The sequence below is a fragment of the Xenopus laevis genome, chromosome 2L (genome assembly GCF_017654675.1).
Source record: "Xenopus laevis strain J_2021 chromosome 2L, Xenopus_laevis_v10.1, whole genome shotgun sequence".
Taxonomy (NCBI): Eukaryota; Metazoa; Chordata; class Amphibia; order Anura; family Pipidae; genus Xenopus; species Xenopus laevis.
Window position 1 is genome coordinate 100,362,693 of NC_054373.1, and position 72,089 is coordinate 100,434,781.

At 37.6% G+C, this 72,089-nt stretch overlaps 1 protein-coding gene across 7 annotated transcripts; it reads left to right on the forward strand.

The window, feature by feature from the left end:
* Positions 1-4,787: 4,787 nt before the first annotated feature.
* On the forward strand, positions 4,788-35,762 carry rffl.L (ring finger and FYVE-like domain containing E3 ubiquitin protein ligase L homeolog). 7 transcript variants are annotated; one of them, XM_018245180.2, is made up of 8 exons: positions 4,788-4,926; positions 10,263-10,358; positions 19,684-19,859; positions 24,141-24,491; positions 25,620-25,682; positions 26,016-26,226; positions 28,331-28,351; positions 31,577-35,762. In XM_018245180.2, exons 2-8 carry the CDS (start codon positions 10,349-10,351, stop codon positions 31,753-31,755), a joined length of 1,011 nt encoding a protein of 336 aa, XP_018100669.1. In that variant the 5' UTR covers positions 4,788-4,926; positions 10,263-10,348; the 3' UTR covers positions 31,756-35,762. The 7 variants fall into 7 exon arrangements, with proteins under 7 accessions (XP_018100669.1, XP_018100673.1, XP_018100674.1 ...); XM_018245179.2 differs by lacking the exon at positions 4,788-4,926 and adding an exon at positions 7,529-7,681; XM_018245181.2 differs by lacking the exon at positions 4,788-4,926 and adding an exon at positions 7,535-7,681 and having other exon boundaries at positions 10,285-10,358.
* Positions 35,763-72,089: the final 36,327 nt, after the last annotated feature.

The window sequence follows — 72,089 nt, forward strand, 5'->3', positions numbered from 1 at the left end:
GCAATAGACAGGAGGCAGACCGCATAGGGAACGAGGGGAACGCTTGCAATCCTCACTGGTATGAGAGCCACAGAAGAGCGACAAGTGAACGAATAGCCGCATTTCTCTTGCAGCTCAGGGTAAGTGTTTTTAACACTGTCTATTCAGAATGCGGGTAGAGAGATAGGGCCATCGACGGAGATGGCTTTTTAGAATTGTTCACAGACACTATTATGTAACACTCATACGAGCACAATATTGATTATGCTATATGAACAGGAAAAGGAGCCCAAGGAAATTAAGATTAATTGGATACACTTTATTGATTTTTATACGCACAAAAGAAAATATGTATGGTACACTTGAAAAAAGGTATGATGGTTAATGTATATACACTGTCACTCACTGATGACGTTATAGTTACCTGTTTGGTGCACATTTTTCCACTTAAAAGTAAGAGATTCCTGTGTGTTGTACACCTCCTGAAGACGGCCCGAGTGATGGAGCTGAAAGGCTGAGAAAAAAGTTAATAAAATATATATATATATATATATATATATAAGTTCAGAACTGGTGCACCCGTCACTCAATGGTAATGCCTGGGTGCTGGTTGTAAACAGTAATCTGTAGCGCACAAAAGAACCGCACACACAGGACTTTATAGTGAAAAACAAAAATTGTTGGCTTTATTACGACGTTTCGGCTCCTAAACTCGAGCCGTCATCAGGATGACGGCTCGAGTTTAGGAGCCGAAACGTCGTAATAAAGCCAACAATTTTTGTTTTTCACTATAAAGTCCTGTGTGTGCGGTTCTTTTGTGCGATATATATATATATATATATATATATATATATATATATATATATATATATATATATATATATATATATATATATATATATATATATATATATATATATATATATATATATATATATATTTTAATTCATTTAGGGGCACATTTACTAGGGGTGAAAAAATTCGATAGTCAAAGTTTTTTTTTTTTTTTTTTTTTATTAAATTTAGCAGTTTCCGATCGAATTAAAATCGTTCCATCGATTGTAGAAATCGAACGACTCAAACGATTTAATTGATCGATTTTCAAAAAAAAAAATTTTACTTCTAAAAACTTTAGATTGTTGGCTATAGGTTCTAGGAGGTCCCCATAGGCTAACATAGCAATTCGGCAGATTTAATGTGGCGAAGTGTCGAAGTTTTTCAGTACTTCGATTTTCGAATGGTCGAATATTCAAAGTTTTTCCAATTCAAATCGAAGTCGAATTTGGCCTATTCAATGGTCAAAGTACCCAAAAATTACTTCAAAATTTGAAGTTTTTGAATTCGAAAATTCACTTTGAATTCACTTTGACCCTTAGTAAATGTGCCCCTTATGGTTATTGCATATTTTTATTACTCCTCTGTCTATTCAGGCCCTCTCCTATTCACATTCCAGTCTCTTATTCAAATCAATGCATGGTTGCTATGGTAATTTGCACCCTAGCACAAAGATTGCTTACATTTCAAACTGGAGAGCTGATGAATAAAAGGCTAATAAATTCAAAAACCATAAATAATACAAAATGAAAACCAATTACAATTTTTTTCAGAATTTCACTCTTTACAACCCCTTTAAAGGAGATATGAAGGATAAATTAAAAAACCCTAATTTTGAAGGCAATTATAATTAATATATGGTGTTGCTTTTTCATGGTGCTAAAAATTAATAATATATTTAATTTATTGAAGCTCCCTGCAATCACACAAGCAAAGACAGTCTTCAGTTCCGTATCAGGTCCTGCTAGCTGCTGATTGGTTCCTGTCCTACAGTGCAGTGAGCTGGGAGCCAATGGCACAGCCTGGGAATTCAGGGAGCAGGATTTGGAAGGGAACGGAGGGTTTTTAGGGTTTTTAAGGATTATTAGGGTTTTTGCATACATATTCAATAAATCAGTGAATTCTTCCATATGTAAATTAGTATAATGCACTGGCACATTCTTATTTTTTACACAAAATATTAGGGTTTTTGCATAAATATTCAATAAATCAGTGAATTCTTCCATATGTAAATTAGTATAATGCACTGGTACAGTCTTATTTTTTACACAAAATGTCTCCTTTAAAGGACCACAAATGCTATCGGTATGATATGGTTGCTGCACTTATTGTAAATGAAGCTATATTTGTAGTCACATTTGTTTTTCTTTGTTAGCCACAAAAACAAATGAAATATGTAAAAGTATAAACATGAATAGATTTCTTTTGCAATGTTCTCTGGTTTCCCAGATAAAAACAGAATCCAGCCCCTATGTTTATACTGATCTAAGTCCATTTAAAGGAACAGTTCAGTGTGAAAATAAAAACTGGGTAAATAGATAGGCTGTGCAAAATAAAAAATGTTTCTGATATAGTTAGTTAGCCAAAAATGTAATGTATAAAGACTGGAGTGACTGGATGTCTAATAAAACAGCCAGAATCCAACTTCCTGCCTTTCAGCTCTATAACTCTGAGCTAGTCAGCGACTTGAAGGGGGGGCACATGGTACATTTCTGTTCAGTGAGTTTGTAATTGATCCTCAGCATTCAGCTCAGATTCAAAAGCAACAGAAATGACCCATGTGGCCTCCCCTCAAGTCTCTGATTGGTTACTGCCTGGTAGCCAGGGTAACCAGTCAGTGTAAACCAAGAGAGCTGAAAAGCAGGAAGTAGTGTTAAGACTGACATGTTATACATCAAATCACTCCAGCCTTTATACATTACATTTTTGGCTAACTAACTATATTAGAAACATTTTTTATTTTGCACAGCCTATCTATTTACACAGTTTTTATTTTTACACTGTACAATTCCTTTAAAGGAGAAGTAAAGCTTTACCAAAGAAGTAGGCAAGAAATGTTGTACATAATGTTTTGGGCTTCTGTACCAGCCCAATGCAACCACAACCATTTAGCAGTAAAGACCTGTGCCTCCAAAGATGCCCCAGTAGCTCCCCATCTTCTTTTCTGCTGATTCACTGCACATGCTCTGTGCTGCTGTCACTTACTGAGCTTAGGGACTGACTCAAAATATAAAGTACACATAGAATATAAATGTCACAATATAAGGCTGATTAGTAATTAATACAGATAATTATTACATGGCAGCACAGAAACCAGTGCAATTAGCATCAGAATTTAATAATCAGCCCTGTAGCATCAGCTTATATTACAGGCCAACCTCATTTTCTGCTTGATAATTTACAATGAGCCCTAAGCTTAGCTTCTCAACAGTTGCTCAAAGTCCCCTAAGCATGTGAGTTTCGCAGACACTTTTCAAGATGGTGACCAAGATGGTGACCCCCTGTGACAACTTTGAAGTCCTGGAAAATTGCTGCTATTGAGAAGCTGTAACTTATGCTGGTGCAATAAGTTCTGTATATAAAATATGTAATTTTTAGCCACTAATTTTTAGGGTTTAGTCCTCCTTTAAGGCATACATTTCCAACAATTGAAAAAACTATTTTAGGGGGAGAACTTCTCCTCCTTACATACAGCAACTATTTTCGGCTGCTGTAGCAGACAAATTGCAATCCCACAAAATCCCTTCAAAGATGTGAGCATTTCATGAACTAGCAGTTTCAGTTGGTCCGCTTAAGGGGGTCACATTGGGTACAATTGTACTGGGCCCGGGCCTAAAGGGGGCTGTGCTGCACTTTTTGAAATAGCCGGGCCCCCTTTGACAGCGCTGAAGTGAAGTCCCAAAGATCTGAAATGCCAAAGCCGTGAATGGAGCCTAAGCTGCAAAAAGACCCAAAGCCACTAAAAGACCCAAAGTCCTGAAGCCAGGAAAATAACCAAAGCTACAAAACCAGCCAAAGCTGAAGCCCCGAGCCACAAAAGGAGCTGAAGCTTAAGCGGCTAACACACCCGAAGCCTCGAAAGGAACCGAAGCTGAAGCCCGAAAAGACCCAAAGCCACAAAAGGAGCCGAATGAACGGAAGCAGCTGTCATCGCCGAAGGAAGAAGAACCTAAGGTAAGTTCCACTGAACACCAATGTGTTTTTTTTATTAAAGCCCTGGCCACCAATGTATTATTTAAATACTCTATGGGCCCCTGGCTACCAATGTTTTTTTTTTAATATTCTATGGGTCCCCTGACCACCAATATTTTTTAAAAAAAAATTTTTATGAGGCTCCCAACCACAAATTGTAAGGGGGGCCTGGCCACCATTTAAAAAAATTCTATGGGGCCCCTGGCCACCAATGTTTTTTTTAAATATTCTATGGAGCCCCTTACCACCAATGGTTTTTTTTTTTAAAATGTTCTAAAGGGAGGGGGGGCTGACCACCAATGCTTTTTTATACCTTATAGGGGGGAGGCTGGCCACCGGTGAAGTTTATATTTAACTTTTATGGGGGCCTCTGACCACCAATTGTTTTTTTTTTACCTTGTAGGGGGTACCCTGGCCACTTATTGGTTTTAGTGCCCAAGTTTGTGTGGCTTTTTGGTGTGTGGTCTCTTGGGCAGGGCCTGTGGTGGTGGACGGTTATAAATACTGTGCTAAATTCTGTTTTTTCTTAAAAACTAAAATTAAACTTACAAAAAATATGTTCTCTCTGACTGCTTTACAGTGAGAACACTGTTGCAACTTTTTTCAACTTTAAATATAGGAATTCAAATGGCATGCCAACTGAAAAAGTCTTGTGATTTTGTTTGATTCCACATTTCAGCTGATGCAAAAAGAGGCAGGGATTTAGCATGTGGGTGGGTGTTCTGTGTGTGGGTGCTATGTCTCTAGTGATTGGCAAACCCACTGAATAGAGGTGTGGCTCCACTCCCAGCCATACTCTTTAGACGGCTTCTTCCTGCTAGTTGGTGGTCGGGTCATGCTGCTAATGTGGGTTCGGACTGAGTATCACCGGTAGCGTGGGACATGACAAGGCTCCCAGCAACTGCTCGGGACATTTCACAGGTATATGCGCTCGCACTAAGCTGTACATGTAAAGTTTAGCTGTGTCATAGTAACTAGTATATATAGACAGGTTAGTTGTGTCCTGGAACGGCGAGGAGCACAGCTAAGGCTTGGGTGTTTGGCAGGTCATGAAACAATTAGGGGCATATTTATTATGCTAAGTAAAAAATGTAGGGCTAATAAACCACACATTGCCAGGCTGCACCGTGTTACAACATTTAGGCGTATTTTAGGTGTAAAATATTTAGACATTTTTCTTAGATTGACTTCCACCTGAAGAAAGGTAAAATAACGGCAGAAAATCTGGCGTTTGAATGGTGTAAAATTACACACACCATGTGATATTTTACACAGCTTTTTAACACCGTTTTTCTGTGAATTTCATTTACACAGCATAATAAATATGCCCCTTAGAGTAGGTTTTCATGTGGCAGTTGTTATGGAGAAAGGATTCTACATTTTTTTATGGGGCAGGAGGTTTACAGTGTATTCTGGGTGACAACACACTGACACCTATAGAAAAGCTAGGCCTGGTGTCACGATGAGTGACAGGGATATCCAGCCCTGCCTCCACTTGTATTCAACTACAACAACCAGCATTCTTTATAAGACCAAAGGTTGGACACAGTGATCATTTAAAGGGTTTGTATTAGTCTTTCACTTTCTGTTTCACAGCAACATTATCTATAATAATCTGATTGAGGGAGGTTGCACCCCAAACCAATAAACAGGAGTGCCACTGGTATGCATGTACATTATGTTTGTATTGTGGTTTATTACTTTGGTAAGATAATGCAAGGAATGTTAACTGGTTTTACAGGCTTTTGTAAAAGTGAAACCATAGTGTTCCTACCTGAAGCATTTACAGAGTCTGCATATGTATGTATGCAGAGGGCTGCCATCAGAAATCACGGGACCCACACAACAAAATTATCAGGGCCCATCTGGGGGCCTAATGTTTAAAAACGAACACAGATGGGAACCCTCCAAAACACTTGCATAAGGCTGTGAAGAAAACCGTTTAAGCCTCAATTGCTAACATCATTGACGGTTCATATTGCAAATAGGCAAATAATTCAAAAACTATAAAAAAGATATAATGTAGACCAATAGAAAAGTCACTTAGAATTGGTCATTCCACAACGTATTAAAAGTTTACTTAAAGGTGAACCACCCCTTTAAATGGGGATTAAAGACAGATATTGTCTACTATAGGTGGGCATATCAAGGGAAAGATCTTATAGTGTATGGCCACCTTTAGAGTAACAATACACAGAGCTGTACCTCAGCATTTCTCTGCCTACATTTTCTCCATGCGTGGAGAATGACTCATGGGTAAAAAGGGTTGGTGAGCCCCAAGCTAAAGCAACAATTCCCCTGTATTGAAGAAACAACCCCCGCTAGATGAGAGATGGTTTAAAGGAATTGTTCAGTGTAAAAATAAAAACTGGGTAAATAGATAGACTGTGCAAAATAAAAAATTGTGTATAGTATAGTTAGTTAGGCAAAAATGTAATGTATAAAGGCTGGAGTGACTGAATGTCTAACATAATAGCCAGAACACTACTTCCTGCTTTTCAGCTCTCTTGGTTTACAGGCAGTAACCAATCAGAGACTTGAGGGGGGGGGGGCACATGAGTCATATCTGTTGCTTTTGAATCTGAGCTGAATGCTGAGGATCAATTGCAAACTCACTGAACAGTTATGTCCCATGTGGCCCCCCTTCAAGTCACTTAATAACTCAGAGTTATAGAGCTGAAAAGCAGGAAGTAGTGTTCTGGCTATTATGTTAGACATCCAGTCACTCCAGCCTTTATACATAACATTTTTGCCTAACTAACTATATTAGAAACATGTTTTATTTTGCACAGCCTATTTACCGTTTTTATTTTTTTACAATGAACTGTTTCTTTAAAATAAGCCCTAAATGAAATGTCTTTTAGATTAACAAACAGCTTCATAGAATGACTATTAGTTCACTGTCCTGCCCTCAGTCCAGAGTTTAACCGGAAGAAAGGTGGCAACCCTACAAATTATACATCTGGTTAGTATGTTAAACCTCTTTATTTAACACAACATTTACAGAGGACAAACAGCAATTTTTGGTACATCAGGCAACATTTTCATGTAAAATCCAGGAAAACTTTAATCAAAACTAGGAATTAGAAATGGGTGGAACCACAAATAAAAATTGTAAAATGCAGGAAAATTTTAAATCAGGGTACTTAAAACTGAAGTTTCACTGTATATATGAGCATAAAGGGCTTTTACGACCTTTATAGCTCAGATCTGTGTGTAAGCTTGTTTTTATAAATGGCATAATGATCAATAAAGATGAAATAAACCCCAGTTTGCACAGAACCTCTACTTTTTGGTCAATTTGGAAAAGGCTCTGATGGCTGATTAGCAAAAACATGGCAACCAGGAAAAAGTATTTTTTCAGTTCCCTGGCACGGGCTGCAGCTCTAAGACAACAGAAATGACTTATAAGGAAATATTGGGAGCTTTTGGTGTGGGGCATGGCAGAAGGCAAACATATTGTGTCCCAACTAGCAGACGTAGGAAGTGCGAGGACTTGTCCCGTCCTACTAGCAGCTTCCGATTGTGTAGCACTAAATGACGCCAATTTGTCACTCCCACAAGGCAGGTACGTGATGCGTCACTGCGCCTACGTGTAGTGTGAGGAGACTTGTGGCGTTGGGATTATCTGTGAAACAGGAGGCTAGGACCCTGCAGTAAACAGCTGTGCGGGAGTGTAAGTAGCGATGTAGGACTGTTGGGCAGTATTATGGGGCCTTATAAGCAGCAAACTTGTGAAGGGAGGCAGGGTCATTTACACATCTTCCCTACTGCTTCTTACAAAAGTTTTAGACCGCGAAGAGCTGCACAGGAATTGGCTAATATTGAGAATGAAGTTTGAACTCATCCCCCACCCCCAGTCTATCCAGTCTCCTTACAGCTCTACCTGAGCTAAAACTGTGACAGGACGAGCAGTGCGGAAGCTGTGTAGGGAAATGTGTGTGCGGTCTAATACGTTTTTTATTTAATTTCCTCAAGCCCCGGAATCCGCAGTACTCTATAGTCTGAACATTCCGGGCAATAGTGTTAAAGTGTGTGTGTAAGACCCATTGTATGATCTTGTATATGTCCTCGTTCGTCACAGCGAGACTGAGGGACTTTGTTATTGCATTATATAGACTGATACTGGCCTATTAGAGGCTTTACTCTGCTTGCTCGATAGCTATTCAACTACTATTCGATTCCATTGGGGAAATAGGATAGAGCTCCACACACTCGTTCACTTAGTATTAATAGTATTAAAAAACAACTTCTCAGCTGCCTGATTAGTATTTGTAAGGAAGACCCAATGGAACGCCAACTTTTCATTTTATTACATTCTTATTTACTCCTTATTTCTTTAGGGTCTGACCTAGGATGCAATTAAACTGCCCTCTTGTGCCGCGACTTCCTTCTCTTTCGCTTGAATAGAAAAAGTAGTGCCTATATCAGACACTAGTGCTGTCCGACAAGGCTTTGTCAAGATTACAGGAGTCATAATTTGCTGTAAAATTTAACAGCTTGCATATATTTTAACAATAATATACAATAAAGCTATGTGATCTGTTATCAAGAAAGCTCTGAATTACAGGACGGCCATCTCTCATTGGGGCAGGTTTACTCGAGGGCGAGGTGGCTAACACTAGAGTCAATTCGCTAGCGTTACCGCCCGCACGGATATTGGCAATTTACTAATGGCCCAGGCGTCACTTCGCTAGCAAAAGAGACAGACGCTAGCGGTCATTCGCACTCGATCACCAGGCGAATTTTCGCTCTGGCGAATGGACGTAACTGCAAATTCACTAAAATGCGGATTTTACTGAGCGTTACCCCTTTCGCCAGACGTGCCTTTGCCAGCTCAGACCAGGCAATGTGCATAGATCTTCCTCATTCTTCTGTTACTTACATCATATTTTTTAGTGGAAAAAGCTTCTAAGTTCAAAAAACGTCTTTTCCTTTTTTCAGAGGGATAGCCTGCAAAAGTCCTTAATATTTTACATTTTCTAACATTTGAAACATTAACTATACAGTGGGCTCATGTGTAGGGCATTATAACAACTGTTTTATTTATTAAGGTTCCCTGGACTTGTGTAATGTATTTGCTGCAACATATACGTCCATTCAACTTGACATTTCCTGCCGTAAACAAATTGACCTGAGCGCAAGACCTCTAGCGAATTTGCGATTGGCAGAAATGAATGCTAGTGCATCTTCGCTCAAATTGGCAAAGTAACGCTAGCGAAATGTCACCAGCGTTCGGCGCCCACAACGAAACTCCGCATTCCAGTTTATTAGCAATGTCCGAGCTAATTTTCGACTGGCGAAGTGTAGCGATGGCTGCCAATTGGTCACTGGCAAATTTTCGCCCTCAAGTAAATCTGCCCCATAGACTACATTTTAATCAATTCAAAATTGTAAATATTTTCCATATAATAAGAAGACAGTACCTTTTACTTGATCCAAACTAAGATCTAATTAATCTTCATTGGAGGCAAAACAATTCTATTGGGTTTAATTCATGTTCAAACTATTTTATAGCACTCTTAAGGCATGAAGATCCGTTTACCTGGAGAACCCCAGGTCCTGAGCATTCTGAATAATTGTTTCCATACCTGTATATTATAGTGTAAAATAGTATATTGTTTGGTCCATAGTCTATTGTTGGGGAAATAACGTTGAAAGTGCTTTGTTATCGTGTTGCCCAGCAGGTTTATCAAGAAAAGTGAGTACTGTTGCAGTGTTAACTAGGTTGCTAAGTGTCCAAACGTATGTAGATATTTGATGAATGGTGTTTAAAAAATAAAAAGTGTGTGCATTTCTGGGGGAATTTCACAGCTTTCTCTATTTACTTGTAAAGGTGCCTGTTAATAAAATGCAGAGTAGCATAGCTATGTTGGTGGCCATGATCTCTGGCCAGTTGACTTCCTCTTTCCATTTCTGGTAGCCAGGACCATGCAAAGTTAAAGCTGATCTGGTTCTTTGTTTTTAACTGTGTATTCTTTTGGTCGGAGTGCTGGGAAACGGGATGTCAAAGCGCTAGAGACAGTGGCTGCCAGCCCCACTGCGCTACTCTGCATATTACTGGTAAACAGGGCAGTTTTGGGGGACCTGTGTGGTGCGTTTCAGGAGAGAGGTGTGAGCTATAAAAATTCCTTTGGTTGTCCTCTAAACCAGAGCTCCTTGAACCATTTTTACGAAATTAATTTGCTATAATGTTGTTATTGAATTACGCACACATTATAAATTAACTGTAATTGTATTTCTTGGTATATTTCCAGAGACACCTTTGTGTATTGCCAGAGATACTGTCCATGCCACACTATAGAGCGCCTGTGCAAGAAAAGTCATTCTCTGAATGTAGCAGATGGTCTTCTGTGAGTATACAAAAGCTCAATGGCACTAGGGGCAATGATTGCTGCTAATAGTCTTTTAGTAATAATTTAAGCTATCAAGAAGCTATGTATACTCATACTGACAAATCAGAAAAAAATTATGGCACTTATTATTCTGGGTTAAGGTTAGTGTGTTACAAAATACACAGTTGATAGTAAAATTGATTATTGAACACTAATGTCGTTGAAGCAAATAATGCACCCCTTTTTTTTAATGATCTCTTTCAGTTGGGCTTATATAATTAAGTACATAAACACTATTAGAAGTTCCAGAATTCAATAGAAATGTGTTTTTTTCACACAGACATACCTGATTCCACCGATTTAAAGAAATCCATAATAGTCTGCCTGTGCTGTAGGTACCAGCTCCCCTCTTTTCTTTAAGGGGAACTCCGGCTTACAAACCAAAATTTGATAAAGAGGCCCATATAACACAGAAACCCCTAATATACCTATCACAGTTACCTGTTTCTTCAAAAAGTATGAATAAATGCCATTTTCTTTATGCTGAAATCCATCTGTTTAACTTCTCCATAGTTTACAGACGGGCACTTCATTGTGATATTCTGTTCCTTATGGAAACTATGTGTGCAGGGAATTGTTGGGTTTGAAGGATGCAGTCCTGTTGATACAAAGTAACAGTAGTCAGCCAGCTCAGCAAAGTAGTTAGACAGACCAGCAGGAAAGCAGGGGGCTATGCCGATCAGGCAGACTGGAAAATTTTGATGGCATCTGAAAATTGGTCACTGTTATTGCTGAATTGTCAGATACAGGTAGAATTCTATTGTTTCAACCTGAATATCTGATGATTCAACTCTTACATGTCTATATTGAAAACAAACAATCTTTCCTGGGACTGATGGTCCCAGTATTTCCTTAGAAGTCATTTTTATTTTCTGCTCAAGGCTCCAAACCGTGCCAGGGAAATGAAAAAATGCTTTTTCCTGGTTACCAAGTTTTTGCCAATGGTATCTGCAGCCATCAGAGCCTCTTCCGATGTGACCTAAAAAGAAAGCGGTTTTGTGCAAACTGGGGCAGGGCAAAAAACAAAAACATTTTATTTTTTTTAGTTTGTTTTTGTTATAAAGCCATAAACATTGAAAGCCCTTTATGCTCATATAGTATCTTAATCACTTCACAATGGAACAAGATGGGGGAGTTCTAAATTACACTATGAAACTTAGGGAGGCTGGGAAATGCTTTGCTAAAGTAACAAGGTTTCCTTTCAGCCTGTGCAATCAGTTTTATCTGTTTACTCTTTTTGAGGAGGCCCAAATAAGAAAACACTTCAATTGTTATTGTCTATTGTAGTAAGACGTTTCACTGAATTAAAGGGAGCCCAGTTTTGGGTCCCAAGCCATAGGTAAATAGTCATTGTTAACAGAATGTGTTGCCAAGCACACAATTACAGTCATGCCAGTCATGAGAGTGATTTAGCACAGAGGTACACCCCTATTTGCCTTGCCACCATTTGTAGTGTTCGGTTTGATCAGAAAAGCCTTTATAGATCGGAGGGGATGAAAGGTTATCACACCCATGTACCCTTGCAAAGAATCCTCCAATCCCTGCTTCCCATTTTCACGGATAACTTTGAGATTGTAGCAGACCAAGCGTTAAAGTTACAGGCTCTACTTTTTTGTCAGGTACGTTTGTATGATTGTATCTGTCCTTGGTGTGATGGTAGCAGTGTTTATTCAACAGGCCCTAAACACGAAGAAAAAAAGTGTGCAGTCTAAGCCTGATTCTTTCAACAACATTTTGGTGGTTTCCAGGAAGGTGTTTAAAAAGTGTACTGCAGTTTGCTCTTGTTAAATAAGTCAGTTTAAATTGAATATGCGTGGACATTACAAATATCCTTGTGCATGTAGCTAGTACAATAGCTTGCATAAGAACAAGATAGTTTAAGCTAAATATAGTTTTAGGTACTTTTGTTTATCAAGAAAATCTACAGTAAGGAGGGACCTTGGATCATAATACCTGATATTTGGCCTATGTAACGGAGACTGGGTGCTTTTAGTACCTATCAAATGTGCACTAAGACTATTAATAACGCCCAGAATAGCGTATGGTTATTTGGTGTTTTGGAATATTGCAATCTGATATATTCTCTGGCAACAGTCTTGTGCTTAATGGAGGAAGTTCACACAAGTGGTAATTGTCTCCGTATTATAGGGATCATATCACTTAGTGCTTGGAACAGATGAGCAATCTTTGGCCTAGCAGAAGCTGATACTGTGTTTGACTGTTGTTCGATGCCGGAAGCTGAAGTTGAATTTCCACGGCATCAGAAGATTCTGTGTTACAGAAAGATCATTGCAGCCGAAAGTGACATTGTGAAAGCCCTCCCACCCCATTTTTTGCCTGAGAATTGTTTTTATGTGGGAGTATAATAGACTGCTGGCCACATAGTAAATAATGAAGCATATTTCTAGCAAGCTACAGATTAAAGATACTAACTTCTCAAATAAAAGCCATCCACAGACTGGAAGCTTTTTTTTTTCCATCCAATTCTTTACAGTTTTTAAATATTTCTATGGTATGTTTTTTTATTTATTTTTATAGACAATATTTTTTTCGCCCTACCATATTGTTAGCATAGCAGCTCCGTAAACAAGGTCTGTAAAATTTTAAACTTTCAGATATTAGATGATATCAGCCTCTACTGAGCATGCTTCACCTATTATATACAGTTTTATAAGATACACAGTGATATATATTCTTCTTTTGCTGTGCTGTACAAACAGAGTTCTTTGAACATAAAACACTGGGCCATAGGTTTACACAATCAAAATTTATTGCCTGGCTCTTTCTGAGGTTTTACTCTGTTAAATGATTACATTTTAATGAAATGGCAACTCTTAGCTACAGATATATATAGTTGATGGATATATTGCTGGGAGACCAGCAGTGCTGGAAGTGCGTATTATTAAACTGGAGATGCACGAACACTGATCCCTGGAATACCCTTAAGAATCTTATAAGATTATGTCTTAACTGGTGGGTTTGTGTCACCTTGACTGTGATTATTTTATATGTGCTGTGTGTGTGTATGTATGTGAATATATATATATATATATATATATATATATATATATATATATATACACACACATATACAAAAGCCATGAATATCTTGTAAATTATATTCTTATAAACGGTGAGTTCTGATGTCATTTCTGTCACATTCTGTTACTCACTGAAATTTGTGTATTATAATAAATAAAGTACCCCCAGTTGCAAAATATGAGGATATTAGAAGTTACCTCTGAGTTCCATGACCTGTATAAAAACACTCGGCCTTGTATAAACGGTGAGAAAGGATGTAATTTTGATCACGTGACTCACTAAAACTTGTGTATTATGATAAATAAAGTACCCCTTGTTGGAAAATATAAGGATATTAGAAGTCACCTCAGAGTTCCATGACCTGTATAAAATGGTCATGAAACACCTAGGTAACTTACAGTATCCTGAAATTTCTTGAGGAACCTGAATACTGTAGGACGGTCAAAGACCAACCAGGTATACATTGAGAGACAGCTTATTGAGTTTCTACTGAGGTTAGAGACAAGTAGCTGCAAAAATGGATTGAAGGGAAAGTGCAGCAGCCAGAAGTGATTGAAAGGGACTAGTAGGCTGCTGTAGGGAGATATACATCCACAGGTGAGTTGTTTTTCATAGCCAGGGGAGACTTTGTCGCACCATATTCAAAAAGCAGTCCATATACATTGTGTTTATCTATTTTAACTATAGTTCCTCTTTAACTTGATCATGCTTTTATACTATACTTTACTGCTCTGCATGCATTTTGTACAAACTGAGCTTTGGCCCTTGGAAATTGACATTTCACAATTCTGCTGCATATCTTCCTGGCCGATTGAATACCTAGATTGTCTGCCTTGGCAGCAATGTAGACACTAGGGGGCTAATTTACTATTTTCTATTCTTTTTACATGTCTCAAAGTTTGTGGTTTTCCTACAATTTTTTTAAAAAGCTCTATAAATTTGAAAACCACTAATATAAAACTTTGCCAGGTAAAAGATGTCTAGGTCCTATAAAAGTCGAGGGGAGCTGTGCTGATCGGACTGTTTTGAATCAATTCTGTCTTTGGATTTTTTTTTTTGCTAGAGGTACAATATTCAAATTTTTTCCGGATCATTCAGCATTATTTTCAAACTATATTTCATACTTTTTTTTCCGATCTTTTAATAAATTTCATGACATTTATGGTTTTAGAGAAAGTGAGTTTAGTCGTGCTTTCTAAAACCACTAAAATCTGACCTCTAATAAATAGGGCTCTAAAGGTGGCCATACACATAGAGATCTGCTCGTTTGACGATTTTGCCAAACAAGCGGATCTCTCCCCGATATGGTTCAATGAAACTTTATATTACCGCACACCTCCTTCCACTTATTCTGCGTAGTGGTGCTGGTCTCCCGTTGACCTTGCCAGGTCACCTTACTGCTTTGTAATTTCGAAAAACGGTCCGCACACACCAATATTGCAGTCGGGGATTGTGCCCCTTTTATTAATGGGGCACAATCCCCGACTGCAATATTGGTGTGTGCGGACCGTTACTCTCCCCGATATGCCCACCTTGAGGTGGGTGATATCGGGCTGATCCGATCATGGGCCCAACGATGGGATCATAATGAAAGGAATACGGGTGGTTGCATTGCGGGACTACATCAACGAACAGATGCAGTCAGTGATCCAATGGGATCTTTACCCCAGCCCGATCGACGTCTCGGCCAGATATCAATTTCAGGGAAGCCCGTCGCAGGGCCCCACACACGGGCCAATAAGCTGCCAACTCAGTCTTTCGGCAGCTTTTATCGGCCCGTGTATGGCCACCTGAAGTCTTCTGCTGCTTTTTGGGCAAGTTACTTGCTATATTTAATAGGATGCAAATATCTGTATTATGGCTGCATACAGAGCTAAAGCAGTGTATGTTCTAGTTGTTCTAGATGGAGTGCTTTGCCACAGGCAAGAAAGCACCAGAAAATGCCTTTTGAACATAGTAGTAACTTCAGGGTTGCCTTAGTGGGTTGTAAGTGACTTGCAGCAATTAAACTGAATGCTAATTATGTTCTATAACTTATGCTTGCTTTACCAAAACTGATGCTATTTTGTTTCTGTCTGTATTGGTGCATTGGTCCCAACTTGTGGTTGATGCAACTTGGCAAGTGCTGCGATTACACTGGAATTCTGGGGAAAAAACACTGCGTTGTATTGTACATAAAAAAAAAAAAATCACAAACTGCGCCCAAAAGTTGCACTATACGCAATGCACTTTGTTCATAAATGAGGCAGTCAGTACCCCAACTTACATGCCAAGACCAACAATACCTGTGTGTGAGATCTGTGATTCATGCTGGAGTTTGCTTATATTTGTACAGTTATTAAGCTGCCCCCAGTGTGAGTGATAGATGTGGCTCTCCAGTGCCCTGCCTAGTTTAGCAAACAATGTCTGACTTAGTAGTAATGCTAGACTGGGGGAGTTTTTGCTAAAACAAACAAAAAGCACATATTGCATATTTGTCATTGATACTAATAACATTTATATAATTTTGTACTTTTCACTTAAATAAGTGTTACATAAAGATTTGATATATGAAGTTTGAGCGATAAAGATGGCACAGAGCACAGTATATGATGTCAGCAATGAAAAGAGACATGGATTAATTCTGTTGCTTCCCACTGAGTTGTTGATCAAGCATTCCTAGTTAGTTGTCTGCCTGGGTTAGATTACATCTGTGAAATTGATCCTAAAGCTTTGGCACAATTGGTTATTGTTCTCTGACTGCTAATAAGCTAATTGCACATCAGCAGTCTAAGCATGGGCAAACCTAGTTCATTTGATGGCTGCTTGTATCCCAAGATTTAACTAAAGCCAAAGAAGTCAGCTGATATACACACCCGGTGTTTCAAGTGTGTTTCTTCTTCTACAAGAAGTGAAAAAACTTCAATGCAAAAAACTCGAATTCATGAATTCGGGGGGAAAGCCCTGAATACTCTGACTTTTCCGCAGAAAAAAAATGGAATCGCTCAAATTAATCGAGTTTAAAAGCAAAACCCTCCGAAAAAACATCATGAAGGCTATTAACATCTTCAAATGCTTGAAGGGACCTCTGCCATTGACCTCTACAGGTTTTCGCTGGTGCATTTTCAGATTCAAGCTATTTCCAGCTTCGTGTTCTAATGAATCTCAAAAATTTTTAGTTTTTTTAAAATCCGAAAAATTAAGAGTGCATAGAGCTCTTCATTTTCATTTGCCCCTAATTGTGCTTACATTATAAATTGGTCATTCTTTGAACAAGCAATACACCTGGGTTTATGTACACCTTATCTATTGATCGTTTGGTCAGTTTTTTTGTATGATTTCTAAATCGAGCTGCCTTTGTTTCATAGTTTTGTAGTAAGTGATTTTAAACCAATTTTTATTGCTCGGAAAGCTGATATTACTCTGGGATGGTAGTGGATGTAATCTACTTAGACTTTGCTAAAGCATTTGATATAGTACCACTCAGAAGGTTACTGGTTAAAGAATGTTGGCCTGGAACATAATATTTGTACTTGGATAGAGAACTGGCTAACTAAAAGCAAGGCTGTGGAGTCTGTACATAAATCCTTTAACTCCAGACTCCTCAATTTATGGTACCTTGGACTACAACTCCAAATCTGACTCCTCTATTTTTAAAGTAACAGTAACACCAACAACTGAAAGTGTATCAAAGTAATTAAAATAAAAAGTACTGTTGCTCTACACTGGTGAAACTAGTGTTTTTGATTCAGAAAGACTACTCGTTTATATAAATAAGCTGCTCTGTAGTCATGGGGGCAGCCATTCAAGATGGAAAAAAAGGAGGAAAAGCGCACGTTACATAGCACATAACTGTTAAAACACCATTGTATTGGACAGGGCTTTATCTGTTATGTGCTATGTAAACTGTGCCTTTCCTCCTTTTTCCAGCTTTAATTGCTGCCCCCATGGCTACACAGCAGCTTGTTTTTATAAACGACAGTAGTCTTTCTGACGTAAACACACCGCTTTTACCAATGTAGAGCAACAGTATAATATGTTAATTACTTTAAAGTGCTTTAATATTTGTGTTACTGTTCCTTCAATATGTTTATTTTGCATGTTGATTGAAAAAGTTAAGTATACAACAAACAAGGCATTTTATCACTGCCAAAGCTCATAATTATAAACCACATGCTTTGGTAGTTCGGACCCAAAATCAAAGTTAAATTACATATAAACATTTTTTAAAACCTACAACAACTTATATATTAATTGAACCTGGCGTATTGTTGTAGAATAGCTGTGAAATACAATCCAAAATTAAGTATTGTTCTTAGAAACGGAATTGCTTCTGCCATATTCTTCTTCATAGAAGCTCTTGCATCTGATTTGATTACTTTCAGTGCTTGTATTTAAATGGGAAATATTGTGAAAATGAAAATGTAATATAAGCTTCAGCACACCAAAATAAGAAGTTTTCTAAATACAATCAATTTAAGTTTATCTTTACTATCCCTCTCTCAGCTTCTGTTTGTCTTCATTCTGTCTTCATGCAGCAGTTGGGTGTCAAATATTCATTGACAGTTAGATCCAATATTTCTTATAGGCGGGTACTTTTTGCCTAGTAGAAGTATTACAGCTTACTCTATTAAAATAACCAGACATCCTGTCTCTCTACATACAGGATTTGTGTAAAAGGCAGTTATTTTTTTAGATTTTGTTTGTACAGGTATGGGACCTGTCATCCAAAAAGCTCGGGACCTGGGGTTTTCCCACATAAGGGATCTTTCCATAATTTGGATTTTCACACCTTAAGTCTACTAGAAAATCATGCTATGGGCTGGCTCTGCTTTCAATAAGGATTTATATAAGGATTAATTATATCTTAGTTGGGATCAAGTACAAGCTACTGTTTTGTTATTACTGAGAAAAAGTTGGATCATTTGATTATAATGGAGTCTATGAGAGATGGACTTTCTGAAATTCAGAGCTTTCTGGATAATGGGTTTCCGGATAACGGATCCCATACCCGTACTGCAATCCGTTTTTTAGTGCGCTCTAAATCATCTGCTAGGAAAGGAAGCCTCCCTCATAATATTTTTTGGATCTGTCAATGAATATCTGACACCCAACTGCAGCATGAAGATAGAATAAAGAGAAACAGATGCTGAGAGAGGGGTAGTGAACATAAACTTGATTATTTCAGGAACAATGCAGAATATTGATAATTGATTGTATTTAGAAAGTTTCACGTGCTATGAAGACCTTATAGGTTTCCTGGTCTGTGGTATTGGGGTACCAGTTCGACCAGACCCTCAGTTTGAGGACCTGTGCATTAATACATTATATAATTATGCATTATTGTACCCATGAGAGACACAGAAGAAAAAGTTAACTAAATCTATAACTTCTTTTAGAGTGATTACTAACGCTATACTGATTTTACAATGTGTGGTATCATTTAATATCCATTCACTGCAGTTTATGTTCCAATAAACAAATGGCTTTGCATACCCCATATGGCTGCTGTGATAGCTGTTATCTCATCAAGTACTTCCTTATTGCATTAGATACGTTGGTCTATGCAAGGTCTCCAACAACTAAATTGTCAAGTGATCTTGATGTTCCTGTTTTTTTACCGGAGTTCCTGCCTGCCAAGTTGTGCACTGCCTTTCTCTATAAACAAAGAGAATGAAGATAATGTTTTTGACTGCGATGCTGAAAGCAAAGCATAAGGTGCGGGGGAAGAAAAGCTCAACCTGTCACCAAACCTGTGCCCACCCACATCCGGCTTCCCCCTCCATTTAAAGACCGGCGCTACCCTGCCGATAACACAAAAGGAGTGGGGCAGGCACGTGCCTATAAAACCGTCAGTTTAAGGTCTCGGGCGGGGAGAGCAGGCACGAGCTCAACTCAAAAGGTGCAGCGGGCAAACCCGCGGGTATCCTTTCAAAGCACATAGGCAAATTATGTGAGCTACAGACCTCTATACAATGTCGCTTGTTGGTGTGGGCAGTTAGTGACTTGACCTTCTAATACGCTTTGGATGACTGATTTTTTACATGATCTGGTAACCATTCTTTAAATGCCATTTCATTTATTTTCATATGAGAACAAAATGTTTCATTTTAAACTTGTTTCAATTAAATCAGGCCAATAATGAATAGTAAAAAAAGTAATCTGAGTTGCACACTGAATAAACAACATATTTAGTCTTGTCTCTGGCCTATACATCATATTCACTGATTGATTTTTTTCTATTTTGTGTTTTGTCTTTTAGGTTTGACTATGTGGGCTGCTTGTTGTAACTGGCTGTGTTTTGATACAGAACCACAAGAGATTTCACAGGGTGATCGAACACAAGCTTTTTCCAATTCAAACTTCAGGACTGCTCCTCCAGTTTCGGAAATCTCCTGCAAAGCTTGTGGTATCCGTTTTGCAGCATGTGCTAGAAAGGTGAGTGCTGGTAAATCAAATTAAATGACAAAACTTGTGGTGTGTGTGTGTATATCTGATACCCGTGGGTCAGGAAGTTTTGCCATGCCCCCCCCCCTTACATAATGTCCTCTGGAACGGAAGTGGGGTTGCAGGTGGGTCCATCTGTTTCCAGCAGACCCTTCCTGTTTGTGATCTCGGTGGCTTAATCCTCCCCCTAAGTACTGTCATCAGGCGATTTGAGTTGACTTAAAAGTAAATGTGTGTGGGTTCACTGGGGCAAGTTAGGGTTAGAGGTGGGGGGGGGGGGCATAGATTTTGTAACCCGCAAAATAAACTTTTTGATAATAAACTTTCCTGTTTTATTAGCAATAACTCCCATTTCTGTTGTTTTTCTACTCCATCATTCTTCCCCCCCCCACTGGCCAGAGATTGTGATATTTGCTAACAATGACTACAGCCAGGGCAGTCATCAGAAATCTCAGGGCCCCATACGAAAAAATTTCCTGGGCCCCCAGGCTACGCCCACCACAAGCCCCACCTACAGTTCCGCCCTCCCCATCCCACAGGCCCACCCACCACCACACACTAAAAAAAACAAACAAAAAAAACATTGGTGGCTATGGTTCCCACATGTTAATAAAAAAAATATTGGTGGTCAGGGCCCCCCATTGAAAAAAACATTTGTGGTCAGGGCCCCCCCATTAAAAAAAATTGGTGCCCAGGGACCACCCCCCACGTTATAAGAAGATTGGTGGCCAGGGCCCCCCTTAGACATCCATGTAAAAAAACATGCCCCCCCCCCCAGGAGTTTAAAAAAATTTGGTGCCCAGGGCCCCACCACACAACAGGGACCACAAAGGGTTACCTTTAGGGGGGCCCTGCCATGTTACATTTACTTCATTAGTGTGGCCCACCTGCTGTCAGTGAGCTGCCAACTACAGAAGAGAGGAGGGGAGCACAGGTGGCTGCATCTTCTTCCAGTGACAGCATTTTCTTCACTTATTGGTCACAGAATTTCAAGTCCTGGTAAAGCTGCATTGTGATTGGATGAGCTGGAGGAGACGTTCAAACCTCAGATATCCAATCCCTGAGCAGCTCAACCGGGACTTAAACTCAGTGACCAATAAGGGGAAGTAATGATCAGAAGATACCTCCACTTGTGCTCTCGCCCTGCCTTCCTGACGTCAGCAGCTTTCAGAAAGCAGGGGGCAAGGCTAATCAAGAAAGTGCAGCATGGCCGGGCCCCCTGTCCCCCCCCTGACGGCTGCCCTGACTACAGCATATCAGACTGAAGAGTTAATATGCAAATCGTCGAGTTTGCTGAACATCTTTAGCTTTATCAACATTTGAAATGTTTATCAACATTTTTACATTTACAGTCATTTAATATCTAAGTATGCAAGTTAGATGAAATAACACAAGTGTTGGATTTTGCGATGCCACGAGCTGCCAGTACACACACAATATGGCATAAATCAGACAGAACTCTGTGTAGAATCAGACTAAGAAGAATGAACCCCATGTTAGGGATAGTTCACCTATCCTTCTTTGTGCTTTCTCCTGGCAAGTGTGTGCACTCTGTAAACATTTAGAAGGAAGAAGCTGAATATTTTTCTTGTAGCTACTACTGACTAAATAAACTAATTAAACAAAAGCGCACAGACAAAGATTGCATGATATGTCTGTGTTAAATAAATGTTTGTGGCTTTCACTGACTTAAACTACAAAGTAGAATTTCTATAACTTCATTGTTAAAATTTATACTTTTAATATTACAAGAAAGAAGTTGGTTCAAAGTTCTGAACAAAGATATTCTGCATAGAGCGTATAATATTGGGCACTGTATTATATACAATTCTCAAATGCTTTGCTTGGTAGGTTGTAGTGTACATATTAGCAGCTGCAGTGGGCTGTGTTTTAATTTAGCTGTGGCATCCGCATCACAGCCATAGCTTTTGGAGGGGGACAGCTATTTGCCATATTGTAAATATTCTGATGTTGCAATAATCAAAAACACACTTTATTTAATGGAAGGGGTTTTGCACGGAAGCCGTATGCTTGAATCTCTGTTCCATCACAATTTCATTGTAGCACTACACATGTATGGAAATAGAGCTATCCAACTGTTTTTGTAAGACAGAATTTATGCTTTCCCTGTCGTCAGGTTGGATGGATAGACACATGAATCACACAAACATTTGTCTTTGTCATAAAGCTTCTTTAACCATGTAAGGGAAACAGAAACTTCACTACTCAGGACCTAAGGTTTGATTTGCCATTAGCAGTTCCAGAGAACAAGAGGTCTACATTACTTACAAAATTGGCCATGAGGCACCGTTATTGCTTTTATTTGTTATTTCTAAAACTGCTGAAACAATGTATTGGTATATAATCTGTCATGTAGTGGTGTCTTCCCAGTATTTTGCATTCTGTAATTAACACCCAGACACACACATCTGTATAATAAAAGTCCTTTTAAAATTAAACATGAAATCCGATTTCTATTTTTTATTAAAACATTCATACCTGTTGTAAGCTTATTTAAAAAGCTTAGCTGTCAATCAAATATTGTCTGCCCCTCCTCTATGCCTTAGACATAGAGGTGGGGCAGAGAATTACTTTTACTTTCCATTCAGCATTCCGAGATGTCACTGCTCTCCCCACATTCCCCCGTTCTCTTCACCGTTTAATTGTATAGCCAGGGCATGGGGATGGACATCAGGTCCCCATTCTGGTGCACAAACAAGATTCTGAGATTATGCAAGGCTTAGCTTAATAAAACTGTCCACAAAATGGCTCCTGCTTGCTATAATTATGAATTCCCAGACTGAAGGAAACACGATTCAAATAATTTATATAGTCTATGTTAATTTTGCTTGACTAATGTGTGAAGACAGGATTTTGAACAATTTTCTGGGTTGACGGTTCCCCTTTAATATAACCCATAAAGGAGTGTACTACGAGCTTGGTCCAGACTTCTACTGCACTCAGCAAGTGTGTAGTTTATTTTCCATATGAGACACTGCTCTGATGCAAGGCCAAGTCATTTCAGTCCTGGTCCATCAGTAAAATATACCTTCTTTTCTCATCATCTGTTGGGTGAATAAAGGAACAGAAGGGCAACGTGGCGTCTTTAAAAAGAAATGCTGTACTTGGAAATTTTCCTCTGTTAAAACAAAAGTAAACCTATACAGTAGGTAATTGTGCATGGCACCAGAATTCAGTAAAAACTGAACTTATAATAATAAAAACGTTATTCTGATCATGTTTCATAAATGGTTGGTTGTGCCCTAACGTTCAGAAATTTAATAATAATGGTACATCCTAGTACTGCAGTATTGTACAAAAGCAGATAGGTTGAACCTCTCAGTTATATACTGCTATATGGTTGCTGCTAAAAAAAACTATAGCAAAGGAATGGAAAACAAAACAAATTTCAGTTGATTCAGTTACAAAATAAAATAGACTGGATCATGAAACAGTATAGTATTCTTTTAGACACTTGTGAAAAATGATTCCATCTGGGATCCATGTCTACACTCTTGATAACACTATTCTTTCCATATAATTAAGCTAGTTAGGTCTCTCTACCTCCCATTTTTGCCAGTATACATTCAGATGTTTGGCAGGTGATTCTTACAATGTTTTATTGTAATTTTAATATTTTGTTTTAATCAAATGTATTCATATTTCCACATTCTATTGGCTTTTTAATAAATTATATGAAGATGCATGTTTCAGTTATCACATTTATTAATGTGTAGCGGGAGTTTGGTTAGCCAAATCTATCAGGGGCATATTTATCAAGGGTCGAATTTAGAGTTTACGACAGTTTATAAAAACTCCCATATACTCGAAATTCAAAAAAAAAAACACCAATCAATTTTTTTAAATTTGGGTGAATAGGATTGACCTGCAAACTTGAATCAAATTCTAATCGAATTTGATTTGAGTTTTTTCACAAAAGAGAATTTTTTTTTTTTTTTATTTGATTTTTCAAAAGTCCACCAAACAACCCCAAATTGATTGTAGGTGGTCCCCTGTAGTCTAAAACACCAAATTCGTCAGGTCTTGTATGGTGAATAGTTGAATTTGAATTCTAAAAGGGACAGAACATGATAAATTTCGATTAATTTAATTTTTAAACTCAAATCGAATTTGGGCTATTCCCTAGTAGAATTAAACTTGAAATTTGAAAATTTTAATTTTCAATTCGACCCTAGTTTCATTGTATCGACTTTTCTTACAAAGTATGCTGTGGAATGTGCTAAAGTTGCAGTCTGTTTTAATTTTCTTTAGAACCCCTGCATGGATTGCAAGAATTACTATTGTACGGCATGTCTAATCCAGGCAAACAATGGGCATTCCCTTTGTCAAGTATGCAGAAGCATCCGCTCCACAGCCTTTGATCGAGTTGAGTTGATGAAACTAAGAGTAAAAGACTTGCGGGATTACTTAACTTTAAAAGACATACCCATAGACCTTTGCCGAGAAAAGGAAGATCTCGTACAGCTTATTTTGTTTCATAAACCCCCAGTTTTTAGTGCCGATGGGACCAATGTGCCTACTTCTACATCTGACCAAAGCACAGCAAATCAAAGAACAGATTCTAGCTACACCCCCGGACACCCCCCTTCCAATACTTCAGCAGTAAGTTCAAAACTTCTTATTTTATGCAAAAGTACCTCTTTTCTGTTTATCCATATGGTTTTTTTCCATAAAGCAGCCCTGTCTACTGACTTGGCCTCATTCTGTTTTAAGTCACAGTTTGAAAGCAAAATGTTCAAAGGAGTTGGTCACTACTTGTAGCTACTTTACTGTCTGGAATTGTATAATGTCAGAAATGACACAGGAGATATTTCTTCAGTTTCACTTTCAGATTTCCCTAATCAATAAAGATTTTTATGTAATCAACCACAAGTAGATACTTTCCCTAAATGAATTCTAGCCCAGATACTAAACATGCACAAGGAGCAAAGACACATGTGGAGGTTCAGGGAGATTAGTTGCCCAGCGACAAATCGTTTCTTCTTCGGGCAACTTCCCCGCAATGCCTTCCTGCCGGCTAGAATCCAAATTCGCCGATGGGATGGCACTCGGAGCAATTCGTTTTCCGAAGTCGCCCGCAGTTTCCTCGTGAGCCAACTTCGGAAAGCGAAGTGCTCAGAGTGCCATCCCGCATGCGATTTAGATTGTAGTCGGTGGGAAGGCAGTTCAGGGAGATTAGTCGCCCAAAGAAGAGGCGATTTGTTGCCGAGAGACTGAATCTACCCAAATCTCCACGTGTGTCTCTGTCCTGAAGGTTCTCCTTACATGGGTAAATACCGACCTCTAACTAACAAATTAATTAGATTAGACTAAATGTGCCATCCCTTGCTGTACAGCTTGAGATCTAAAGAAAGCCATAAAAATGAGCAAAGCCTGCTGACAACCTCAGGCCTCCATCCCCTCCCAAACGGCATCACTGCAGACTCACTAAACAGCTGCTAAGGGTGCTCTACCTGCGATCTCCAACATGAAACATGCACAGTTGAAGCTAGGTCCTGATCATCTTTAACCGTTCTCCTGTGGTGAGGATCACAGCGAGGAGAACTGGAAATACTCAAGATATGGCACCCCCGGTAAAGGAGAATTTGTCAGCAGTATTTTGTTCTCCTAAGAGATGGTTGTAAATTGTGAAATAATAATGATTAAAACTTACAGTTGTGTGTCTATTCCTTGCATCTCCATAATCACTAGTCTTATTTTTCCTTCCATTCATTCTTGCTTTCCTTGTAGGCAAACAGAAATGGTTCATCCAATGCCCAGGGCACAGCTGAAGAACATTTGGTGGATTCTGACGTAAGCTTTCTTATTTTAGAAACATTCATTAATAAATAAGCACACACATTTTAATGAAATTAAAATGTTCCTTATTTACACTCACATTTGGCAGGGCAACTCTGATTTATAAATCTCAAAAAGGGTAGTGTTAGGCAGAGCAGGATCATAACTGGTGTGGCTTAGGTGATTTGGACAAAGGCCCAGGTTTCACTTTTTTTTTTTTTGAGGTAAGGTAGGAATGGTTATTTCTTCAAGGTTTTACAAAAGTTTATTTTTACTTTCATAATCATATATATCATTCTACATCTATAGTATATTGATCAGTATATAATATATTGATATGTCTTTCAGTCATCAGACCCGGAGGAGAATCTGGCACCTGGAAGGAGGGCATCCCTCTCTGATCTCACTTGTGTTGATGACATCGAAGCCCTTTCTGTGCGTCAGCTAAAGGAGATCTTGGCCAGAAATTTTGTTGACTATAAAGGCTGCTGTGAGAAGTGGGAACTTATGGAACGTGTTACCCGCTTATACAATGAACAAAAGGGTCTTCAGCAGAAGGGTAAATCTAGAAATGGCGCATGAAATACAATTAGAATTGTTATGTTTTGATGCTTCCATCAAATTTTCACAGTATTGCTCCTTAGTCTTGGGTATGTAGTTATTGTATGTAATCAACAGAAGTGTAGTAGTTGTGACAAATTATGTGACATTGACAGCACCTGCATACAGATCTAGACAGCTAGTCCAATACTTTTTTTTTTTTTTATATTTAAGATACAAGAAAGACAAACAGCTGTGTGTTGCACACAACAAGGACAAGATACTTACCTTAAAGGGCACCAATCATAACTTAAATCATTTACTAAGTAAATACACAATGTGAAAGTTCAAGAAATCCAATTTTTAAAACAGTTAGAATTGTTTGTATAATGTAAATCATCAGCTCACTATACCTTCTGCAAGATCTCCCCGATTTCCACTGCAGTTCAAGCTGAGGCAGGCATCTTGGATTTCACTGGCTCCTCCTACCTTTATCTTCCCAGCCAACTGTAGCTCTGAAATCTTGCACATGCTCAGTTGAAATTCCTTGGTTGCTTAGCAAACCTTCTAAGCTATTTTCAAATCAGCCAAACCTCTGTGTTAGCTGCTGTTTAGTAGTGCTGCCACTTTCTGGAAGTTAGTGCGTGCCCTTCATTTGCATAATAACATCACCAGCAGGGGACAAGATAGGGAAATCTCCTGATACTTCTAGTGGAGGAGTTTACTAAAGCTAGGCATTCTGGATAGAATACTCAAGGCAGTGCTACGATCTGAGCATGCCCCTGAAATTTGCATGTTTTAGTCTCTGTTATAGTCTCAGTATGGACTCCCTCAGTGAAAGAACCCATTTGACAAAGTAAGGGATTTTTTAAAACCTGCAGTTTTTTTTCTCCAAAAAACGATATCTGTAGTTTGATTAAACGTGTTTAGGTTGTACTGGTCAGATTGTTAACATACGTTTGATTTTGGCTGTGATCGGTGCCCTTTAACATACAGCATATATAGAAAAATAACTTGAAAGCACTACTTAATTTAAAATGTATCTTGATCCATCAAAGATCAAAATATATTTGGATTAAATGTTTTCTACCAATATCTTTGTTGGGAAGGGTATTTAATCATTTGAGCAAATGTATTTAATAAAGATAGGACAAACTTGGCGGATGGGATAAGGAGTTTGTGTATGCAATGGCTTTTCATATATTGCTGCTGCCACACTAATCAGCTGGTAATATGTTGGACGGTGTTATATTAAAGGAACAGTAACACCAAAAACTGAAAGTGTTTTAAAGTAATGAAAATATCATGCAGTGTTGCCCTGCACTGGTAAAACTGATCTGTTTGCTTCAGAAACACTACTTTAGTTCATATAAACAAGCTGCTGAGTAGCAATGGCGGAAGTTGAAAAACGGCTATATGGCACAGGATATATAATGGATAACAGATAGCATTATGTTCTACAGAGCTTATCTGCTATCTGCTGTGTAACTTGAGCCTTTTCTCCTTTGAATAGCTGCCCCATGGCTACACAGCAGCTTATTTATATAAACAATAGTAGTGTTTCTGAAGCAAACACAGCAGTTTTACTAGTGCAGGGCAACACTGCATTATATTTTTATTACTTTAAAACAATTACATTTTTTGATGTTACTGATCCTTTAAATGAATAGATGTTTGGGGATGTAGCTTTACTTTGCATATCTCATTTCCTGGTCTAGGTGCTGCATGCGCCACTGAAAAATTCCACCACAATATGCTTGTCGCAGCTCCAGCGGGCCTCACCCCTGGAAGTTATGCCACTGTCCATTCCTGTTCTCACATATGGGCTCTCCCATAATTGTAGAAATACCTGCGGATGTGAATATACCTGTTGCAATTAACATTCTTTGTAATGGCAAGGTATTTTCTGGCATTTTGTCACCAATGGAGGCAACAAATCCCCGCTGACAACGGAGTTCCCTGTGTGGCATTGCCATAAAACCTTTGTAATCCGGCACCCAGGGTTTTAAGATATATTGTGTGAATACAGTAGTTGGGAAATGTGTATTCTGTAGTCCCAGAGTTATTCATATATGCTGATTTTAATGCTAAATTTATTTATATACTTCATGTTTCCCTTGCAGCCGCTGAGGCTGAAGCAGAAGGTAAGAAACCAAATCTGATAAATCTATTATGTGGCTGTCTCTCTATTGTTTCATTGTTGGGCTGAACGATAGGTACATCAGCAGCTCCCCAGCTGATCCTCTTTTTAAAACATGCCTGATCCCTGAACTGACAGATATACATTGTACATGGATATCAGTTGATACTTTATTTTGTACAACATTATCCTTAAAGGGATACTGTCATGGGAAAAAAATTTTTTTCCAAAACGGAAAAAAAATTTCCAGCAGAATTCTGCGCTGAAATCCATTTCTCAAAAGAGCAAACCAGATTTTTTTATATTTAATTTTAAAATCTGACATGGGGCTAGACATTTTTTCAATTTCCCAGCTGCCCCAAATCATGTGACATGTGCCTGCACTTCAGGAGAGAAATGCTTTCTGGCAGGCTGCTGTTTTTCCTTCTCAATGTAACTGAATGTGTCTCAGTGGGACATGGGTTTTTACTATTGAGTGCTGTTCTTGGATCTACAAGGCAGCTGTTATCTTGTGTTAGGGAGCTGCTATCTGGTTACCTTCCCATTGTTCTGTTGTTAGGCTGCTGGGGGGGGGAAGGGGTGATATCACTCCAACTTGCAGTAAAGAGTGATTGAAGTTTATCAGAGCACAAGTCACATGACCTGGGGCAGCTGGGAAATTGACAATTTTTAGCCCCATGTCAGATTTCAAAATTGAATATAAAAAAATCTGTTTGCTCTTTTGAGAAATGGATTTCAGTGCAGAATTCTGCTGGAGCAGCACTATTAACTGATTCATTTTGAAAAATTTTTTTTTCCCATGACAGTATCCCTTTAAGTGTGTGACCAGCATAAATCCTAAAGGGCTTAGATGTGCAGTAAAGAGTCTAGTGTAAAGCTGGCTTATGTGTGCTGTGTCTGTGTATGAATGTGACTAGCCACAATTCACCATATATTTAATTTCCACTATTTAACCTGTGCCATATAGCATTTTTTCCATTTCCGCCATTGCTACACAGCAGCTTGTTTATATCAACTATAGTAGTGTTTCAGCAAACAGCAAACAGATCAATTTTACCAGTGCAGGGCAACTACATTATACTGTATCTTCATTAGTTACTTCAGAAATTTAAATTTTCTGGTGTTACTGTTCATTTAATGTTAAAACAAAAGATTTCCTTCCGGTCTTTCATGTTCAGTAAAGATTTACTTAAATAGTACTAAACAGATGACCTTTTTCTTGACATGAGGTTTATATGTGCACACAGTGCTCTCAAGGAGAACCTTAGCAGCCAGACAAACTTTTCTCATTTCACATTTAAATAAGTGAGGTCTACCTATCCATGGCATGTCAGATGGGTACCTGTTTGGAACACTTCCGTTTGAATCCTTGAGTACCCAATATCTCTTACATGGTTATCAACGGTTAGACTTAGAAATAACTGCTGATTTGTTATAGCCACTTTTGTTACAAACTGCATAACTGAATGTAATATATATATATATATATATATATATATATATATATATATGTATATATGTATATATGTATATATGTATATATGTATGTATATATATGTATATATGTATATATGTATATATATGTATATATATATATATATATATGTATATAATGTAGTAAAGATGACCAGCAACACCGAGTTTTTTGAAAGAAACAAATTGTATTCAAGTTACATGCAAAGCCGACGTGACGTTTCGGTCCACTCAGGGACCTTTCTCAAAGCCTTGAGAAAGGTCCCTGAGTGGACCGAAACGTCACGTCGGCTTTGCATGTAACTTGAATACAATTTGTTTCTTTCAAAAAACTCGGTGTTGCTGGTCATCTTTACTACATTATCTACCTATTTTACCTTGCACCTGAGGTAAGCTGCAAAGGCGGTGTGCTGCCCACTTGGAATCATTATATATGTATATATATGTATATGTATATATATATATATATATATATATATATGTATATGTGTGTGTGTGTATATATATATATATATATATATATATATATATATATATATATATGTATATATGTGTGTGTGTACACACACACACACACACACACACACACACACACACACACACACACACACACACACACACACACACACACACACACCCTGTTTTTTTCCACATAATGTTTTTTGTTAAGTATTTACTGACAGAATGTTTGGTATTTCCTTTTTCTGTATTGTTTACATGTTCTCTTAAACTCTCCCTAAACTTTCTATTTGTTTTCTGATAAATTGGATCCTTCCTGGGCACTCCAGCCTGTAAATAAATGTTTTCCGACACACATTTTATAAAATAGCTGTCCTGTAATGTTAGGTTAAAAGTATTTGCAGGCTTTACATTGAAAGCATGTGTTCTAGATCTTGACCGCTTACAAAAATTAATTGCTGATGACTTACTGAGGGAGGTCCTTTGAACACTTTTGCAGTTTAAATTAGTTTTGTATTCTTAGTGGTTTTAAGATATTCACATCTTTAATGAAGGAAAGCTACTGAGGCAGATTTTTGCCAATAGATTAGCCACAATAGTGCAAGATAGAAAACTTTATTATGTAGAATGCTTTACCATACCAGAGTAAAGAAGCTCTAGAAGTTTTATCTGGTTGTTAAGCAAAACAGCTGCCATATTAGCTTGGTGTGATATCACTTCCTGTTTGAATCTCTCCCTGCTCACTCATAACTCTGGTGGGCTCAGATTACAGCTGAGGGGGGAGGAGCAAACTGAGCATGCTCATGCCGTGCCCTGGATGTTAAAGCTGAAGGCAGGAAGTCTGATACAGAAGCCCATGTGTACATAATAGAAGGAAAGAAATTGTTTCATTTGACAGAGGACTCAGAGCAGCATTACTTTGAGGGTTTACAGGTGTATTTATATAGACCTTTCTGATAAAGCTTAGTTAGTTTCAACCTTTCCTTGTCCTTTATGTGCTTATACCAGGCCTTTGGCTCATCAGTTAATTTGTTATACAGTGCGAGTGTGCGAGTTGTTGAGCCAAAATTCGCGTATTAGCAATCTTAAGATTGATAGAAACATAAACCACTGGCAATTGAATGTAAAATTGCAAATACAAAAGTGTTCACATGACCACTTTTATTTCAAGTTATCCCATGGATTTTGTAGTATGTATAGATATTTTTAGCACTGTTATTGTAGTCTCTTCTGTAAGATTAACACTACAGTTTAGTCGTGCATCAACCAATCCTCTGAAATTACAATTTTTCCTCAGGCATTCCTGGTACAGCAAGTGATGAGAATATCTGCAAGGTCTGCATGGACTGCCCCATCGACTGTGTTCTCCTAGAGTGTGGCCATATGGTGACTTGTACCAAGTGCGGGAAGCGCATGAGCGAATGCCCCATCTGCCGACAGTATGTAGTGAGAGCAGTGCATGTCTTCCGCTCCTGACTCCCTTAACTGGTTACTATCCTGCTTGGAACTGTAGGCCTCTTCAGCTGTACATGCCTTCAGCCATCTGGATATGGAAAAGTTCTTTTGTCCTTGCAACATGCACAATATTAAGGTGGAATGGCATTTCTACATTGCATTTAGACATCTCTTGCACTTCTTCTGCAGAATGTTCTTTCTGGATTTTGATCTATGTCTGAATGTTCTGTAACCAGGTATACCAAACTTGCACCAATTTCAATATCTGATGCAAGCAGTACAGCAGTAGAGCTACATGTTTGACATCCCTGAACAAAGTGAATTCATATCCCTGACCCATACATAGACTTAAGTGTTTATCTTCTGTAAGATAATGGTGTTTCAGATGGGCATGTCAAAGTGCAGGGGAAACAATCTGATTTGTAAAACTGTTTTAATTTGAGCTTATGTTATTAAAAGAAGATTAACATCAAAAAATGAAAGTGTTTGGAAGTAATACAAATATAATGCAGTGTTGCCCTGCACTGGTCAAACTGCTATTTGCTTCAGAAATACTAGTTTTGTTAATATGAATAAGCTGCTGTGTAACCATTTACAGGAGAAAAGCTCAGGTTACACAGCAGATAGCAGAAAAGCTCTGTAGAACATAATGGAGTTACCAGTTATCCACTATTTAACCTGTGCCATATAGCTTTAGTTTCTGCCATTGCTACACAGCAGCTTGTGTATATGAACTACAGTATAGTAGTGTTTCTGAAGCAAACACAGCAGTTTTACCAGTGCAAGGCAACATTATATGATATTTCCAGTACTATAAAACACTTTTCACATTTTTTGGTGTTAATGTTCCTTTAAGACCCATGCAAATCATACAACCGTTCAGGTGACATGACCTATATATTTTTCAAATATACTTTTTAAAGTTTAATTGGTGCCTTTCCCTGTTGCCTTAACCTTTGTCATTAATGAAGAGCTTTAGGGAGAAATCGGAGAGGGGAAAAAATTTTTGTAGTTTGAAATTAATATTTAGCAGTGAGATTTTTTTTTATTTTCGTATTTTGTCTTTCCATTTTAAAAGCTAGTAAGGTTAAGTGACCACAATAAGCCAATGGACAAAGGCAATACGTTTATACTGGAAGGACTGGTAATTGTTCTTAAAAGATTTTTTTTTTATTTTGTATTTGCACTGCAACGTTGTTTTCTTATTGTGAAAAACATGTCACTGGAACAAATGTGTTTCTAAATTTTTATTAACGCATTTAATTTTCTTATTTTTTGTTATTACAGCACCATTAAGTCAGGGCATAAACTATTTCAAAATGACCAAAGAAGGGCGTTTGTTCCCCTTATTGGAAGTTAATATATGCCTCCTAGTCAGGTTGGGTTTTTTTTTTTAATTCATCACAGACTACCGAGCAAAGTCGGACCATGGCTTTTATTTTTAGGATAGCCGCTCATATCTACTCATAAGGTTTGATTTTAGCATCCACAATTGTTGGTGCCTTTTTTATGGCTTCCCAGTGTAGTCTGAGACATGTTGACTTAGTGTGAGTTTTTCGTTCATATTTTTGACTTTGAAGCTAGGGCTTTTTTTAAATAAAGTACCCCCTCTTGTAAATTATAAGGATATTATAAGTTACCGAGGAGTTTCATGACCATATAAAAACACAAGGCCGAGTGTTTTTATACAAGTCATGGAACTCCAAGGTAACTTCTAATATCCTCATATTTTGCAACTGAGGGTACTTTATTTATTATAATACACAAATATATATATAATCTATCCATGATGGTTCCCTTGTTTTTCTTCAGACACCTATTATGTAGCATATGGGATAAATGTAAACAGGGCAGTGCAAAGAATAATAAAGCAACAGTCAATGGTTCTTAACCTTTTTCTCAGGGTACCCAAAGTATCTTTAACAATTCGTGTTGCAACCCAGAAATTTATCTAGAACCTAACAGTCACCCTGTTTTTATAGTAGGAAAAACATTCACATTATTTAATTGAAGAATTAAGAACCAGCCTTAATGGCATGGGGCCCTGTAGAATCCCTTTTTTTTTTTTCTTTTTTTTTTTTTTAAAGCATATTGGCATTGGATAGGCACCCCAATATTCACAAAGCTTTGTTGACATTGCCTTGCTTTACTGAATTACTCCCATAGTCTCAGGCACTTTTGGAGCAAGTACAAGTTCTAGGAAGCACTTTTTTTTTTTTTAAAAAAAAAAGTTTTTATAGGAGAAAATTGGGTCCTTTAAAACGCTGTTAGAATGTGATTAAATTTGTAACGTTTTCAAGTTTGCACAGTATAAGAACCCGTTTACTAGACTATGGTACTTTGGTTGCAGACTGAAAATATTAGTTATAGAAACAATTCATATCTATATCTGGGATTGTTGTGTCATGCCTGGATTTACGCATAATCTAATCTTTGCATTTATTTGCACTAACAAGTGCAAATAAATCATATCAAAAATTGGTTCAGCCTAGGCAGTCTTTTAAAGGGACATATATACTTTTGCTTGATGTGGTTATTGTTTTTAATTTTTATAAATGTAAATTTCTGTAGTTTGTCATGGTGGGAGCATATCAGTCATATCAACAGACTTGAATAATTTATTTTTAATAACACTTTTGAGTGCCACCAAAAGAACAATTTACGTCACCCCATAACATGGTTTTGCAACATAGCAATTGCTATACTATGAGAGGTTAAGCCTCACTATTGTCTAATAATGGACTAAAATTGACTCCATAATATGACAGTATGGAAGAATTTTATACTACCATTTATAAATTTGAGAAATTTGTATTCTTCTTTACTTCTAGACCAAGACAGGGAGTCAGCGTAATCTTCATAGTCTTTCCTTTCTTTCACTTATAGCTAGGGGCCTTAACCACAAAATGGGCTATTTCACACATATTAAAAGAAGGCTCAGTAAGGTTGTCAAAATGAAATGAAAATTATGCTTTATAACCACAGTGCCCAAAGGCTGTGCAGCATGCTTGTAGTGCAATGCAATTTTAACATTTCTGGCATGCACAGCCTTTTCGTCAAGTTACTGTGTTCTCTGTTCCGAATGATTCTAGTTGGACAACTGAAAGAAGAATAGTTGAAGTGAGATGCCAGCTAATGATAGTTATCTGCTTTCCCTATAAAATGTGAGCTGAGAATCCTATGTGCAAAATGTACTCTGTACACACACATCATAAACCTGCTACAACTTTTCAGTACCTTTATTGCCTCAAGTCTTTAAAGGTGAGAGGCTTCAACATATGTTTTACAAGACCACGCCTTTAACGATTTGGTGTCTATATTTAATTCATTCTTATACTAATGAGGGCTGTTCAGTACTCTACCATTCCTATGGCTCATGTTTAGGCAACATGTATACAATGGTTCTTACAATATAGAACAGTCATGGTACCAATAATACAGAGCCAACAAATACTTTTGAAGTGCAGTATCTTCCTAAGGGCTCTTACAGACAAGCGTTTTTAGCTGCACTCCCCTGCGTTCCAGTTTCATACGTTCAGTCGCAGGGGAACGCAGGAGTAGACGCATTCAATTATTTTCAATTGGGCTGTACTCACACAGACATATATAAGCGCAGAATGTGGGTTGGGATGCAGCATGTTGCATTTTTCCTTCGTTCGGCGCTTACATGCATCTGTGTGAGTACAGCCCCATTGAATATAATTCAGTTTGTCTACTCCCCTGCGGCTGAACGCATGAAACCGGAACGCAGGGGAGCGCAGCTAAAAACGCTCGTCTGTAAGAGTCCTTAAATTGTGTTAAAGCCACATTGAGATAATGCTGTGTTATCAGCTGCTTTCAATAGACTGTTTCTGAAAAGGGCTTTACCTGTAAGCTGGACTCATGGGTACTACATTTCCTTTGGCCTTTTCTGCCTTTAATTCTAAATAAAGTTTGGCTTGTTATAAACGTTGGGTGTTCTGGGGTTATTTTTAATGAAAGAGGAATGCTTTTATTTTATTTTGTAATAAAGCTACAATTGATTTTAATTGTCTCGTTTTGGGGTTTCTTGTTTGAGCCGCTGTTAAAAGAACTTAATGCAACTGAAGCAAACCATTTGCCACACAGTTCATTCACGTTAAATATATATTCATACAGTGACATACTTTTAAACAAGTTCACTTGCTATTAGCTCCTATGGGTATATTTATAAATGGATGAAAGTCAACTACAGATTGCCAGAGGAGAACTCTGAAGAAGTTTCACCAGTCATCCAACTGGCTAGATGACTGGTGAAACGTCTTCAAGAAAAACATAGCAAGTCCAGTTGATTTGACCTATTTCTATATATATCATGACCTGGATGAATGAGAACTTTCACAAACAGAATTGAATTATATGCAGCTGCATAAATCTTGACCGTACAGATAGTAATAAAGATAGGAATAAAAAAATCATGCCCTGCTTTGCCAGTAAATAATTAAATGATACATGGAACCCTACGTCAGACTACCTAATCTCACTATTGGAGGTCAAACATATTAATTTACACATCCTTGTTAACGCCTAGGTTTATTTCCACTGCCTAGAGACCAGGAAATGTAGATGCTTTGAAGCTGCTGCAACTGTGAAAAGTATTTCCACTCCAGATATGGAAAATTGTGGGAAAGTCCATACAAGAAGAACGGCCATCACATTGACCAGGCACATCAAATCCAGTCCTGTGCAACAGCTGTGTTGAGAATGACTTGTTCCACTGATTACTAAGAAAAAATTCCACGTAAACGAGTTATTTAGATTACAGTTGCCAACATTGCCTTAGTAAATAAAATAATGTTAAATTCATCCTTAAAGTGGATTTACACTGAAATAGAAATTACTTTGAAGCATACTCCTCTGAGCACTTTTGAAGTTTTTATATTTTAATATTAGCAGTAAGCACTGATACTAGGATTTTTGGCTCCCTATCTGTTATTCAGAAAAAAACGGTGAAACCTGACTGCAACAAAACAGTTCTGAATGCACTTAACCACAAACAGACAGAATTTTATGCAGTCATAATTTAAGTATGATGTAGAGAGCGATATTCCCAGACAATTTGCAGTTTGGCTTTTCATTCAGCATTCATCTGGTTGCAAGGGTCCAAATGACCCTAGCAACCGTGCATTGATTTGAAGAAGAGACTGGAATATGAATAGGAGAGGACCTGAATAGAAAGAGGAGTAATAAAAAGTAGCAATAACAATACATTTGTAGCCTTACAGAGCATTTGTTTTTCAGATGGGGTAAGTGACCCCTATTTAAAAGCTGGAAAAAGTCAGAAGAATGCAAATAATTCAAAAACTATAGAAAATAAATAATGAAGACTAAAAATTTTCTTTGAACTGGCGATTCTATAACATACTAAAAGTAAGTATGTTATAGAACTGCAACTTCAGAAGAGTATGGGGAGTGTGTGGCATGCTCACCCAAGGCTTTTTAAGCTTTTATTTACATCCAGGTGGTTATATTCCAGTAGGAAAATATTGAACATAGTCTAGAAACTGTGGTCACTTTATTGGGGTATTAAGCCCCCTGCTAGTCATTTAAATATAGACAGAGACAGAGAGGTGCAGGCTGTGAGCTGAAGACTAGAAAAGAAAAAATACCTACAACCTATGTGGGTGTGTTATGTTACAGGGATCCACTAGGAAGCACTATTATAATAACTATCAAAGCACAATCAGCATACCTATATTAATAACCTGCATACTTTATTGCCTACCTTATTATAGTCAAGTCCACCTGCTTGAGGGTAGTACTGGCACTTATAAGATCTTTGCCCTGAGCCCACCAGTACCTATAAGCGACCCTGTTCATATACCTGTAATTTGCTTTGATTAACTATATAGAGTTTCAAACATGATATACTTGCAAATATTGTTCAATTAATATCTGATAAGCGGAAACAGATAATTTACTACTAAAGAAGGGATGTTGTAGGAGTAATACAGCAGCATTTGATCCTTGTTCTACTCCTACAATACCACTGCTTTGCTACTAAAATAGTTGTTTCCTGTATAGTTATTTGGCCATATACCCTATCACAAGATAAAAATTCTTTCTGGATCTTTATTTTGGAATGTAAATGAAAAGCCTTTTCATGTTTGACAGTGCTGATGATTTAAATCTGTTGTAGATTGCATGTTAGAGTAAGCAAAGGAACTTCTTGCTTGCGCCACTTGCTCCTTGGGAAAGCTTAGGACTGTAGTATGTGACAAACATGTTTATATACAAAAATCAAACTCTAACCACAGTTTGTATGAAGCTTTAAAACAGATACAGCTGCTAGCAAACAAGATAGAGCAGCTATTTTCACAAAGAGTTTTCAGTGGGAGGCATATGAGTGAGTGTCCAAGCAACCTCTTGCATGCTTTGCCAGGCAACTCGCTGCTCTTCTCATTGTGGTTAGTGAGAAATGAAGCATCAACATGGCTAATACTGTCAAAATGCAAGGAATGCCCAACATTTTTACATGTAAAATGACCATAAGAAGGGCACATAATAACGTAAAAAATATTAAAATTCACTAATAATAAAAAATTAAAACCAATTGCAACCTGTCTCAGGATATCACTCTCTACATCATACTAAAATGGAAATCAAAAGTGAACAACCTCTTTAAAGGAGAACTTAACATAAGAAGTAAGCTAGAAATATTATACATTATGTTTTGGGCATCTGTACCAGCCCAAGGCAATCACAGCCTTTTAGCAGTAAAGATCTGTGTCTCCAAAGATGCCCCAGTAGCTCCCCATCTTCTTTTCTGTTGATTCACTGCACATGCTCTGTGCTGCTGTCATTTACTGAGCTTAGGGACTGACTCACAATATACAGTACACATAGAATATAAATGTCACAATATAAGGCTGATTAGTAATTAATACAGATAATTACTACATGACAGCACAGAAACCAGTGCAATTAGCATCAGAATTTAAAAATCAGCCTTGTAGCATCAGTTTATATTACAGACAAACCTCATTTTCTGCTTGTAAATTTGCATCAACCCCTAAGCTTAGCTTCTCAACAGCTGCTCAGAGCCCACTGAGCATGTGAGTGTCACAGACACTTTCCAAGATGGTGACCTCCTGTGACAAGTTTGAAGTCCTGGATCACTGCTGCTATTGAAAAGCTGAAACATTAGGCTGGTGCAATAAGTTCAGTATATAAAATATGGCATTTTTAGCCATATTCATTTTTAGGATTTTGTTCTACAATATGTTATTTGATTCAGGTGCTCATCGCCAGTAATCACAATAGCCCAAACCAACTATTGATCACATGACATGCTTTCTTTATTAGTTGCAGGTGACTGGGCTACACCTATTACTGTGACTAGTTTCTGAAATATTAGCCTGCATGGAAGAAGCCACGTTTATATCACAGGAAAACTAAAATTAAGTACTGTACAACATATATATAACAGATGGGTTGGAAGTGGTCGTGTTTTTTTATTCAAATGAAATAAAAAGTGATTTGATTTCAAACATGTCTTCCTCACAAAATGTGGTGCAGTTCTGTTACAGTGTAATTAAGAAAAGCATTTGCCTCTAAAACAAACAGACTGCAATCAGAAAGACAACTATCAATACTATCTTGCAGCAGCCGTTACATTAGAATGAAACATTTCCTATAAACGGAAGGAACCTTATTTTAATCAGCTGGAGGAGCTTTATAGCTTGCTCCGAAACTATTCACAAGAGATACCACTTCTTGTAATTTTATTTGTAATATATTGAAACTAGTTAATGTGGTTGTTACATAAAAATCAAACAGAACAATAAATATGGTTTTAATCCAAAAACTGTACAGAAAATTCTCCAATTTCAGGATTTATGCAATAGCTTGGAGCTAGAAATGACTGGATAATGTGTCTAGTTTGTTTCCTTACCTTATCACTGTACAGCTGTAGGGATTTGTACTTCTCTGCTTTTGGCACCCACAGAAAGCAGTCAAGTGAGTTATAGCTAAAGGCAGAATTATCAAAATGCAAAATTGAGTCTTCACCATAATTCAGGTTTTCCACAGTAAAAAATTGTGAATGAGTCTATTTTCAAATGTGATTTTTTGAAACTTGAATATTCAAGATTTATTAAGCACAAAAAAATCAATAGCTAAAAGCTGAGAAGGAAGGCACATTTTCCAGTGTCTTATCCCAGCTGCTAGTAGGTGGCTTAGTTTTCTCCAGTCTCTTGACTACTGCCTTCAGATGAAAATAAGAGGAAGGGGAAAGCAAAGACAAACATATTTAATTGTGCTCAAACCCATCTGAGGCCATTAAAAGGATCAGCTTTTTCAGTAGTAATCTTAGCTACAGTACATGTGATGTTGGACTTGCAGTTTGTGTTGTGAAAATCTGTGGAAAGGATGGTCATTGGGCTGAAAAGTGTGACATTAGGAAATTATAATGTTTTAGCCAAAAGGAAAAAGAAGAAAAGTTCACATGGGAAAGTGCAATGCAGCTATAGAGGCAAGTAAAACGTGATTAAAGCAGGTAACTCAAGGCTCCTTCACCTAACCATTAATAGAGCATTAAGTGTGGCTGATTAAGGACTGGAGTATCCCAGAATGGAGAAAACTAGAGCAGATGCCAAAACAGGGGATGCAAGTTAAGGAAGAGTGGAAGGAGAAGCAAAACTAGCGAAGCAGTTTATTGCCAATAGATTAGCCACAATAGTGCACTGTCACGGTCGGCACCCAACACCAGAACAAATGCCAAGCACCCTGGTCTCAGCTCGTGCTTTACCTGTAGTGTGACCGCCTTTGGCCTCTGGAGGATCCTTCAGCTACTTGGATGCCACCAGGACTTAAACGAGAGGTGCAAGGTTAGAGGTTCTGGATAGGCAGAGGGGCACAACTGTAGCTGACGTCATATGTCAGTGCGCCTTTTGCCTTTAAATATCAAGGAGGTACGCGCTCCCTAAGATGCCGGCGCCTGAGGTGCAGAAGACCTGCGTGGCGGGCGTCCCTGCCGAGGGGGCGGCAGGCGTCCCTGCCGTCCCCCCACTAGACCACCAGGGTAAGTTTTCGTAACATGCACGCTATAAGACAATATTTATTCTGTACCATAACTGAGTAAACTGCTCTAGAAGCTCTCTCTGTTTGTTTAGGATAGCAGCTGCCATATTAGCTTGGTGTGACATCACTTCCTGCCTGAGTCTCTCCCTACTCCAGGGAAGGGAGGGGGAGAGAGGAGCAAACTGAGTATGCTCAAGCCCTAGCCCTGAAGTTTATGCTGACAACAGAAAGTCTGATACAGAAGCCCATGTGTTTATATATATATATATATATATATATATATATATATATATATATATTAGAATATATATATATATATATATATATATATATATATATATATATAGCCTTTCCTTCTCCTTTAAGGTGATCTCTGAAAAGTGCAGGGGTGTAGAGAGAGTCCTAGAATGCCAGGGGTACCACTGCCTGATGCTTCCTGCCCACTTCTTAACATCTACCTAGCATCTCCAAATGGGTTATGCCTATCTGCCATCTTCATATTTCCTTATTCCATTCTATTCAGCTCACTGAGTGCTTCTCTTTCACTAACTGTGGCAGACTCCTCCCATCTCCATGGCACCTAAATGAAGATGCTGTGCTTGCAGTCTTGGGCATGCCATTATTGGACTGGCAAATTTGGTGGCAAAATTGACCATCATGAACAGTCAAGGTCACTGTAACTGATCTATCCAAAAAGACAGATGCAACCCCCCTAACTACTATACTATCAAAAATCTATAAATGGGAGGCAAATATTGTAGCACGTGGGCGTTCGTGAAGAACTAAAGCAACTGTAACCAAACCCTCCAAAGAGGGAGATCATATTGACAACACCATTGAAGCCCTAGGTTTGGGTAGGCAAATTTGGTGGCAGGTGGTCCTTCTTGAAGCCAAAAAGAGAGATGTCGGAAGAAGCAGAGTTTGAACTTTCAACCTTCACTGTATAAATCAGCTCCCTTAATCACTGCACCATTAAAACACCTTTCTTAGAAGAGAAAATTTAGTGGCAGGTGGTAATGCATAATGAACCATTATACCAAACTATTATAGAAAGACAAATGTGGTAAAAAGTTCCACAATGGAAGAGGCTGGAATACGAGGAGGGGGGGGGGAGGTTGGCCTCAGAACATTATAAAACACACATTTTTGGCTAAAGCATCGCATCAAACATAAAGAAGCAACCTAACTGCAAATTTATATTCAGAGGGATCATTTATCCTCTAGTCACTTCCATTCTAAACTTATGACCTGGTAAATACTCCTATTTTTAGTAAAAATTCGAATTGACAGGACAGCAGAATCTTACAATTGCTAATCAATGTATTTGTTTTGACACCTTATATGAAGCACAGGCTACATTTGGGTACTTAACAAAGCCTTGAGGATAGTGGTTGGTTGTAACAAATTCAAAAATACAAATGACTACCTGAACACATGTTTACAATGTGGGGAAAAAATACAGAACCCAAAACCTGCTAGGAGAACAGTAAATGAGTAAGCCTAAGGTTAATGGAAACCGTTCTACTGCCTTCTACCCCTGTATGTGTGTGCACTGATGACCCATGTGCCATAAGCCTTATACATGTTCATTGTGCCCATGCTAACAACTCCAGATGGCATATAATAACATGCATGAATCTTGATAAAGGGGACAGAGCCTGAAACATGTTGTGTGGAGTCACTCAATAAAAGGATTGCAGTCTATTATGGTTCATGGTCCATATGGTGTCTGCGCAGGTGACTGGTCATGTAAATGGTTAAAGAGTTATCTGCAGTAAGCAATATGCAGTTTTTTCCTTCATTATTAAAAAATGAAGCAATACATATCAAAGCGTTAGCAATACATATCTGCAATACAAACAATTCCAATTCAGCCCATGCATAAACAGCTAATGATTTGCATGTCTCAGGTAATACCTATTCAAAGTTTTGCTTGAAATGAGATACAATGTAATGTAATCCTTATGTCAATAACAATCAAAATTGCCTTTCTCTTCAAACAGTGCCTTGCCACACTAGAGACGATGTAGTTATAATGAAAGTAACTGTATCCTGTGATTAAAATAAAAGCATACATTTTATAAGCAGATCTCTTTCTCTACAGTAAATCCAATACTGAAACCATGGTATTCTATTCTAGTCTTTAATCCTCTTCCAGCCTTTAATCTGCTAAGGTGTCCTACAGCCCTACTAGATATTTAATTGCAATTAGTTCTAATTACATGTTAGTTGTTTTATATTCACTATATCTGAGCTTTTATAACGAACTAGATGACATTAAGGTCCATGTCACACCAGGTGTTTCCTCTGCCAGCGAAATAACCAATGTGTTTACTTCTGCCCCAAAACCAGTTTGCACTCCCACGCACAGCATTGGCATGTTTGTGCACAGAAGGGGCTAATTTTAGCGCAGAGACATGAAAGTATGTAATTTTAATGTCAGCACACACTTATTTTACTGCATAAATTGGATTGTTGTTTTCACCCCTGGCATACATACGCTGGCAGAGAAAATGCCTAGTTTGACATGGCCCTCTAATTATAGTTTATGCTGAAATGCAAAAATCGCTTTAATGTAGTGTGTCATTGGTAAAGCACTGCGTATCTTGACAGCGCTATATAAATAAATGATGATGATGATGAAATGATGATTGGCCCATTAATTGGACAGTACAAGGGCACAGATTATTGCCATGGCTATTCTCTAGGTTTTTAACATTATATTGATACCAGTATACCTGTAAGGGCAGAGACACACGCGGCAATTCAGGGAGATTAGACGCCCGGCGACAAATCTCTTCTTCGAGGCGACTAGTCTTCCTGCACTGCCTTCCCGACGGCTAGAAATTCGCCGACAGGATGGCACTCGGAGCGATTTGTTTTCCGAAGTCGCCCGAAGTTGCATTTATGTTTAGTTGCCCCGAAGAAGAGGAGATTTGTAAAGTTCAACAATAGTGAACTTTACTGTGCAGAACAGTAAAGTTCACTTTTTTTTTAATTAAAAAATTCAAGACATTAGGCATGTGTATGCCCTGTTTATGGGATCATGGTGAGGATAAAAAGTATGCTGCCATATGAGGCATAAATATGCTGAAATTACATCAGATGACTGTGATGTCAATATAGGGACCCATTTACTTAGCTCGAGTGAAGGAATAGAATAAAAAAAACTTTGAATTTCGAATAATTTTTTTTCTTCGACCATCGAATTGGCTACTTCGACCTTCGACTTCGATTCGAACTATTCGAACTAAAAATAGTTTGAATATTCGACTATTCGATAATGGAAGTACTGTCTCTTTAAAAAAAACTTCGACCCCCTAGTTCGCCACCTAAAACCTACCGAAGTGCCATGTTAGCCTATGGGGAAGGTCCCCATAGGCTTTGTAACAATTTTTAGGTTGAAGAAAAATCGTTCCATCGATCGAAGGATTTAATCGTTTTTCGTTCGATCGTACTATTTGCGGTAAATCCACATATCGAATCCGAATATCGAAGTCGAAGGATTTACATTCAGCAGTCGAATATCGAGGATTAATTAACCCTCGATATTCGACCCTATGTAAATCTGCCCCATAGTGTTCAGCTGCACATCATTTCTAGTGAATGCTAATCCAACCCCACTAAATAGATTATAAACATTAAGATTGAACACTGAGACGCTTAACTGTATTTGACTGGGGAGTTCACGTTCAGGTTATGTTTAATCAGGTGGATGATGCATTTAAGGTCATTACTGGCACACCTAGACATAAATGGAATATCTGGTCTGAGGATACTGAAGAGCTATAGAAACACTATTTCAATGGGTTCTTAGTCAGTGTGGCCCTGAAAATATAGATTCCACGAATGCAACTGCTAATAGATTTAAAGTAAGAACAAAACAACTCTAGAGACAATTTATGTGATTATATTGAAAAGCGACCTCTCAAAAATATCATGTCTTAAAGCATTAGTTAACAAGCTCTTCACAATACAAGAGCACGCATTTATTCGTGAAAATGGGATGTTTTTACTTCCTGTTAAATCTTGCACCACTGATTTGCATTGGCATAAACAAGGGCCATATTGGGTTTAGCTCAGCAGGTCAGCAGAAAGGAACAATGCCCTGTAAAACGAGCAATATGCCCTTTATTTAACAAAGAATTCAAAGCATTGGCGTTGTGTTCATACTTAAATTTTGATGTTTTTTCTTATTTTCTGTACAAAACGACTGACTATGAAGATTGTTTTGCGATTGTAAAATTACTGACACTTCTTAAGTGCAATCCTGCCCACGCGATTTGCAGCTCGGTGAGGGGCAATGCTTATGAACACCGTGTTTGCATTAACAGGGTCAGGACTATTACAATGAAAATCCATGGTAATTGCCAACATTTAGCTTCCCACTGAGCTGGAAATAGTGTAAGTGACAAACCACTCAAAGTCCCATGGGATCTGGTGCTTTATAGTTGCAAGACAAAGAGAAGCCTGGGACACTGCTGAGTCACATTTGACAGTGATTAAACCCATGAGTCAATTCTCTGATGAGAGCCAGCTATGATCAGTGCTGAAAAGGTATTAGTTAAATTAAAGCTGACAAGGAGTGAGCAAGCATTTTGATCATGTGTATAAGTGTATTACTGGAACTGAAGGTATTTATATGACAGCTGACTAGTGGAAACCACATGACAACAATTTTGATCCCAAAGTTCAGCATTAGAAATCTCATCTTGCGACATCAGCCTAAAGGTGGTCTCCCCTATACGCCCACATTGAAGTGGGCGATATCGGGCTGATCAAATCGTGGGCCCTAGGGCCCAGTGATCTGATCATAATGGATCCGATATGGTTGGTCGGATCGCAGTACCACATAGACGCATAGATGCGCCGCGATCCGCTGGGATTTTTTTAACCTGCTCGATCGAGATCTGGCCAACTTTCGGCCAGATTGCGATCGAGGAAGCCCGTTGGATGGCCCCACACACGGCCAATAAGCTGCCAACTCGGTCTGTCGGCAGTTTGGGGGCCTTTAGACTTATTTAAATATAAAATCACAGAAAGGAACCAACACATAATTGTTAACTACACATTCAAGGGGGTTATTTACTTAAATCCGAATTTATCTAACCCGAAAAAATTATGCAAAAACCCAAATCGTCTGTTTTTTCCTGACTTTTTTCCAGAAATGTTCGATTTTATGGGGTTTTTGCCCAAAACCCCCAAATTTTTGGGATTTCTTTGACTAAACCCAGTGCAAACAATGATAGCTTCATATTTAGATGGGTGCCTCTCCTATTATCATATACAGGACCTCGGTTTGACATTGTGGATTTTCAGATTTTGGCTTTTTGCAGTATCTGGGTATAATAAATGTTGAAAAATTTGAGTTTTTCTCTTCCATGAAAAATTCTACTTTTTGCTGCAAAAGCCTGACCAGACAAATTCAAGCGTTAGTTTATAACCCCATTTCTGTTATTGCTGCCTTTTATTACTCATCTTTCTATTCAGCCCTTCTTCTATTCATATTACAGTCTCTTATTCAAATCAAGTAATTTTTGGTTGCTAGCAACTAGATTGCTGAAATAGAAATCTGAGGGCTGCTGAATAAAAAACGAAATAACTCAAAAACACAAATAATAAAAAATGGAAACCAATAGCAAATTGTCTCAGAATGTCACTCCCTTCATTATACTAAAAGTTAATTTAAAGGTGAACACCTTTAATATTTAATTGCTGCTGTATTTAAATAGGTAGTTCACCATTATTTTAACCGAAAGATGAACTACATTCCTATTCTTAACAATTGGTCTTAATATTTTATTTTTTAAAGTTTCACTGAACCATTGCTCTTTGAGGCAGGACTGGGCCAGACGCCCTAGGCAACCAAGGCCGGCAAGCCCCGCCCCCTCACGCGACAGAGAGGGGTGATTGACGGAGGAATGGAGGGAAGTGGTGAATGAAGGGGGGGAGGAAGGGAATAGTGAGGGAGGGAGTGAGGGACAGCGACGGAGGGGAGGGTGTCAGGAGGGAAGGAAGATGAAGACTGAGAGGTGCGGACTAGGGGTAGGCAAAAGACAATTTTAGAGGTAGCTACCTAGTGCCCCCCTATTATTGCGCCCCAGGCAGCTGCCTCTTCTGCCTACACGTAGTTCCGGCCCTGCAGTGAAGCTACAATTTAGTAATAATTGTTATTTTGTATTACTTATCTTTTTATTCAGACTCTCTTATCTTCATGTTCCAGTCTCCCCTTCAAACCAATGACTGGCTGCTAGGGAAAACTGGATCCAAGCAACCAAATTCCAAACTGCTGCTGAACAAAAAGCTAATTCATTCAAAATCCACACAAATAATTCAATCAAAACTTATTGCATGTTGTCTCAGAATTGTCTACATCATACTAAAAGTAAATTTAACACTGGACACTGGACATACAACTATAATTTATATAGTTTTTATACAGGTCATGGAACTCCAAGGTGACTTCCAATAACCTCATATTTTGCAACTGGGGTCCTTTATTTATTATAAGACACAAGTTTCAGTGAGTCATGTGACAGAAATTACATCACTAAGCTCTGCATATAACCACTGACATCACTAAGCACCGTTTATAAGGATATCATTAACAGGATATTCATGGCTCTTATAATTAAATAAACTCGTTTCAGCTTTAGACATTACTGAACTAAAATGAAAAGAACATCTAAGGCTTCTGAGTAAGCAAATACTTCAGTTGGTTAATAAACGTAATATCTACAGGTTGCTAAATGATTAATAATAAAATTGTATGAAATCAAGTTTGGTATGGTTTTCAGTACAAGTATAGTGGCCTGCTAACCAGCGTCCATGTGCAATTGATATCAGTTGGTGTGACCATACTGTTTATGGCCCCTCGTAAGATAAAAAATCTAGACATTCTACCAATCCTTTTGGCACCCGTCGGCGCAGCTCTTCCCGGCACGGCTCTCCCCTGCAGCGTTGGATCCAAGATGGCGGTGTGATGACATCACTGGTGCCAAATTCAAAATAAAAGGACGCCCAAGATGCCGGTTCAATGCCCAGTCGTAGGAATTCCTAGATGTATATTTCTCTATTATTTGATTTTTGGATTCCTGACCCTGCCTGGACTTTGACTTCACTGTTTTCTGCCTGCCTTTGAACTCCTGACTGGATATTGACTCTGATTTCTCCTGATCCTTTTCTGTACCGCGAACTTGGACTTTGACCCCTTGAACTTCCTCCTTGGTCCCGACTACTCCCGCTGAGAGCCGATAGGCCCCCTGACAGCACCTGAGGCGTTTATTGTTCAATTAATTCAAACTGTGGATTGTCCAATGATATTAGCAGCCTGTATCTCTTTATGCCTTGAGCAATTTAACATGTGCTATTCCAAAGGTAACCTTTGCCCATGTATTTTCATCCTATGCTCAGTTTTGCATTGCACAGGTTGGGTACAGAGTTGTTTAATAGATGGCTGGATTTCCTAGTCTTTGCATAACAGAACATTTAAACATCATAGTGTCCAATAGGAGATTCTTAAGGTCAATGGCACATGGGATATCTGGCCTAAATTTTTATTAAAATGTGAACAAAAAAAACTTTAAAAAGTATTCTCAGCCATTAAGTCATACAATACAACAACAATATTTCACATTTTATCTTGACAGTCTGTGAAGCCTTTCCTTCCATTACAAAATTTGCTATTTTGTAGAAAGTGTACCCTAAATCTTGAAATTTTTGGAATTTATCAAATAGATACAAATAGTGAACATTCCCTGCACAGCTGTTATGCAAAAAAAGGCTAGTAACTATAGCACCCATGTAATAATTACAAAATCAAATATAGGGCGTATGTGGGTGGCAATCAGTCTGCTTCAGACTGGAAAAAAAAATTGATGTACAATGTATATAAATATTTCACTGCAAAGCATGGATAAAAAACTGTAGTCACAAAATGCATTGAAAGCGAATGTTAATTTAAATAGCTGTAAAAAAACATACTAGGGGGATGTTTGATAAGTCTGTATCAAAAAAAGGTATTGTTATTTTTTTTAGGGATGCAACAAATTCAGGATTCTGTTAATATAACAGAATAATTCAATTTTTAGCAGGGTTCAGATTCGGATGAATTTGGCATGTGATTCAGATGAAGAAGATTTTTTTTCTTAATTGCTGTGGTGCTTTCATTTCTCAGATTCAGTTCAGTATTCTGGAGAAACCTTTGTTTTTGAGGATTTGGTGTATTATTAATTCTTTTGCATATAGTTTTTTTTGTCAACTACACTCACAGGAATATGCTTTAAAGTGGACCCGTCACCCAGACATAAAAAGCTGTATAATAAAAGTCATTTTCAAATTAAACATGAAACCCAAATTATTTTTTTCATTAAAACATCCAAACCTGCTATAAATGCATTTAAAGATTTCAGCTGTCAATCATATATTGCCTGCTCCTCCCCCATGCCTTAGTCATAGAGGCGGGGCAGGAAATTGCTTTAACTTTCCATTTTGCATTTCCTACATATCATTGCTCTCCTCACTTTCCACCTCCATGCTCGCAGTCTATAATTGTGTAGCTAGTAGACATGGGCATCACGTCTCCCATTCTGGCACATAAACAAGATTTTAAAGGTTTTACAAAACGTATCTTAATAACGCTGTCCACAAAAATGGCTGCTGCCTGCCTGCTTTGGTTGTGAATTCAAACTCAATTTTTTTTGTGGAAAAAAACAAAAAAACTAATTTTAAGGGGCCGATTCACAAAGGGTCGAATATCGAGGGTTAATTAACCCTCGATATTCGACTGGGAATTAAAATCATTCGACTTCGAATATCGAAGTCGAAGGATTTTAGCGCAAATAGTGCGATCGAAGGATTTTAATCCAACGATCGAAGGAATATCCTTCGATCAAAAAAAGTTAGCCAAGCCTATGGGGACCTTCCCCATAGGCTAACATTGAGTTCGGTAGCTTTTAGATAGTGAACTAGGGGGTCGAAGTTTTTTCTTAAAGAGACAGTACTTCGACTATAGAAAGGTCGAATGGTCGAACGATTTTTAGTTCGAATAGTTTGATTCAAAGTCGTAGTCGAAGGTCGTAGTAGCCCATTCGATGGTCGAAGTAGCCCAAAAAACACTTCGAAATTCGAAGTTTTTTTACTTCGAATCCTTCACTCGAAGTTAGTGAATCGGCCCCTAAGAAATTTATCATACCACAAAGCTGCTAAAAATCAAATCCAAAATACACCATCTCAAACATGTCGAAGTCATGTACAAGTCAATGGCAGATGTCCCTGAAGTTATTTCTTGACATCATGATCTGCGCTGGATAATCCAAAAAATGTGTGGTCTTCAGCTGATAATTGGAAAAAGTCGAGCGATAACTTGATAAAATCGAGTTTTCAGAGCATCAATCGTACGATACGAATTGATGCTTGATTTTGTCATTACTTTTTGTCTGTCAAATTTTTTCGAGAAAAATTATTAATACATGAGTTCAATTTGTGGAAGGGAGTTAGGCTGACTTTGCTTTCAGAAAAAAATAGATACATTTGAGTTTTAAATCAACCCCAAGAGCTGGAAAAGGAGATTGATATATCTAAAAATGCATTTGTTCAAAAAGTGCTTTTTGCTTAAAGGGGACCTGTCACATGAAAATCTGTATAATAATAGTCCTTTTAAAATTAATCATGAAACCCAAATTCTTTTTTTTCCTTAAAACAACCATACCGGCTATAAACTCGTTTAAAACTCTCAGGTGTCAATCATATATTTCCTGGCCCTCCTCTATGCTTTAGGCATAGAGGCGGGGCAGGCAATTACTTCAACTTTCCATTCTGCAATTTCTAGATGTCACTGCTCTCCCCACATTCATTTTGTAGCCAGTGCATGGGCATGGGAATTGGGTGCCCCATTTTGGTGCATAAACAAGATTTTGGCATGATTTGGCAAGATTTTAGCTTGCCTTAATAACAGTGTCCACAAAATAGGGTGACATTTGGTTTTTTTTAGGGGCCCCATTTAATATATGTGTAATCAGATCATGGCCTGGTCACATGATGCCAATTTCACACTCGTATGTGGGTATTTAAGTTTGTAATAGTATTACAATTGTATTTCCTTGGACTGAAATGTTGGATGCTGTACAACGTGGCCTTTTATTAAAGTTTTTTTTCACATTTCAGTAATGATTCATTCTGTTTATGCTATAATAAGATTTAATCATGCACTCATCATGCAGTGTCAAACATTATTACAGAGTGCATTCCTGTGAGTGTAATTTGGATCTTCATACCTTACGTTCACTAGAAAACCCAATAGACTGGTTTTGCTTCCAATAAGGATTAATTATATTTTAGTTGGGATCAAGTACAAGCTATTATTTATTATTACAGCGAAAAAGGAAATACATTTTAAAAATCTGAATTACAGTATTTGGTTATAATGGAGTCTATGTGAGACAGCCTTTCTGTAATTAAGAGCTTTCTGGATAATGGGTTTCTGGATAACGGATCCCATACCTATATATTAATAAGGATATTAGAAGTTACCAAGGAGTTTCATGACCATATACAGGTCATGGAACTCCAAGGTAACAAATTCTCTGCATGTTTTATGGCAGATATTACCGTATGTATCATGTAAAAGGAAATTTCCAGACACTTATTAGCTCACAAATCTGATCTGTTGATGTGTGTGTTTGAGAACTCCATGATCCATGTCCATGCACTCAACTACAGTATCTATGTAAAATAAAATAAAATCAATGGACGATAAACACACTTAGGTGTATTTCCCCCTTAAATTGCCCTGATGGTTTCACCTTGCACAGAGCGAAATCTTAAAGATGATTGTCTTGTACAATGGAAAACATAGTTTCAAGTAAGTGTATTTTTCTATTCAAGGCAAAGCCTTTTGTTAAGATTTGTTTGCAATTACTGAACCGCGATTAAAATGCACAGTACTATGTTATACTACTGTAGAAAGTATCAGCGGCACACTATTCGACCAGTAATTAACCATTAACAGCAACCTCTGGGACCTTTTTAAGAATTGATCTAAATTGATATTGGATTGCCATTATTCCAAGTCAGAGGCTGGCAGCCAGGTTTCCAAATGATTGTCCTTTATTATTCTTACATTTTGCCTGGCCATGTTTTGTACTTCATGAATTGAGATGAGAAGCTGTTGAAAAGTTACTGGAAAAATTAGTAATATATTTCATGCAGCTTCTAGGGAATAGAGCCCCAGTAGGGATCTTGAATGTTACACTTTCTTATTAAAAAATGAATCAATGTGGTACATTTACTTTAACAACCTCTGAATGCAGGATTTGGATTACTGCTTCTAAGTCTTGAATAGCAATTACTTTCACTTGTAATCTGCAAATTATCAAGGTAATTATTTCAAACACAGTACTGTTCTTGCTCAGTCTACACAAAACAGCTGTAAAATGAGACCCTTCAAACATATATAAATGCTCAAAGAAAAAGCTTGACACTAAAATGTGTCCTTAAAAATGATTAACCCTTTCAATGACCACTGATGTTTGCACCTTATTTGTACATTATATGCCAGATGATTTTTTAAAAACATTTTGTGCTTGTTCATTGTAGGGGAATTTCCGAGTGAGGAAGTTTTAGTTTACCTGGAACAGTTTTTTTTCCACTTCTGTAACAAGATATATGACTCTAAACCTTGTCATAATGCTGGGAAATATAATAGAAACATATTTTATTGTATGAATGGAAATACAACTGGCTTGGAATGCCCCAAGTCTCCTTGGTGAAGAGAAAGCAAATATGTATACTTATGAAGATACATGCCTTGTGTGCATCATAAACTTACTGGAGTACCAGAAATAAGGATACTTTAGATTGCAAAATGTCCCAAAAGTAATATAATGCCGGAAAACCACATTTTAAATTATACGCATTCTAAAGAACTGCAATTCAGTAAATAATAGTAATGTACTACCATACTGAAAAACTTTGCTAAAGATATGAAAGTTTGAAAAACTTACTCAACACTTCACTTTACTGCACTATATCTCTTACATGTCTTCTGGTACAAAATAAAACATTCTAAAAATGAATGCTGGGAGTCATAGACAGGGAATAATTATAATTTAGGTAGGTTTAGCGTTCTCCCAAAAGAAATGAGCTGCTTTGTATTCATACACAATTATCAGTATTGGAAGCCTTTTTAAAGAAAAACTTTCGTCCTCCGAGGTGGTTTACTAAACACTATGACGTCTATTATGCATAGAATTACAAAAGCATGTGGCATGTAGAGAACCCAAAATATAACTCATCAGCTATTACACAGGATTATACTGTATGTACTGTGAAAATCCCTAACAGTAAGGTGACCCAGTAACTATTTTGTACTAAAGTTAGTCTAATGTTTAAAGTAATAGAATATTGAATGGCGGACTGACATTTCTTTTCAGGGGTTGATGTGGTATTGGAATTTGAAGGTTAATATTTTTAAAATGCACAGTATGCATATGATTTGTATGTCTATATGATGCATAAATCCTATTCATATGTTCATGGCTGACACTTTGCCTACAGCAATAGTAAATTTAGTAAATTTTCTCTAAGACCTCGTTAAGTCCTTCAGGAATGAGTGTCTTTAGGGTTTGGATCCAATACATCTCAAGTTTTTTAAGTTTTTCAAATGCCGCCGTTTCTGTCTCATTGATATTATCTATAAGGGCGATGGAGAAAGTGTCGGGATTGCTCTGGTGTGCTGAGTGAAAGTGACGTGAAACACTGTGCATGGGGAATTTGTTCAAAAAATTCCTTTTATGTTGACCTATCCGGCTCCGGGCCTCTTGTGTGGTTCTGCCAACATATTGGAGATGACGTAAATTACAAATTTAGACTGACAGGATATGTGTTTTTTTATGGAGTACTGGATATTGGTAACACCAGAGCAATCCCGACACTTTCTCCATCACCCTTATAGATAATATCAATGAGACAGAACCGGCGGCATTTGAAAAACTTAAAAAACTTGAGATGTATTGGATCCAAACCCTAAAGACACTCGTTCCTGAAGGACTTAACGAGGTCTTAGAGAAAATTTACTAAATATCAACCCCCATAATCATATCCGTTCTGTTCCGTTAACATTTTTAGTCAGTCCTCTCTTTTATGGAATAATAAATAAGGTGGCATATCGTATATTCTATATATCAATGTATTATATTTGATCACAGTATCTGATACTTTATGGATGTATGTTTTTGATTACAATTTTTAATATATGTTTTAGATAATGTTTTTATTATTCTGTATAAGCAACCTGTTTTTGCTCCATATGGTTATTATTCAGGCATCATGCACTATGGCACTCCATTTTAATAACCTGCCCTGATATAAATTTTAAAAAAAAATCCTTCTTTTATTCTTTTCCGATTTTATAGCCGCTTGCCCACATCAATATGATTAACACTCCCCCTATTTCTTATATGTGTACCCTCACGCACTTTTATGTACCTATTTCACTACTCTGTCCCATCCAACATGGCGGCTAAGTAAACCCCACACTTCCCCTCCCAACATGGCGACTATTTACTTCCTATACTATAGTATTGAACCTTTTGCCTTAACCCCGCCCCCCTATGATGCACTTCCTGTTTGTAAGATGCTGGTTCCCCTCCAAATTCTCACTATAAAAGACACTCAGGCGTCCTTCGTCCGGCACAGAGGCGCTAAGTGTGTATACTATTGCCAGTCTTGTTATTTATTACCACACACCACTCTATGCCTTATCTGTTTTGTTAGTTATGACTTTATATTAACTTTGCAGCCCCACTACATTTTTGCTCACTGCACTTCCTTTTTACCCTATTTACTGCACTTCACCTGTATAATTGTTGTATCCTTTAATACCTATCAACCTTTACTTTGGTATATCCCAAAACCCCCCCTTTTTTTAATAGCTAACCAATCCCTGCACCATACCTTTATCCCAGAATAATGACTACCATACATATTTTTGTAATACTAAAAAAGCTTTTGTTTTGATGAATAAGCATACAGCATACTATTTGTTACTTTGGTCTCTGAAATTCACAGCTGTAACTCCTATGTTTATTGCCTGAAGAAGCGGGTCTGAGCCCGTGAAACGCGTTGTACTGATTGGAGTTCGTTAATAAATTTTGACTGCTTAATTACAGTCGTTTTTTAAGCAATTGTCACTTTATTTATGAATTTTTATATAAATGTTGTGCATGTTATCACTTTTATACCTTGCACCAATCACATTAATGCTTTGAATGTGATGTCATTCTCTAATTGCCTATGGTTTATTGGCTATATATATCACATGGTATTTAGGGTATAGTTGCCTTGAGAAAGGTCCCAGCAGGGACCGAAACGTTACGTTGGCTGGAACATGCTTCACTAAATACACTTTTCTACTTTTGAAAAATATCCCTGTGTTGCTGGTTCATTTGAGAGTGCATATGTGATACTTTAACTGTGCAACTGGGTGAAGTTGAGAAGCGGAGTGCCATCCATCCCAATACTATATATATATATGATTTTTTTTTTTACATAGTTACATAGTTACATAGTTAAATTGGGTTGAAAAAAGACAAAGTCCATCAAGTTCAACCCCTCCAAATGAAAACCCAGCATCCATACACACACCCCTCCCTACTTTTAATTAAATTCTATATACCCATATCTATACTAACTATAGAGCTTAGTATCACAATAGCCTTTGATATTATGTCTGTCCAAAATATCATCCAAGCCATTCTTAAAGGTATTAACTGAATCAGCCATCACAACATCACCCGGCAGTGCATTCCACAACCTCACTGTCCTGACTGTGAAGAACCCTCTACGTTGCTTCAAATGAAAGTTCTTTTCTTCTAGTCTAAAGGGGTGGCCTCTGGTACGGTGATCCACTTTATGGGTAAAAAGGTCCCCTGCCATTTGTCTATAATGTCCTCTAATGTACTTGTAAAGTGTAATCATGTCCCCTCGCAAGCGCCTTTTTTCCAGAGAAAACAACCCCAACCTTGACAGTCTACCCTCATAATTTAAGTCTTCCGTCCCTCTAACCAATTTAGTTGCACGTCTCTGCACTCTCTCCAGCTCATTTATATCCCTCTTAAGGACTCCAAAACTGAACTGCATACTCCAGATGAGGCCTCACCAGGGACCCATAAAGAGGCATAATTATGTTTTCATCCCTTGAGTTAATACCCTTTTTTATGCAAGACAGAACTTTATTTGCTTTAGTAGCCACAGAATGACACTGCCCAGAATTAGACAACGTGTTATCTACAAAGACCTCTAGATCCTTCTCATTTAAGGAAACTCCCAACACACTGCCATTTAGTGTATAACTTGCATTTATATTATTTTTGCCAAAGTGCATAACCTTGCATTTATCTACATTGAACCTCATTTTCCAGTTTGCGGCCCAGTTTTCCAATTTAGACAAATCACTCTGCAAAGTGGCAGCATCCTGCATGGAACCTATAGTTCTGCACAATTTAGTATCATCTGCAAAAATAGAAACAGTAATTTCAATGCCCACCTCCAGGTCATTAATAAACAAGTTGAAAAGCAAGGGACCTAGTACAGAGCCCTGCGGTACTCCACTAACAACACTGGTCCAATTAGAAAATATTCCATTTACCACCACTCTTTGTAGTCTATCTTTTAGCCAGTTCTCTATCCAGGTACAAATACTAAGTTCCAGGCCAACATTCCTTAATTTAACCAGTAACCTTTTGTGTGGCACTGTATCAAATGCTTTAGCAAAGTCTAAGTAAATCACATCCACTGCCATCCCAGAATCGAGGTCTCTACTTACATTCTCATAAAAGAAATTAGGTTAGTTTGGCAAGATCTATTACGCATAAAACCATGCTGGCACAAACTCATAGTATTATGATTTGGACACGCATGGTGCCTGGGATGACACAGTTTGGACATCGAAGAGAAGTAAAGAGACTAGATGGGCACAAATAAAAAATCATCAGCAATGCTGAAATAAAAATATACCTTTCCTGTCCTGGAGGTGATACAGATTGTAGATTCTGTGATCTATGTCACTTCATCACAGGGGCAATCCATTAAAAATTAGAATTTCGGCTCTTAAAGTGGGTTTTTGCTGTCCTTGGGGTGCTACCAACTAAGACAAGATTCTTACCTTGCTTCATGGCAGCAGAGCTCCTGCTTCATTATCATTCATCTATATGGCGGCAGCAGGTTATGTACTGCTTTACATTCATTTATAATAAACAGGGGTCTTAATAATTTAACAAATAGGAGTTACAGAAGAAATGATTAAACATAGGTTATTCTGGTGTTTTCAGCTGAATCATCCTGTGCTGATACCCAACAGGATGTTAGGGCTCCAATTAGGAGTTGAAGCAGAGAAAGTGCCTCATGCAAATCCCCACAATCCAAGCAGCACGGCACCTGACAGTGGAAGATGTCTGCAGGACAATTGACAATATGCAGAGAACAGATGCCCCAATAACGCCTGCAGCAATCTGAATAATCATTAAGAATGTTTAATCGGAGAGAATGCACTTGCATAATATTGTATTCACACAGAACTATGCAGAAGTCATTAAGTGCATCTGGAGGCAACACACAAGCTCACAGTGAAACATTTGCCAGGTTACCCTAACCTAAACCTGGTGAAGAAGCCAGGCATAATATCATGTACAGTAACACAGATTTAAGATATTAAGAGTATAATTCACTGTAGAATAATTATACTTTATACACTGATCATGCCCAGGCTTCCATGCATACAAATATCATAACCATAATGATGTATAGGCCTTTAGATGGATAATATTTGGTGCATCAATATAGACACAATGCATACATTAAAAAAACCTACAAATTTGCTTTCATCTTTAACCATTTCTAGCACCCTGAATAATAATAAAATGGGATAACACTGAAGCTTATGAGTGTAGTCAGTGTCCACATTTAACAAAAGTTTTCTTCTCCTTGTAATCACCAAGTGTCTCTAGTGTGCTGGGTTTCATCCCATCAATAACACTGTTCTTGAACCTCTGACATTGAAGGCTTGGCAACTCATTAAAGCCATGGATATTCTGTTTATAAGCTGCACGGAGTATACAATGTTTGCTTTTGGTTTTCTTGTGTCTTCTTAATAATTTATCAGTTCAGCTCAAAATTGGCATATGCTTATGTTTTTGCACAGCACTGGCTGTATTTGGCTATTTAAATTCTATTAACTTCTTGTTAACAGCATCATTAGCTTTGCATTGTTCCTTACCCTTGTGATTTAACAGCAGTTGAATATATATATATCATGTATTTTTATTTTTTAGTAACTGCTAAGAATGCTAATTTGTTACTTGTGCAGAATGTAACTAAACATACACAACAAGACACAGTCCTTCTTTAAGGACAGTTATCACCAAAGAGGAATCTGACACCAGCAACTGCAACATGACCCTCAGTATAAAGTTTACTTTACACTCTTCCCTGCTTTCCAGGGACAGGCCCAATTTCAGGACCTTGGTCCTGGGGAAAATGTCTTCCCAAAGTACATTTTGGAACTAGCAATCTGGAATCATTTATATATACCAAGTGATCTAATATTGAACAGTTGTCTCGGGTCTATTACCTTTCTGACAAGCAGCAGAAATATTGCCTTGCTTTATGGCAATGCCCAAAAGGAAAAACTCATATGTTCATAGGCATTTCAATATAATGAACTGCAAACATGTTGTTGCTGCTTCAGAAACACTACTATAATGTATACAAAAAAACAGCTGTAAAGCCATGGGGGCAGCCATTCAATCTGAATGATGCAAAATGGCTCATATTTACATAGCAACGGATAAACCGTGTAGTATCTTTAGGAAGATATAGATGTAGCTATAGAGATATACAAATGGTCTAGAAATCTGTGGCTCTTTACAAGACTACTGAATCAAAGCCTTCCTCACATGAAATAGGACATTTAGGCTACAGCCATAATGGTATGATTCTTGACCTGTTGAAAAATGCAGGATGAGAATCAGCCCCTATTCTTGAACCACTGCTCTTCTGTGTCTGCAGCTGGAGCTACTGCGTCGGCCTGAATACAGCACACAAAGTGGATGTCACGCATTTCAGCATTCTCACAAAATAGGCCCTGGTATTTTAAGTACAGGGACAGCCACCCACAGGTCCAATAAATAGTAAATATCCTTGGCATCTTCAAGCAGCCCCTCTAGCAGAATCTAGGCCTGCAATTGCTGCACTATGGCCTGCACTGAACTTTAAACACACAGGGCTCTGTGGGGCTGACATAGTGTTACAGCTAACCTTCCCTGAATGCTCATAGCCTTTAAACCCAATAATTGAAATACTTGTATTTAGTAGTGGGCTGGTACAAATCTCTATTCTTCATATCAGAATAAGTCCAGCACAAGGTGCAGAGTGCTATACTGTGCATAATCGTATGTACTGCTACTGCATATCATTTCCAACCTGAATGTAGATTTATGCCCACTGAAAGGTGTTTTCTTCATCATTGTTTGTTTATTTAAACACATGTACTGCCTTATTTTGTGTGCATATTGTTATTATTGAACGATTACAGTAGAAAGGATTATGTAATTGTGGTGGATATAATTTTCAGTTTTTAGATTCAGATCTGAATTATAATTTTTCTGCAGACCTATTTAGCCATTATTACAAACATGAAGTGGCTATTCACTGAATCATTACACAGTAGCTTCTGTAATAGTAAAGACTAGAATAACATTTTCTATTCATACTACACAATGGATTTAATTGCTTTAATTTCAGTAATGATCTCAAAACCCATCTAGGCTAAAGCTTACATAGCTACATAATGTTATAAGTTAGTATTGTACTTTGGAAACCATTTGGTTTCAAAGGCTTAAGCACACTGATTCAATACTTGTGTTTGTGCGAAGCATTGTTTGCTGACAAATTAGTTCATATAATGTAACTAACCAGATACATGTAGATAGATTTTTTTTTGGTGTTCTTTATAGTAATTCTTGATGCAATTCAATCACATCACAATTTAACTGAATCCCAACTGGCCCTCATTTTCTGTTACTGTTTAATATTTGTTCCTGGACATTAAACAACGCAAACCTGTTTGAAAATAACTACATTGGTTTAGGAGTGTAAGGGCAGAATTCCATGCAGCAATGCGGTGTGCTGGGTTGCGCTGTTAAGGAGACGCAGGCGCTGAATATCCTGCAAGTTATAGAAACATTGCAACTACAAAATACATGCATCCGACTGTGGAATGAAGACGCAGCGTGCATCGTTTGCATCTTGCCGGATGTATGTAGTTTGTAGCTGCGATGTTTCTATGACTCACCTGCGTTTCCTCGTAGTGCTACCTAGCACACTGCATCGCTTCATGGAGTTCTGCCCTTATAATAATAAAATGCAATGTGATATCCCAGAAAACTGTTATTGGTGACATTTTTTAACCTTCACTATTCACATAACTAAATTAAGACATGTGGGTTGTGAATTCCCCCCCCTACTTGACTTGGAATGTTTCTTTCCATGAAACTAAAGGACAGTGACTACTATTACTATGTTTTCATATATATATGTAACATTGTAATGAGCAATAAGAGGACAGCCTTTACTTATTTGTTGCCCAGGGTACCTCTGGAAATACACCAAAGCAACTGTTACACTGACGTTTCCATAAATATATAACCTTGTTTTGAACAAATATGGGGTGGGGGAAATTGCCTGATATTCTAAGTTAATTTTTTTTTAAAAAAGTCTGAAGACTTCTGCTCTATACAATGAATTAAAGGTAATTTGGATGATGCAAGCAGTGATCGGGGAAGCTGTGGGTCATACTGTATCTATAGATGGTTTTTGTGGCACACTATACTGCTGCAAATCAGTGTCAGGTGAATATTTGATTTGCTTTACTTTGAAGCAAAAAAGTGTTTTTTTCCTTAAAGGGACAGTATACCCCTTGTTCAACATGAGTGCAATGAACAGGGCTTGTGCTGAACATACATTTGTGCCTAGTGGCACAGTGGCTGGGAAAACATTGGAGAGAAGGTACATATCTCCCAGAAGACTCTATGAGAACCAGCATATGAACAGAATAATAGATGCTGTGAACACAGGTGCTGTGAGTGATGAGGCATTTCCTGGGGAGCTCTGGCGCAGGAAGCAGGAAGCCTGAAAGGCTGGGAGGCAGTGAGGTTTTCTGAAGCAAGGGGAGTTTTGTGTGAAAAACGCTGAACTGTTGCTTCAGTTACACAATGTTACAAGTTCTTCCGTCTTGAAATCTCCTTTATGAATAAAACAGATGGATTTCTGTTTAAAGTTATCTGAATATTGTTGCATTTCTATGTTAAGAGTTTATTGTTAAGGCTAACATTTTAGTGAATTTTCAATATATATATATATATATATATATATATATATATATATATATATATATATATATATATATATATATATATATATATATATATATATATATATATATATATATATATATATATATAAATTCACAAAGTACCTGCACTCCTTCCTTGTTAGTCGAAAGTGGGTGCTTGGTCAAACGGAGTATACAATGTTCAAAATGGACCAGCACACCAAATCTTCAATCAGAAAAAAGGTTTATTTCAACATCAATCATGTGTCCTAGAAAAAAGGTTTATTTCAACATCACTCATGTGTCCACATGTGTGTACACATGAGTGATGTTGAAATAAACCTTTTTTCTGATTGAAGATTTGGTGTGTTGGTCCATTTTGAACATTATATATATATATATATATATATATATATATATATATATATATATATATATATGTATATATATATATATATATTTATATATATATATATATATGTATATATATATATATAGTATATATGTATATATATATGTATATATATATATATATATATATATAACCTAATTTTTGGTAATGCTTGGTAAGGATTTCAACAGTTGCTCAAAGCACACTGAGCATGTGCAGTGTCACTGACTTTCCTAACAATCCAAGTTGGTGACCTCTGACAAAGGCATTTCATACGGATGCCGAACCTTTAGGCTACTGCAGTAAGTTTATTATATGAAATATGGCATGACCTTATTTATTTTTTATAGCAGCTGATACACAATTGTTTGTTTATACTATTACACCAGCATAAAAGATCTGTCTCCATCTGATGATCAGCAAAATCTATTGGCTATTTGGAAGAGGCCAGCCTGATAAAGGCAATTTATTGCTATTACACCATATGGATAACTGCTATTTTTTTCTGCCACAATATATTATTCATTAGCACCGCCACAATCCTTAGCTAAGCTGTCTTGTCACCTGTATGGTAGCAAACCATTGCTTCAATTACAGTTATTAATTTCCATCTACACTTATTATGTCATGGTTAATTTATCACAGTAATACATATTAGTAAGTCTTAATAATTCTGTTTTAACTAGTTAATATACAACACATTGCAGTGTGTGTTTTAGACAAAGGAATATTTCCATGATGTATACAATAACATCAAACTGTGAGCATGATAAAACTTGGCAGGGGATTTTGGCATCTATTCAAGCGTTTCTATATAATGTAAACAATTTTTATGTCTGTCCAATTATATATTTTTGCATAACAAAATAAAATACTTTTGCATAAAGTATTTTTTCCTGTCAAAAAAGCCTCCCAGACATAAAGTCTCTCATTTATAGTTTGTGCATTAAAATGCATGATTAAAGTTTCCTGACCAACTAGTGCACAAATAGACATTTTCTGTACAAAACAGACACACAAGTTTTCACCCTCTAAACAACATCATGAAAAGTGTTCTGTGTTTCTTCTTGCAACCATATTTTCCATAAATCTATTATTTTTAGCACTTTATGGGGCCATATTATAATAATTCAGTGTTAATTAGGCTCTCTGGCTCCACTTTATTTGTTGATTTTGAGTAGCTAGGATTTATACAGTGTCTAGCTAAAACCAAATATGAATGGTATTTGTTTAGATTTATATACATGCTGATAAAGTAATCTGGTATCTGAGGTGTACAACCAGTGCTTCAGCTTTGTCTTTTCCATTAATATCCTGTACATTTTTCTAACATGGTTTACCTTAAAGGAATACTGTCATGGGAAAAAACATTTTTTCAAAATGAATCAGTTAATAGCGCTGCTCCAGCAGAATTCTGCACTGACATCCATTTCTCAAAAGAGCAAACAGATTTTTTTATATTCAATTTCATAACCTGACATGGGGCTAGACATTTTGTCAATTTTCCAGCTGCCCCCAGTCATGTGACTTGTGCCTTCACTTTAGGAGAGAAATGCTTTCTGGCAGGCTGCTGTTTTTCTTTCTTAATGTAACTGAATGTGTCTCAGTGGGACATGGGTTTTTACTATTGAGTGATGTTCTTAGATCTACCAGGCAGCTGTTATCTTGTGTTAGGGAGCTGCTATCTGGTTACCTTCTCATTGTTCTTTTGTTTGGCTGCTGGGGAAAAAAGGGAGGGGGTGATATCACTCCAACTTGCAGTACAGCAGTAAAGAGTGATTGAAGTTTATCAGAGCACAAGTCACATGACTTGGGGCAGCTGGGAAATTGACAATATGTCTAGCCCCATGTCAGATTTCAAAATTGAATATAAAAAAATCTGTTTGCTCTTTTGAGAAATGGATTTCAGTGCAGAATTCTGCTGGAGCAGCACTATTAACTGATTCATCAAAAAAAAAATTTTCCATGACAGTATCCCTTTAAAAGTATACACATATAGCAATAAATAGAGGGCTCTTTTGCTTGCACATGTGTGGTGTAGTTGTGAAAGACCATGGGCAGAGCTGGCCCAAGAGATACAGGCACTCAAGGCCACCATGCATCAACCCATGTCCCCCATCACCAGGCAGTATACAACCCCACAGCTGCCTGCTTACAAATTCCGCCTGCTGACAACTTCCCCCGCTATTTGCGGTGGCATTATTTCCACCACCAGGCACTCACTGATGGCCCTCCCAATCCCAGCAAAATGTACGGAAAGGCACAGTGTGGCGGGAGTGGATTGAAACAGTGTGATTCCACCCCCTGCTTAATTATGCCCAAGGCACCTGTCTACCTGTCTGCCTCTAGTTCCAGCCCTGACCATGGGCAGCCATCTACTGCTCATTGTATAATGGACTCCACTTACACCATGCACTACCAGTAAACCAGGCACTTCAATGCTCATTTACAAAAAGAAAACTATACCCCTCTAACTATGTAGGTCTCTATAAAAAGATATTGCATAAAACAGCTCATATGTAAAACCCTGCTTCATGTAAAGAAACAATTTTCATAATAATATACTTTTTTAGTAGTATACGCTATTGGGTAATCGTAAATTGAAAACTGCCATTTCAAAAAATAAAGGCAGCCCACTGGGATCGTATGATTCACGGTGCACACAAACATAACAAACAAACTATACTTGTTAGGTCACATGAGCCAATTAACAGACAGAGTTGTGTCTTTTGCTTCGGCACTTCTTCCTGTTACAGTTAGAGTTGTAGTATTTCTGGTCAGGTGATCTTTGAGACCATTACAAAATGGGGGTTCAAGGTAAGAGATGTAAAAGGGCAATATTTACTTAAATATATATTCCAGTTTGATGAGATTCTTTAATATGCCACTTAATTTGATATAAACTATCTGTTGTTCGAGTATTCATTTTGGGGGTATAGTTTTCCTTTAAATAATGTGTTGTGGACAAAAACATTCTGCCTTTTTTGCACGATACACAATGTGCCTCCCTTGTATGCAAATGAAGACAAACAAAGGAAACAACTAGAAATGAATGGGGGCCTATTATTAAAGCAATAAAGTCATAATAATTATTACTTCACCTGACGTTGTTAGTTTCTGTGGATGTTATAACTTATTCATAAAGTCTCAAAACATTTCCAGATAACATAAAGAAATAAAGTAGTCATTAAAGTAGCAAGAGAAATGTCTCTTTGCATACTGAAGATCTTAACCTTTCCTTTACAAAGAAATTGATTTTGACAAGTCTGAGCTTTAATGCTGTTTTGGTTAACGTTAATAGAGAAGTTCTTTATAGCTACTCCAAAGTGAGTAAATACAGGTAAATCAGAAACTGCTTTGGGTATTGGAATCAAACATTTCTGTTAGAGTTCTAGACAAACACGGTATAAAATAACAGTGTCTACTAAAGGTCCACCACCCCCACACCCCATTGCAAAATGCCTCATTTTGAATTGACCCCCCTCCCTGCCCCGCCATGTACCTACTCCCTCCTCTTGAAAACTTGAGGCAATTTCAAAACGATTGAGGGAGGCCTGCAGATCAATGGAAAAGTAGCAGTCCTGGATCAGTGGGGCCCATGAGTGCCGGGGAACAGAAAGAAGATGAATGCATTGGAAGAGTTATGCTGTGATTTCTTCTACAGAAATGGAAACTATGGTTGCACAGAATCCACTATTTTGGATTCGGCCGAACCCACGAATCCTTCGTGAAAGATTCGGCCGAATACCGAACCGAATCCTGATTTGCATATGCAAATTAGGAGTGGGAAGGGGAAAACATCTTTTACTTCCTTGTTTTGTGACAAAAAGTCACTCAACTTCCCTCCCGCCCCTAATTTGCATATGCAAATTAGTATTTGGATTCAGTTCGGCCAGGCAGAAGGATTCGGCTGAATCCGAATCCTGGTGAAAAAGGCCGAATCCTGGCCGAATCCCGAACCGAATTTTTTTCTAATAGAAACAGAAAAAAATGCTGTAAAATAATTCCTTTTCAACCACAACACCCTGACATCCTTAGTTATACTTATTTCCTCATTTTAGTTCCCCAAGTAGAGAGCTTCAGGGTGGGGTTGGCAACCACCAGGCTCCATGGCAGTGATCAGTGACCAGGAGTATGTTTCTCAGATGTAGTTCTTATAGAGATTGCTTTTTTTATTATGGACATGCTAATTCATGGTATATGTTTGCTTGTTCATATCCAATTTTTCACTATTTGTCCAACACTGCATTAAACACTTAACAGAGTATATAAAAAAATAACTTAATTCCACGTGTTATATTTCCGGCAGTCAAACTGTTAAAAGAGAAACATATGAATCATATGAAAAATCAGCTTACTATGGTGGGTGCCTACCAAAGTCAATAAAGACTGTACTAGAAAAGTAACCATTTGTAATTCCTTTGGAAGAAAATTAGTTCATTGACTCTTTGGGGATTACGTGATAAATCAATACTTTGACATGGCCTGGCATCCTATTTCTGAAAAAGGTAATTTTAAAAAAAGCCAACCAGGTTTTTTAAGGATATAACTTCTTTTTTTTCTTTGAAATCTTCTATTTTTTAATACTGTGCTCCTGTAGCCACAAACTTAATTAATCAGTGTATTACAAGTATGAGATATGTTTTCCAGAAAGCTCTGAATTACTGGAAAGCCATCTGCCATAGACTCCATTGTAATCAAATCACTCCAACTTTTTTTAAAAACGATTTTCCCTTTTTCTTTATAATAATTAAACAGCACCTTGTACTTGCTCCCAATTAAGATATAAATAATGTTCACTGGAGGAAAAACAATCCTAATGGGGTTATTTAATGCTTAAATAATATTAAAGCAGACTTAAGGCATGGAGAGCTAAATTATGGAAAGCTCTCTTATTCAGAAAACCCCAGGTTCCAAGCATTCTGGATAACAGTTCTCATACCTGTACATAGTTTACTATTCACTGTACACACAGAGATATACTTGACTGTAATTTATAGAAATATGTAGATAGTAAATGAATATGGCACATGTTTGAACAGAACTGCACAGTTCCAAACATGAATCTATTTGTGGCACATCATTTAATAACATTTTGCTTATATTAACTTTTAGAGAAAATTGCGAACTCAAAAGCAATTTATGTTCAAAGATACATTTGTATTCTTTGTAAAGGGTATCAATGCAGATAAAAAATCTTTCTATGTATGGAGAGAAACATAGGGTGCCTCATTTATACAGCACAGTGCTAACTATTGGATGCATAGGCTGCTGCTTTACAAGTGTCCAAACCTGACAAATACAAATCCAAGTTGCTGCCTTTGAATGGGCACATATCACACTTTATTAGACGCAGTACACAAACAGATGCAACTAATACTCCTTAATTTTTTTTCCTGTTATTTTACTATAATTATCCTAAAAAAAACTATTTCTGGCCAAATATGAAACTGTCCACAAGAAAAATTAGGCCACACTGAAACATTTTGTGGACCCTATTATTAAGGCAAACTTTGCATCGTGCCAAAATCTTGTTTATGCATCAGAATTTGGCATTTGATGCACTGGCTTCACAATTAGATGGTGATGAGGGAGGGGGAATATGGGGAATGAAATCCAGGAAGAATGGAAATTGAAAGTAATTCCAGCTCCCTAAAGTAGAGCTATAACGAGCCTCCCAAATAATCCATTTAATAAGCACATATTGGAAGCTATGCAATTCCCAGCAGTGTCGAACTGGGATGACAGGGGCCCACCAGAAAACCTTAGACTGTGGGCCCACCTTAGACCATGGACTCACTTTCCAAACTATTATTCCGCCTCTCCTCACTCAACCTCTTTATTATCCCAGTATTTTATATCTACTTAATATATTCTTCCATTATTAAGCATTTGTTTCCCATAAAGAAATAGGGAATGACCTAAATGTTTAGATGCAAGAGGGCCCACTGACACCTGGGCCCACCCGGAGTTTTCCTGGTATCCCGGAGGGCCAGTCCACCACTGATTCCCAGTCACAAATAGCTACATTTTCAAACAATGGTGCCAAATGGAAAACCTCCCTATAGGGCAATTTCATTCATATACTCACCCATCAGCTCCCCTAAGACAGTTATTGACATACCCTTATATCAAAGCCTAGGAACAAGAACTGGGAAATAGTATTAAAGAGGAACAATGGCTTAAACTTTGGGAAAATTTGAAACATAGCTCAATCAATACAGTCCTACTGGAAGCAAGATATAAAGTACTCTTCCAATGGTACCTGACTCCTGCAAGAATTGTGAAATTTGCCCCAGTAGCTGAATGCAACTGTTTCCATGGATGCTGTACTTCAGGCACCTTGGGACATATATGATAGACATGCCCCAAGCCATAAGATTTAGGAATAGTGTATAAAACCATGATCTGATCTGTCTTACATTTTAACATGAGGAAGAACCCTTATGAAGCTCTGCTGGAAGTGGTCCCGGAAACCCTCACCAAGACCCAATTACAAGTAGTCAATTTCATACTACTGGCAGCTCGCCAGACACTGGCGAAATCCTGGAAGCAAAGGACTATTAACTTTCCAAATTTCAAAGTAAGAGCATCAGCCTGATGTCAGACAGAACCCTATAAAATAGTGAGTGGATGACCTAGAAAGAAGTGCTGGACTGGAGGGAAGCAGCTACCTTTCTGTCAGTACAGCTCTTAAAGAAGAAGGAAAGATTAAAGTTAAGTAAGCTTTATCAGAAAGGTATATTTAAAGACTGAGTCCTCTGTCAAAAGAAACACTTAATTTCTTTCCTTCTATTGTGTACACATGGGCTTCTGTATCAGACTTCCTGTTTTCTGCTTAAACCTCAAGGGCTAGGGCTTGAGCATGCTCAGTTTGTTCCTCTCTCCTTCTCGCCCTCCCTTTTCCCCCTCCCTCCTCCCCACCTTGCTGTAATCGGAGCTCAGAGCTATGAGTAAGACAGGGAGAGACTCAGGCAGGAAGTGATGTCACACCAAGCTAATATGGCAGCTGCTATCCTAACCAAGCATAGACAGCTTCTAGAGCTGTTTAATCAGGTATGGTAAAGCATTCTACTGAATAAATATAGTGTTCTAGTTTGCATTATTGTTGCTAATCTATTGGCAATAAGCATCCTCAGTAGCTTTCCTTCTCCTTTAAATTCAAGGGGTCAGTTTCCAGCAGTCCCAAAGAAAGAGCTGCTGTCAGTGGTATGTAGCAATATCAAATTGCTAACATCACATAAACAGCTAAAAACGAAGATAGAAGAAATTAAGAAATTTGTAAACAAGATCAGTCTCAGCAAGCTTAATTTTTATTTGACTTTTCATTCCCTTTAATAAATAGAACACATTAAACTTATTTATAGCTTAATTGGAACCCAGTTTGTATTTTATTCATGATATTTAAACTTTGTACTGTATTATTCTGGTGCTGTAGTTTTGTAAAAGGAAAAAATGCTTGTCATGTTTGTTTTCCATTATATTTAGTTTGGGGGCACAGTCCACTTGTCTTTTTTTAGATTAAGTAAAGTGTTCTTGCAGCTAAAACAAGTAAGGAGAATGGAGAAGGTCAAGTAGATGCTATGGAAGTCAAATCTCATTTTCTTTTTAATAGCTGCTAGCTGAATGGTGGATTGAGTAGGCAGATACTACATTTGCCCAGTATGGTGAAGTTTCAAAACATGCTACTTTTGCTATCCTCATGAAATAAAAGCTCGAAAAAATTGAAAAGCCAGGATACAATATACATTATACAAAGAAATAAAATAGATTGGAGGTATGCACAATGAAACAAATAATTCAGAAGTGACCTTAAATGCATACTACTGCAAAATCTAAAAAGTAAGCAAAGTAAGATAGAAAATTATCATTTAAGCCATTAAAAAGAAGAGTTTTATACTGTATGCTTTGCATAAAGAATAGCAAAAAAGGGTGCTGCCTTGAACCCCATTGTAGTTCCAAAGGTTCATACCAGACACCAGCATTACACTGCTGGAATACCCTCAAATAATCTGCAGAAGAGAAACTAGTTGCTCAGGGTTATTTTACAAATCCTCATAACTTTCAGGGGTTCAGACATTGTCATTGTAGGACCATTCAATGACTCAAAATCTGTCTTTTGGGATTTTGTTCCTTTTGAAATACATTTTGCAGCAAGTTCTGGCACAAAAAAATCTGTTAAAAAGTTAAGTGTGCATTAAAATGACCCAATAGAGTACTGCAGGAAAAAAACATGAATTAACTAAATTAATAGTTATTTATAAAAACTTCAGCTTTCTCAGTGGCCATTTTGAGTTGCTGTCAAGTGATGCCAAACACATCATCTACACCTCCACACATTGTGCACTGTTTTATTTGGTCAGAGTATCAGGGTCATAGGGTTGTCAGACAAGGCATGCATTTGTAGCAATTTAAATTGCTGCAACCTGTTACCACTCATTTGACCAGTAGTCCATAGGCTTTCCACCAGGCCAGCAATGTATTGCTCCAACCAGTTAAAGGAAACAAAACCATAAAAAATAAATAAATAGTCGGTGGGGGAGGATTCAGCTCACAGTTTGAAACCAAGGCACATGAGATGTTCATACAAAGTAATGCTATTAAACAAAGAGGTAAAATACCTTTTATATTATGACTAGAGGTAAACAAGTTAGGGACCACCGTGTGGGGTTTACCTTGACGTGGTATTGTGGCTTTTCAACTTTATTTATCATAACTTTGTAACAAAAAAACCCTGTTTTTAAAATTACATGCACTTGGATATTTACTTGAATTACTTAGACAGGGCATCAGGGAATGTGCATTGATTGACTGGCCGGATCAGTGGCACTTCCATTGTACTTAAATATTTTGAAGTTTGCCTTAGGTGTGCAACCACAACCCCCCTTTTTTGTGCTTCCATAAGAGCACGATGCCACCTGCTTCCTCTTCATTCTTCTTTTGTTTGGTCCTGATTAGTGTGCATGAGTTATGTGAATGTTATTGAATCGTGGAGCTTGATTCCATACAGAGCAGTTTTGGTGCCTGATAAATCAGGAAAACCTGTGCTTGCCCCATGAATACACATAATTCCTTTTGTCTATTTTTTCTATTTTCTAACAAATAGCATGCCTTCAGACCCAGTAGATAGTGCTATTGTAGTGCATGCTTGTAAATGCATTACCATGAGCTGCCAACTCAATATTCAAGCTTTATATTTCCTCCAGGTTTTTAAACATCAGTTTGGACACTGAACTACCCATTTCAAATCATTTTCTTTCTACGGTTTTATTTTGAAAGGAAGGATGCCAGATAACATTCATTTTAAATAGCTGTGACATGCCTGGTTGAGAAAAAAAATCCATACCTATGCAAATCACCCTTTGTAAATGGGCTAATCACATGGAAATGAGTTGCCTACACACACACATTTACAAGATTATTATGGAAATATCATTGCATCATTTAATGTATTTTTCATGTGTTTATACCAGTCATTTAGTTAGTTAGTTAGTTTCCTCCCAAATGCAATTGAACATTTTTGCTAAAAATTGATGTCTGAGCTTTGTTTGAGTCACATAATTGATGCATGGTTCTGGGTGATTATTAACATTTGTATTAGCAGTACTGTATGAGTGGTAAGGTGGCTGTAGTGTTTATCTATTATCTAAGAATGAATTTGTGCTAATAAAAAATACAACCAGAAGAGGTCATCACAGACTAAGCTAAAAGTGAAGAGAGCCTCAGGAGTGTTAAAATGAAGCAAATTAACTTTTTGTATAGGATTCATCAAAAGCCCTCTTGTTACTGTTTGGCTTGATGATTCGACAACCATCCAAGTTATTGGTTAATGTATTCACTTAAAAAAATCACTTTCATCGAATAATCTCTCTCAGTTTACAAGCGCAGTGTTTTCATACATATCCGAATAGACATTAGGTATAAAACTAAGAGTATAATGCAGATACATGTACAGGTTTGCTAAATGAGAATAATGGCCAATGGCAAGTATATAAGTAACATCACATGACAAGTTTTTAGGTTTATTTGGGAATTTTGACTGACCCATAATGTAATCCAAATCTAATTTAATAATAATCTAATCTAAACTAAGACCACCAATGGAAAAAAGGTTTGGAAATACAAACAAGCAGGGTACCTCTACTATACCATGCACAGTAGGGTGGATAATAATATAATATAAATAGTTGTAAATGATGCCCTATAAATGTGATTAGTGTTATTGGTTTTTTATTGATACCTGATGAAATAATTTGTCATGTGATGTCTATGTGTCATACATTAGATAACAAACAGGAAACAAACAGTAAATAACAAACAAGGGTTTACAGAGAAAAACAGGATCAGAGGGCCCTACTCGCAAGAGTTTACAAACAAAATCATTAGGGTACAATTGAGACATAGAAACAAAATCGTGATTTATTAAGATACATTGCATAAGCTTCCGTAAACAGGTGGGCCTTTAGGGAACGTTTGAAAGTTTGAAAGGAAGGAGAGAGAGTCTGACAGCTTGAGGCAGAGCGTTCCAGGGAAAAGCAG

Coding starts and splice junctions, on each gene's coding strand:
- rffl.L (XM_018245180.2), top strand. Junction 24,492..25,619: donor CCCCTTCCAATACTTCAGCA/GTAAGTTCAAAA, acceptor CTTTCCTTGTAG/GCAAACAGAAATGGTTCATC. Junction 26,227..28,330: donor AAAGGGTCTTCAGCAGAAGG/GTAAATCTAGAA, acceptor TTTCCCTTGCAG/CCGCTGAGGCTGAAGCAGAA.